At 35.7% G+C, this 72089-nt stretch overlaps 4 protein-coding genes and 1 non-coding gene across 5 annotated transcripts in view; 3 read left to right on the top strand and 2 right to left on the bottom strand.

The window, feature by feature from the left end:
- The first annotated feature begins 8348 nt into the window (after positions 1-8348).
- On the top strand, positions 8349-8421 carry Trnav-aac (transfer RNA valine (anticodon AAC)). Its single transcript has one exon. It is a non-coding gene; the product is annotated as a tRNA-Val (tRNA).
- Positions 8422-10987: 2566 nt separating this feature from the next.
- On the top strand, positions 10988-14761 carry LOC140141505 (uncharacterized). Its single transcript, XM_072163389.1, has 2 exons — positions 10988-12095; positions 12817-14761. The coding sequence occupies exons 1-2, from the start codon at positions 11028-11030 to the stop codon at positions 13264-13266; spliced, it is 1518 nt and encodes a 505-aa protein (XP_072019490.1). The 5' UTR covers positions 10988-11027; the 3' UTR covers positions 13267-14761.
- A 3769-nt stretch (positions 14762-18530) lies between these two features.
- Positions 18531-22957, top strand: LOC140141504 (uncharacterized). The gene is made up of 2 exons (XM_072163388.1): positions 18531-19321; positions 20311-22957. Exons 1-2 carry the CDS (start codon positions 18800-18802, stop codon positions 21247-21249), a joined length of 1461 nt encoding a protein of 486 aa, XP_072019489.1. The 5' UTR covers positions 18531-18799; the 3' UTR covers positions 21250-22957.
- A 1285-nt stretch (positions 22958-24242) lies between these two features.
- LOC140140654 (uncharacterized) lies at positions 24243-53865 on the bottom strand. Its single transcript, XM_072162411.1, has 7 exons — positions 53820-53865; positions 52982-53110; positions 52212-52516; positions 27177-27317; positions 26086-26262; positions 25145-25187; positions 24243-24619 (listed from the first exon to the last, which is right to left on the bottom strand). Exons 1-7 carry the CDS (start codon positions 53863-53865, stop codon positions 24426-24428), a joined length of 1035 nt encoding a protein of 344 aa, XP_072018512.1. The 3' UTR covers positions 24243-24425.
- Positions 53866-70296: 16431 nt separating this feature from the next.
- The window catches only part of LOC140141502 (low-density lipoprotein receptor-like), a 14904-nt gene continuing 13111 nt past the window's right edge, over positions 70297-72089 (bottom strand). The window contains exons 9-10 of the mRNA XM_072163387.1: positions 71651-71786; positions 70297-71481 (exon numbers count right to left, since the gene is read on the bottom strand). Of these exons, the coding sequence (XP_072019488.1) occupies positions 71455-71481; positions 71651-71786 (163 nt within the window). The 3' untranslated portion in view covers positions 70297-71454. The remainder of the gene's footprint in view (positions 71482-71650; positions 71787-72089) is intronic.

Raw genomic sequence — 72089 nt, 5'->3', positions numbered from 1 at the left:
ATAACACGGGAAAATACGCACGTTTGGATGGCGTTTTGTCACTGCAAAAACGTAATATAGATCAAAAGTTTGGTATCAAATTAAAGCTTATCACGTGTAGAATATTATTCTTTTAACAGAATATATTGGTGACCATCTACTTTTTTTTGCTATTTGGCCGCAAAGAAAAAAGGTGCAAATTTAACCATAAAAATCACTCAATTTTTGAAACCGGACGTTGTTCAAATTCGCGCCAAAACTTCACCTCTGAAATAAAATATTGGGATTTTTTCTCAGATTCTTTCATGCAGACACTTGTCGGAAGCAAATGAGCTGAAAACGAGCGAATTTTGACAATATCTATAGAAAATAAAGCCGCAACAAGCTGAAATAAGCGGTGGACTATTTTAACCGAATTTCACTGGTACATAAATCGTGGAGTGATTTGGTGGTGCGCCCTCTTATAAACGTCATTAGTTATCAACATCCAATTTTTTACATTTTGAAGTAAACTAGAGACAGTTTCTAGTCATTTCCCAAGATTTCATCCCTCTGCGACATTCCGTTCGGAAGAAATGATGCTCTAAACATCAGCTCCGAATCACCAAATGACCCAAATTTCAACGTGTTTATCAACATGCAGAAGTTTGCAGAGGTTGGACATAAAATTGAATGTTTTATGCAAAAAGATAGTCTTTAATTTTAATTTTTTTAATTGTGAAAGTACTTTATGTGTGTACAAATATTTTGAATACCTTAAACATAGGCCTATTTACAAAATTGAGTCAAATTACCCCCCCCCCCCCCTCGTTCTCTATCTTCAAACTAGGCCTACTTTTATTTTGGCATTTTAAGCAAAAATACAAGTTTTATACGTTATTCTGATTTGGTATAAATCTATAGCAAAAGCGCTCATATAAGTAGTTTTTGATGCTTTAATTTTCTTAACGTCAGAGACTTGTATTTTTGGATAAATAAAAAAAATTATTGCTAAAACTAATCACAAAAGTTATTTCAAGCATTTGCGAATGAAATAAAATGATTTATTAAGATTTCCGCCCTTATTCTATGTTCTTTTTTGTAAAAATGCGCGTACATAGCAACACACTTTAAAAGCCGCTTATAAGAGAGCGCACCACCAATGATTGCGCCATTGGATAACACGGGAAAATACGCACGTTTGGATGGCGTTTTGTCACTGCAAAAACGTAATATAGATCAAAAGTTTGGTATCAAATTAAAGCTTATCACGTGTAGAATATTATTCTTTTAACAGAATATATTGGTGACCATCTACTTTTTTTGCTATTTGGCCGCAAAGAAAAAAAAGGTGCAAATTTAACCCTAAAAATCACTCAATTTTTGAAACCGGACGTTGTTCAAATTCGCGCCAAAACTTCACCTCTGAAATAAAATATTGGGATTTTTTCTCAGATTCTTTCATGCAGACACTTGTCGGAAGCAAATGAGCTGAAAACGAGCGAATTTTGACAATATCTATAGAAAATAAAGCCGCAACAAGCTGAAATAAGCGGTGGACTATTTTAACCGAATTTCACTGGTACATAAATCGTGGAGTGATCTGGTGGTGCGCCCTCTTATAAACGTCATTAGTTATCAACATCCAATTTTTTACATTTGAAGTAAACTAGAGACAGTTTCTAGTCATTTCCCAAGATTTCATCCCTCTGCGACATTCCGTTCGGAAGAAATGATGCTCTAAACATCAGCTCCGAATCACCAAATGACCCAAATTTCAACGTGTTTATCAACATGCAGAAGTTTGCAGAGGTTGGACATAAAATTGAATGTTTTATGCAAAAAGATAGTCTTTAATTTTAATTTTTTAATTGTGAAAGTACTTTATGTGTGTACAAATATTTTGAATACCTTAAACATAGGCCTATTTACAAAATTGAGTCAAATTACTTCCCTCTCTTTCTCTATCTTCAAACTAGGCCTACTTTTATTTTGGCATTTTAAGCAAAAATACAAGTTTTATACGTTATTCTGATTAAATATAAATCTATAGCAAAAGCGCTCATATAAGTAGTTTTTGATGCTTTAATTTTCTTAACGTCAGAGACTTGTATTTTTTTTTATTTTATAAAAAAATTATTGCTAAAACTAATCACAAAAGTTATTTCAAGCATTTGCGAATGAAATAAAATGATTTATTAAGATTTCCGCCCTTATTCTATGTTCTTTTTTGTAAAAATGCGCGTACATAGCAACACACTTTAAAAGCCGCTTATAAGAGAGCGCACCACCAATGATTGCGCCATTGGATAACACGGGAAAATACGCACGTTTGGATGGCGTTTTGTCACTGCAAAAACGTAATATAGATCAAAAGTTTGGTATCAAATTAAAGCTTATCACGTGTAGAATATTATTCTTTTAACAGAATATATTGGTGACCATCTACTTTTTTTGCTATTTGGCCGCAAAGAAAAAAAGGTGCAAATTTAACCCTAAAAAATCACTCAATTTTTGAAACCGGACGTTGTTCAAATTCGCGCCAAAACTTCACCTCTGAAATAAAATATTGGGATTTTTTCTCAGATTCTTTCATGCAGACACTTGTCGGAAGCAAATGAGCTGAAAACGAGCGAATTTTGACAATATCTATAGAAAATAAAGCCGCAACAAGCTGAAATAAGCGGTGGACTATTTTAACCGAATTTCACTGGTACATAAATCGTGGAGTGATTTGGTGGTGCGCCCTCTTATAAACGTCATTAGTTATCAACATCCAATTTTTTACATTTTGAAGTAAACTAGAGACAGTTTCTAGTCATTTCCCAAGATTTCATCCCTCTGCGACATTCCGTTCGGAAGAAATGATGCTCTAAACATCAGCTCCGAATCACCAAATGACCCAAATTTCAACGTGTTTATCAACATGCAGAAGTTTGCAGAGGTTGGACATAAAATTGAATGTTTTATGCAAAAAGATAGTCTTTAATTTTAATTTTTTTAATTGTGAAAGTACTTTATGTGTGTACAAATATTTTGAATACCTTAAACATAGGCCTATTTACAAAATTGAGTCAAATTACCCCCCCTCGTTCTCTATCTTCAAACTAGGCCTACTTTTATTTTGGCATTTTAAGCAAAAATACAAGTTTTATACGTTATTCTGATTTGGTATAAATCTATAGCAAAAGCGCTCATATAAGTAGTTTTTTGATGCTTTAATTTTCTTAACGTCAGAGACTTGTATTTTTGGATAAATAAAAAAATTATTGCTAAAACTAATCACAAAAGTTATTTCAAGCATTTGCGAATGAAATAAAATGATTTATTAAGATTTCCGCCCTTATTCTATGTTCTTTTTGTAAAAATGCGCGTACATAGCAACACACACTTTAAAAGCCGCTTATAAGAGAGCGCACCACCAATGATTGCGCCATTGGATAACACGGGAAAATACGCACGTTTGGATGGCGTTTTGTCACTGCAAAAACGTAATATAGATCAAAAGTTTGGTATCAAATTAAAGCTTATCACGTGTAGAATATTATTCTTTAACAGAATATATTGGTGACCATCTACTTTTTTTGCTATTTGGCCGCAAAGAAAAAAGGTGCAAATTTAACCCTAAAAAATCACTCAATTTTTGAAACCGGACGTTGTTCAAATTCGCGCCAAAACTTCACCTCTGAAATAAAATATTGGGATTTTTTCTCAGATTCTTTCATGCAGACACTTGTCGGAAGCAAATGAGCTGAAAACGAGCGAATTTTGACAATATCTATAGAAAATAAAGCCGCAACAAGCTGAAATAAGCGGTGGACTATTTTAACCGAATTTCACTGGTACATAAATCGTGGAGTGATTTGGTGGTGCGCCCTCTTATAAACGTCATTAGTTATCAACATCCAATTTTTTACATTTTGAAGTAAACTAGAGACAGTTTCTAGTCATTTCCCAAGATTTCATCCCTCTGCGACATTCCGTTCGGAAGAAATGATGCTCTAAACATCAGCTCCGAATCACCAAATGACCCAAATTTCAACGTGTTTATCAACATGCAGAAGTTTGCAGAGGTTGGACATAAAATTGAATGTTTTATGCAAAAAGATAGTCTTTAATTTTAATTTTTTAATTGTGAAAGTACTTTATGTGTGTACAAATATTTTGAATACCTTAAACATAGGCCTATTTACAAAATTGAGTCAAATTACCCCCCCTCGTTCTCTATCTTCAAACTAGGCCTACTTTTATTTTGGCATTTTAAGCAAAAATACAAGTTTTATACGTTATTCTGATTTGGTATAAATCTATAGCAAAAGCGCTCATATAAGTAGTTTTTGATGCTTTAATTTTCTTAACGTCAGAGACTTGTATTTTGGATAAATAAAAAAATTATTGCTAAAACTAATCACAAAAGTTATTTCAAGCATTTGCGAATGAAATAAAATGATTTATTAAGATTTCCGCCCTTATTCTATGTTCTTTTTTTTAAAATGCGCGTACATAGCAACACACTTTAAAAGCCGCTTATAAGAGAGCGCACCACCAATGATTGCGCCATTGGATAACACGGGAAAATACGCACGTTTGGATGGCGTTTTGTCACTGCAAAAACGTAATATAGATCAAAAGTTTGGTATCAAATTAAAGCTTATCACGTGTAGAATATTATTCTTTTAACAGAATATATTGGTGACCATCTACTTTTTTTGCTATTTGGCCGCAAAGAAAAAAGGTGCAAATTTAACCCTAAAAAATCACTCAATTTTTGAAACCGGACGTTGTTCAAATTCGCGCCAAAACTTCACCTCTGAAATAAAATATTGGGATTTTTTCTCAGATTCTTTCATGCAGACACTTGTCGGAAGCAAATGAGCTGAAAACGAGCGAATTTTGACAATATCTATAGAAAATAAAGCCGCAACAAGCTGAAATAAGCGGTGGACTATTTTAACCGAATTTCACTGGTACATAAATCGTGGAGTGATTTGGTGGTGCGCCCTCTTATAAACGTCATTAGTTATCAACATCCAATTTTTACATTTTGAAGTAAACTAGAGACAGTTTCTAGTCATTTCCCAAGATTTCATCCTCTGCGACATTCCGTTCGGAAGAAATGATGCTCTAAACATCAGCTCCGAATCACCAAATGACCCAAATTTCAACGTGTTTATCAACATGCAGAAGTTTGCAGAGGTTGGACATAAAATTGAATGTTTTATGCAAAAAGATAGTCTTTAATTTTAATTTTTTTAATTGTGAAAGTACTTTATGTGTGTACAAATATTTTGAATACCTTAAACATAGGCCTATTTACAAAATTGAGTCAAATTACCCCCCCCCCCCCTCGTTCTCTATCTTCAAACTAGGCCTACTTTTATTTTGGCATTTTAAGCAAAAATACAAGTTTTATACGTTATTCTGATTTGGTATAAATCTATAGCAAAAGCGCTCATATAAGTAGTTTTTGATGCTTTAATTTTCTTAACGTCAGAGACTTGTATTTTTGTTTAAATAATAAAATATTATTGCTAAAACTAATCACAAAAGTTATTTCAAGCATTTGCGAATGAAATAAAATGATTTATTAAGATTTCCGCCCTTATTCTATGTTCTTTTTTGTAAAAATGCGCGTACATAGCAACACACTTTAAAAGCCGCTTATAAGAGAGCGCACCACCAATGATTGCGCCATTGGATAACACGGGAAAATACGCACGTTTGGATGGCGTTTTGTCACTGCAAAAACGTAATATAGATCAAAAGTTTGGTATCAAATTAAAGCTTATCACGTGTAGAATATTATTCTTTTAACAGAATATATTGGTGACCATCTACTTTTTTTGCTATTTGGCCGCAAAGAAAAAAGGTGCAAATTTAACCCTAAAAATCACTCAATTTTTGAAACCGGACGTTGTTCAAATTCGCGCCAAAACTTCACCTCTGAAATAAAATATTGGGATTTTTTCTCAGATTCTTTCATGCAGACACTTGTCGGAAGCAAATGAGCTGAAAACGAGCGAATTTTGACAATATCTATAGAAAATAAAGCCGCAACAAGCTGAAATAAGCGGTGGACTATTTTAACCGAATTTCACTGGTACATAAATCGTGGAGTGATTTGGTGGTGCGCCCTCTTATAAACGTCATTAGTTATCAACATCCAATTTTTTTTATTTTGAAGTAAACTAGAGACAGTTTCTAGTCATTTCCCAAGATTTCATCCCTCTGCGACATTCCGTTCGGAAGAAATGATGCTCTAAACATCAGCTCCGAATCACCAAATGACCCAAATTTCAACGTGTTTATCAACATGCAGAAGTTTGCAGAGGTTGGACATAAAATTGAATGTTTTATGCAAAAAGATAGTCTTTAATTTTAATTTTTTTAATTGTGAAAGTACTTTATGTGTGTACAAATATTTTGAATACCTTAAACATAGGCCTATTTACAAAATTGAGTCAAATTACCCCCCCCCCCCCTCGTTCTCTATCTTCAAACTAGGCCTACTTTTATTTTGGCATTTTAAGCAAAAATACAAGTTTTATACGTTATTCTGATTTGGTATAAATCTATAGCAAAAGCGCTCATATAAGTAGTTTTTTTTGCTTTAATTTTCTTAACGTCAGAGACTTGTATTTTTGGATAAATAAAAAAAAATTATTGCTAAAACTAATCACAAAAGTTATTTCAAGCATTTGCGAATGAAATAAAATGATTTATTAAGATTTCCGCCCTTATTCTATGTTCTTTTTGTAAAAATGCGCGTACATAGCAACACACTTTAAAAGCCGCTTATAAGAGAGCGCACCACCAATGATTGCGCCATTGGATAACACGGGAAAATACGCACGTTTGGATGGCGTTTTGTCACTGCAAAAACGTAATATAGATCAAAAGTTTGGTATCAAATTAAAGCTTATCACGTGTAGAATATTATTCTTTTAACAGAATATATTGGTGACCATCTACTTTTTTTTGCTATTTGGCCGCAAAGAAAAAAGGTGCAAATTTAACCCTAAAAAATCACTCAATTTTTGAAACCGGACGTTGTTCAAATTCGCGCCAAAACTTCACCTCTGAAATAAAATATTGGGATTTTTTCTCAGATTCTTTCATGCAGACACTTGTCGGAAGCAAATGAGCTGAAAACGAGCGAATTTTGACAATATCTATAGAAAATAAAGCCGCAACAAGCTGAAATAAGCGGTGGACTATTTTAACCGAATTTCACTGGTACATAAATCGTGGAGTGATTTGGTGGTGCGCCCTCATAATGAAGGCTGACGACAATTGAGCACAAATAACCATTACGTCATTGCACTTGAGACAATTTCGGCGCGGGAATTTTGAATATCGCGTGCTGAGAGCCGACTGTTTTTGTTTTTTGTTTTTTTAGTTTTTATGGTCAATATGAGTTTGTTTTAAATAAAAACACGTGATTCGTGCTTGATAATTATTTTTCTAACATAAGGCATAATGTTATCATTGCCGGAGACCTCCTTTAACAGTGATTTGAAATACATTGCCCGATTCGGAAGTGATTCCCATCCTAATAATATAGGAAACATTATATCAGAAGACGTAAGGTAGTTGGCACGCAATATTATTCTAGCACATCGCTTCTGTAAAACACATAATTTACGTATACCCATGTATGTCATTAGGCTGAGTTCACATAGAAGTATACGGTATACGGTATTCGCTATACGAAATACGCTCATTCGATCAGGCTGAGTTCATATAGGAGTATACTATGTGAACTCAGCCTGATCGAATGAGCGTATTTCGTATAGCGAATAGCGAGTATGTCAGTTTACCCATTTTCTTCGTCTTAACAAATGCTTGTAACTTTACTTCTTGAGGTCACATTGCATTCAATGAGGTGTCATAATGTGCAGAATTAGATAGTGTATCTATTAAAAAAATTAATTTGCCCACATATGGTTTAGGTTTTTAAAATTTGGACGGTATACGCTGCACTAAAATCGAACACGCGCGATTCCCACTATACTATACTATACGCAGGTATACGGCCTTTTCGAATAGCTCTTATGTGACCCGGTACTATGAAATTACCTTGCTCGATTTAATCTATACGCGTGCACCTGCAAAACGTGCATCGTATACCCGAATAGTATACTTCTATGCGATCGTAGCCTTATGTGACCCGGTACTATGAAATTGCCTTGCTCGATTGAACTATATACGCGTGCACCTGTAAAACGTGCACCGTATACCCGAATAGTATACTTCTATGTGAACGCAGCCTAGGCCGGCGGGTAAGCATCATTAATTGATCTCGTACATTGGTATGTAATGTGTTGTTTGTACTGTTTACCCCGCATGACTGCTCATATCCATAAGTACCAGACTTGAGTCCTGGGACAGTCTGTGTAGCTCAGTGGTAAGAGCGCTCGCCCAACAAGCGAGAGGTCTAGGGTTCGAGTCCCCGGGCAGGTATGTCCGGAGTTTTTACTCTGGTGTATCTGCCTATGCATGTAATGTTTCCATTTGTAAATTCATGTTTAATTGTGCTAGTGTGCGATGCGTAATTCTTCTTTCCCCTGTAACATGTAGGGCCTATGTCACTTATTACTGCCCTCTAATGTCCCATTCAGTGATCAACGAAAGTCGTTAAAATTGTCATTAGGTATTTCTGAAATGAAAAATTTGGGCAAACAAATTAGGAAACAACATTATTGACAAAGCTGAAGCCCCACTGATGAAAATACATGTAGCTAATTTATATGTCTGATTATTTTGCCTTTCATACATATACTGCACCAATAAAGTATCCTTACACTTGGAAAAATAATCACAATTACAAAACTGAACAATATTGGGGTGAATTTGTTTTTTTAATAGATGCACTATCTATAATCATGGAAGTAATAGCCTACACATGGAAGCTGGTCAAATACTACATCAAAGTGAGTATCATACTTGCCGCGATACTGAACAAAAGCAGTACAGTTGAAAGTGGAACAATTGAGTCATCGCATGGTCAACGTGTACCATGTCTAAAATCAAAGTTCCCGCTTAAAAATCAATAGCAGTACGAGGTCGTGTACTAAGTCCTGACAATGAGCTGTGTTATATTACCGCAGTGCATGACTAGTTTTATGAACACAAACAGATTTTATAAAATCCCTACGTAATGGTCAGAATGCTATCAGTTTAATTTATACAATTTTATTAAAAGTATTTAATTATATGAAAACCTACCGATTAAATGTATATATGCTAGACTTTCAGATAGCAGTTTTAAAACAGAAAATGAAATGAAATACAATTTATTTTACGCAAAATGTAAAGATAATACCCGACTCTGAGATCTGGAACATTCTGGTCAACAGCAATTTCGGGCAGCCCCGGGCACACAAATAGATGCGGGATTCATTTTATATTATAAAGCATGTGCCAAGTGCGCATATCAATTATTACCGCTAATTAGCGGTTTAGACGTAAACGCATGATTTCCAATATTTTGAAGTTTAAGAAAATCTGTAAGTATAGGGTAGAAATCGATATTTTGAATGGATTTCTGTAATTATGGATTACAAATCTAACATCCCTGTCACTTTTTCCGAATAAAACAACATACTTGAAACATAATCAAGAAAAACACGATTTTTGCTCAAAATAATAAACCTGTAAATAAACGAACTGGCAATAAAGGCGGCAAGTCTGATCCACATCAAAGACACGCTGACTACATTGTTATCACAATAGCTTGATACGTACCCTCTATAGAATGTTACGTAAATGATTCAATAGGTGTTGGATCGACCAGCTTCCATGTCTCTTACTTCCATGCTATAATCCTGCACATTATGACACCACATTGAATCCAATGTGACCCCAAGAAGTAAAGAATAGACGAAGGTCCGGTTTTAAAAGTGACAAACTGGCCTATACAAGGCACAAAAATATTCCAACAAGCGAAACAAAGAGACAACACAGTTTCTTCAATAAAGCGTTATTTAAAGCAGTTTTTATTTCAGTTTTTGCTTCTCTGTACTTTTCATAACTTTCATTTTATTTGTCAGTTCTTTTGTTTCAGTTTTTGTTTGTTCCTTTTGTTTTAAATTAAAGCCAAACGCATAAATTAGCCATTCACCACTCTCAAACCAGATGTCTAGTCTGTGGAGTTTTGAATAGGCCATTTTGTCACTTTTAAAACTGGACCTTCGTCTAATCAAATGCTTGTAACTTTGCTTCTTGAAGTCACATTGGATTCAATGTGGTGTCATAATGTGCAGGATTAGATAGTGCATCTATTAAAAAAACAAATTTACCCCAATATTGTTCAGTCTGGAAATTGTGATTATTTTTCCAAGTGTAAGGATACTTTATTGGCGCAGTATAGCTTTCAGCTGTACTATTATTACTTAGCAGGCTATTGTTAGTATATCTATGACAATGACAAAGGTGCCAAAATCTCAATTTCGATGACTTTTACGATCGTCCGGATGAACAAATCACTGAATGGGACTTTAATTCAAGAACATTGATGCGTAACAAGATACCAGAAAATTGATGCATGAAGATAAAACATTACCGTTTCATATATCAGCATTGTTTGTGTGCATGCATGGAGGAAGTTATTACATTAAACTGATGGGTAAGTTGTTCTGATTGGTTTATTCAATGTTATGATACAGGGCATGGGCGATTTCTTTTAGAAATGGAAATTTTAATTTGCATGCTATTGACACGGCAAAAATGATATATAGAAAAAATAGAAATGGGTGGTTTGATTCCAAGATTATGTATTAACGGATACTGCTCTGTGCGCGAAAGAGTGTCAAATAATTATATCTATTATTTTAAGTAGACCTATATGGCCTATCGATACTTGGCAATCCCGTTAGCACAAAGTCTGGCAAATGATACTTCCTTAACGTCAACTTAGCCCTGGCTAAGTTAGTGCCGCATGAGATAGTCCTAATGTAGTGCAGAGTGAGCCAGCTCTACAGAAGCCAACCTTGCCTAGCTGCAGCATCAGTGGGTTTAATAACTTTATTACATTATAACATTATTTGCTCGACGTGCCATATAATAACATGGCAATTTTTTACCCTTATTTGGTTTTTATTATAGGATTTTTTGTATATTCTTGTTTTGCACAGCAATTCATTCTGCAACCAAGCGATGCCGTTTATAAAGCAGGAGAGATGGCGACATTAACATGCGGGGTGAGCGGTTCTTTTTACAGTCATCACTGGGTTAAACAAAAATCAGAAATTACGACATTTATATCATTTAATGTTACAAATTATAATGAGATTGCGACGAGATATTCTGTTTCGAATGAAGACATGTCCAGCGTCTTTATTCTCCGTATATCACATTTGATATTAGAAGATGCAGGAACTTATTTTTGTGCCATTTACTCCGAAGAAGAATGGATATACTCCAACAGTGCCTCTCTGAAAGTCATAACCGAATGGCCTCATCCGACATGCACAACTGACCCTCAGCAACCAGCCATCGGAGATTCGGTTAATTTTTTATGTAAATTACCAAATTCAACATCTTCACCTTTACCATTGACATGGACACACACTGCGATCGATTTTGGCGGAACAAATATCACGAAACCTGGAGAGACCTTCTCTGTTGAGTGGACAATGACAGAAATAGATAATTTTGGACACTTTTCATGCTTTGCTGGACGAACAACTGGTCATGGAGATTCATGTGACGTTACCCCTTTGAAAATCCTTCCTAAACCTATGGTGAAGCCACAAAGTCAAGAGGAACTTGTCAGCAAAAACGCCGAATTTGATTGTGTCCCTGACATTCTTCATCCAAATGTTACTTCATATACCTGGTTTGTACAGGGTCTCGACGGATATCGCGAATATAACAAGACGATGGGAAGGTTTCGAATCCAAAAAGGAGGGAAGAAGTTACATATAAGAAATCTAACGCTGCCTGATGATAGAATGCAAATCTGGTGCAAGGCTCAAAATATTCTCGGTTTTCATGCTGAATCGGAAGAGAAAGCAACTATTTACGTGGAACAAGTCTCTGAAAGTACGACCCGTATATGGATAGAGACTTCGCGCAGCAGTGAACCCACTATATCCACAACCAAAGATGACCCTACCAGCGGCTTGTACAGAATGGTAAGATATTGGGATGGGAGGAGGGAGGAGGAACTCCAAAAACAGACCATAGAAAAAGTGCTAAACATCGTAGGGTCAGCTCAAAAGGTAATTCCGCTGAGGTACTCTGCATGCCGTCTATTCGTCACGGAGTATGACGGTAACTTAATTTTTGATTAATAAAACAGTGTTACGTTATCAAAATGAATGTCTAACTGACTAAGAATGAGAATAAACGATAAATATTGTTTTGTTTTACTGTTCTCTACCGTGTGATAGAGGACATGCAGATCAGTATTAGCTATTATTATTTTATCGTAGTGGATACCGACTGCGCTGCTACTCAAAATATTGGACCTGCCTGTCCGTCGTCTATCACACGGTAGAGGATATTAAAAATAGTAAAAACAACAATTTCTAACGTTTATGCGCCTGTCACACTACACCGAATAGGTCTTCCGTACAAGAAACGGATGGTATTTTAGTTAATCCGTTGTTGTTCGTCAATGATCGTTTTATGTTCTTTTTATGTCCTGCTATCATCCGCCAAATGCGTTTCGTGTTAGGTGATGTTCGGTAAGTCCGTCGGCAAGTTTTATTTTCTAAATGTCAACCTGGTAAAATAATTTCCTAATAATCTCCGCTATTGCGAAACCGACCGGAGAAAACTTTTCACTTTAGTCAGAACTTTTTTTATTTTCGTGTAATATCATTAATTTTGTTTTACTTGTTATGTTTGTAGGAGACACACGGTTTAAATTCAAGAACATACACTACTTTTCCGAAGGGAACTGCATCAATCCATACTCCTGACCATGCTGACCTTGCAAGCAACGGAAAGTCATCCAGGACGTTACCATGGTTAACACCAACGACAGTTGTCATTGGCTGCAGCTTATTCACGATTTCGTTCCTGATTATCTTGGTTCTTCTCTTTCGAAATAAATGTGGAAGAGCAAACAACAGATCTGAATACAACACAGGCAATGATATTGTGCCTTCCGAACAACCTGATTCGTCTACTCATGCTGGCACCGAAGCAACTGTTGCAACTGTTGATGTGGTTGATAGAGATGACGGCCGTCCTAATGAAGATGGCGAGGTTGTCTATGCTCTCCCTTTTCAAAGCAATCCAAAAGTCGCGCAACCCGTGCTATATAAGCGAGCAACACCTGATCCAGTCCATAACTGATACTCAAGCAAATACCTCCTCTAATGTAAACATATATAGCCAAATTAAAAAGTCTCCACTAGTTCCATCATTTTTAAAATTGCACGAATTTCCAAACAACGGCTCCTATGCTCACGATGATTAAACTTTTGATATCAAATTTAGTATCAACCTTCAAAGTAAAGTGTATAGAAAATTATTACATGAATTATTTTGCCATAAGCTCATCAGACTCTGATTAAATGGGGATGGAACTAGTGGAGACTTTTTAATTTAGCTGTGTTTATCTTCAGTGGTAGAAGGGCGTCAGCAAGGTGGTCATGTGAAGGTAAAGGATATGAAGGGAAAAGATCAGCAATTAGCAGCTTCTTATGCAGTGATAAATGATGATATCAAAACACAGTTGCTGGAGAAAGAACTTCTGGAATCCCAGAACGCCACATCCAATGAAATGAATCAAAACGACGGAAGACGTTTGCGCAGAAAGCTCTGGTTTTCCATGAAGAAAGGCGGAGTGAACATTCGAGTCAAACCAACAGGAATTGCTTCAAAGATATCTACGTCTTCTATAAATACAAAAGAGAAATCAAGCAAAACGAGAAACGAAGAAGAGAATAGTCGGATAAATGTTGACGGGCTCATGCCGACAGTCACTTTGCTGAAAAGATGAGTGCGGAACACAATGCCGAAGTCCCCGCTAGCTCTGAAAATGCATTGTACGCAGAGCTTCGTGATCCGCAAACGGAATAGACACGAAGGGTCCAGCAGAAGATTTTAAAAATTCTGTTATTTTGATAATATATATACTTGAATCAGATAGTGCGTTGAGGTGGTCCAATGGCCGGAGGTTCCTGACGCCGTGGGATTGCCGGACACGCGCGGTTGTTAGACTTTCTCGACGGCAACTTTTAGGCATAAGTCGGAATTTTTAAAAGTCGGAACGTTTAAAATTCAAACCATCGTGCAGTTATTGTTAACTACACGTATGCACACAACATAGGGGCACTCACCATGATGCAGTCATGTCTACAGTAGAATTCATCTCGACCTTTGCAGGACATAAACCCCATTAAAAGCTATTAAACCAAGATAACACTCATTGAAACAGTTCAACTGATTAAATCGGATCTTCTCTGGTTGTGCACAAGTGTCTGTTTTACATGTGCGATATCGCAATAAAGCTGGTATTATAGCTACAGTTGGGTAACCGATTATAAAGGAAACGAAAGGAAACAATGGTATGTGTACCTTTGTTCACGAAATGAGACAATTGCCTGCTTTTTGTAAACCAGCATTCTTGAAAATGAGCAACATAATGATTGTTGACTTAACACGGTTTGGAAATAATTTCTTCATATTTTTGGTGTTATCTGTCGTTTACATATCCTTCCTAAAACACAAAAGTGCGACCCTCTCCAAACACCTAAATTAGCTAAAAATTTAGGACATGTTACAAAACTATATTGTTTAGAATTTTAGAAGAGTACTTTTAATATTGGCCGGTTATTTTTCACACAGCGACGTTAACAAGGCAATACCTATAACATTAACTAAAACACCAAAGTACGCATATTTCCAAACATCTAAATTAGCTAAAAATTTAGGACATGTTACAAAACTATATTTTCTAGAACTTTAGAAGAGTACTTTTAATATTGGCCGGTTATTTTTCACACAGCGACGTTAACTAGGCATATCCCCATACTTTTAACGTAGGGCTATTTGTAGAGGTCACGCGTCAATGGGAAAGAGCACTGTGTATTGTGTATAGGAAAACGGACAGTAACTGCAGTATGCATCCCGGTGTGTACTGAATGACCCCATATTTTTGTAATTGTACATTTGACCTGAATGCCCCCTACTTTTAACATGGCCGAGGCACATCCCTGCCATTTCAGATAGGGAGTGCCCCCCCCCCCGGGGTATGCATAGGTAATTGACCCGTACTAGTAGCGCTGTGCTGTGGGTATAGGAAATGAACTACATGTAGTTAGTATCATATATCAAAAAGTATAAAAGCTCTGATTTTAGTACTTGCTCTATGTTTCAATTACTTATTCTTTTCAAATAATCTGAATTTTTGTTCCGGTACAAGCTTTAATAATGTATGAGAAAGGAAATCTACCATCTTATCCAAACTCCCGTGTTAATCCAATGCACATTTTGCTTCACCGGGACGCCCTGACTTGGTCGCGTTTGGAAGAGGAGTGCCGCCAAACCGTAATAGGTACAAATTTAGTACTTTCTGTCAATCAAGTATGGTTTATTTTCTACATTTCAATCTTTAAATTATTATAGCATAGTCCTTATAATAACGGTGGACCGCCGTGATGAGTAAATGATAGCAAACCAGTGAAAAATCCCCAAAACTCAGTCAGTGGAGCTCCACCCGTACATGTCAATAGCGTCATTATCGATTGGATTAGTCGACCGTAGCGGACAATTCGATCGCTCATTGGATTAATATTATCACGTCGTAAGAAATGTGCATTGGACAATCGATTACTATAATGGTTTAGTACTGCATATTTCGGTTTAATCTTCACTAAGCGGGTTTATGGCTGAAAATGTCACGGTGAATTTGCCGTGGACAAAACTGCACTATGCGTATAAACTTGATAAAGGCGACCTGCTTATATTTTCTCAGCATGTCTTAATTGTACATACAATTTTGTAAGATATACATTTTATCACGGTTCCAAGTTTTTACGAAAGAGCAATTATTATTATTAATAAAAAATAATATTCATTTCTCATAAATACATGGAACTCTCACAGTATATTTATTATTTATTTGGCAAAATTGACAACAATACAGAAAATAACAAATAAGCAACCAATCATCATCACCAATAGAGTAGAAAGCCGAATCCCCAAATTACAAAATTTTCAACATTATGATGACCTGAGACTTTTTTTGTTTTTGTTTTAAAGTACTTAAGTGTAAAGACCATACCGTAATTAAAATGACTAAAAATGGGACGAAAAATTGACAAATAAGGACGAAAATGTGGCTTGAACCGAGCCATACATGGTATTACGTGACCAGCACCGTATACAATAATAATTGGTTGCCCTTTCAGTTCTAGATATCCAGACGGGGAAAGTAGAATTAATAAATATTTAAGTCTACATATCAGTCATTAACTGAACAAACAAACAGTGCAAACAAACTTGGTATTGAAGAATGAAACTTTGAAAAGAAATGTTTGTGATAGTCTTTTATGGTGTCATCTATAAATCCTAGCTTTGTAAAAGACGAACTGTTTTACTTGTTTCTTTAATAGCCCAATAGTCATATACCTTTCCGGTGGATTCAAAAAGTATCCAAACACTTAAAACAAAAGCCATTTCTTAAAGACACTAAACTAAATTACAAAATAAAGTAGTCGATAGATGAAAATTTTGTTCTGCGTATTATTGATACCTCATTCGGTATAACGACGCGACTTTATTTCCCTAAACCATGATATTACTTATAGCAATTCGAATAAAAAGAGGGCTTTTCAAAAGTGACAAAAATTTGCATTGACTTTTCCCTCGAAGACGTCGAAGTACAAATATAATTGATCACAGCAGAGTGAGCTTCATCCGTTAGGCTTCATTGAACCCGTAACAAAAGGTAGCAGAAATGGCCCTGTACTTGAGGAGGAAATATGACATGTTTGAAGCTTACAATCGCATCGCACCGAATAAGGTATCAAAGTACGCAGAACAAAATTCTCTGTCGACTAAATTATTTTGCAATTTTACTTTTGTTTTAAGTGTTCGGATAGGCCTACTTTTTGTGCACAGTTTATAAACGAGTACCGGTACTGCTCTCGGATCCCTTATAGTGACTACTGGAGTATTGTACAGGGGGATGTTCTAACGCCATTCCTATTCATTGTTCTCATCGACTATTCGATAAAGATGGCTACCGAGGGGACTGACAGTGGTGTTGAAACACATCTACGTCGTTCCAGGCGATATCATGCCAATGTTTTGAACGACTTGGATTTCGCTGACGATATTGCCTTACTTGTATATAATCCCGCGGGCACAGGCACAGCTGACCAGAACAGCGGCTGCAGCAGAAAGCCTGGGTCTTATCATCAGTGTTCCTAAAATAGAGTAGGCCTACATGGCCATCGACTGCAATCCACAGCCACCACTCCAAGTATACGGAGAACCCATTGGTTCCATGATAGGCTCTTGCATGGTACCGGTATGCATTTTGGAAACTGTGGAGAAGTCCAACAATCACTGTTGCAACAAAAGTCAAGCTTTTTCACACCAGTGTTACAGTATTGCTCTATGGCTGTGAGTCCTGGGTGATAATCTACTGACCAGACATGGAAAATAAGATCAAGGCGTTTGGTACATCATGTTACAGGATAATGCTGAACATCAAGCTCACTGACCATGTTAGTAATGAAAGGGTCTATCATCACCAACACTGTGCCCCTTATCAACTCTGTCAAATCACGACAACTATGATTCCTGGGATATATCCTGAGGATGCAGGAAGATGAACCATGCAGAAGATATGCTCTCTACACTCCATTTATACATAAAGAAGATCTGGAAGGCAAAGAACATCCTAGACTTATCTTATGTGCAAAAACTGTTCGGGGACGTGACTTTGACAACTTTTTACTGCCAGATGCCATTACCACTTTGGCTTCCAATCGTAGTACATAGAGAAACTTTGCAGTCGCCCGCTTCGCAGCCGAATGAAATTAATGTGAATGAATGAATGAACTGCTCTGTGCGCGAAAGAGCGTAAATTAATTACTTGTTATTATTTTAAGTGGGGCGTATCGATACTAGGCATTCTCGTTAGCACAAAGTCTGGCAAATGTTACTTCCTTAATACATGCATCGTCATTATAACGTCAACTTAGCGCTCGCTTATAGTGCCGTGAGATATTAGCCAGTTCTACAAAAGCTAACCAACTATTAGCTGTTGCCTATACGTTAAAACATTTTACTCTTTTGGCTCAACGTGCCATTTAATAAGATGGGAATTCTTCACCCTTATTTAGTTTTTATTGTAGGATATTTTGTATGTTCTTGTTTTGCACAACAATTCATTCTTCAACCAAGCGATGCCGTTTATAAAGTAGGAGAAACGGCGATATTAACATGCGGGGTGGACGATTCATTTAACATTTTTCACTGGGTTAAATCAGAAAATCAGACATATATATCATTTAATGCGACAATTCGTGATGCAGCTGCGACGAGATATTCTGTTTCAAAAGAAGACAGCGTCTTTATTCTCCGTATATCACCTTTGATGTTAGAAGACGCAGGAACTTATGTTTGTGTTATAATTTACAACAGAGAATGGATATACTCCAACAGGGCCTCGCTTAAAGTAAGCGAATGGCCTCATCCGACATGCTCAACTGACCCTCAGCAACCAGCCATCGGAGATTCAGTTAATTTTCGATGTACATTACCAAATTCAACATCTTCACCTTTACCATTGACATGGACACACACTGCGATCGATTTTGGCGGAACAAATATCACGAAACCGGGAGAGACCTTCTCTTTTGAGTGGACAATGGGAGAAATAGACAATTTTGAAAACTTTACATGCTATGCTGGACAAAACATTGATGGCCATGGAGATCCATGTGAAGTTACTCCTTTGAAAATACCTCCTAAACCCGTGGTCAAGCCCGAAAATCGAACCAGGTTTGTCGGCAAAAATGCCACCTTTGATTGTGTCCCTGACATTTTACATCCGAATGTAACTTTATATGCCTGGTTTGTACAGGGCTACGACGGATATCATGAATATACGCAGACGACGGGTAGGTTTCGTATCCGAAAAGGCGGGGAAAAATTACAAATACAAAATCTGACGTTGACTGATGATAGAATGCAAATCTGGTGCAAGGCTCAAAATAGCCTAGGTGTCAATGAGAAGTCCGAAATAAATGCAACTATTTACGTGCAACAGCGTCCTGCAAGTGCGACTCGGACTTCAACTTCAAGCCTGGCTTCGAGCAGCCATGCACCCACTATACCCACAACCAATCACCCACCTATTACCAGGATGACCAGTGGCGTATACAAGATGGTAAGATAGTGGGGTGAGGGAGGAGGACCGCACCTAAGAGTTGGGCGACTAAATCCTAGGTTCAAGGTCAAGTTTATTTGTAAGGTTAAATAAATAGTTGACTAAATTATAATTCTGTTCAACTGGACTTACTATTACTTACTTAATAGTAAGTCCAGTTGAACAGAATTATAATTTAGTCAACTATTTGATCTACCTGGATGATTGATAATATTCATAAATACAAGGTTAAATAAAGGTAAAATACTCGCCAGAGGTCCAGGAGAGCTCTTGATTAAGTGTAATAAATGGGTCACGTGGGGTTATTGTTTTGCTATTTTCAGCAATGTTCCTGTATCATCTTCTTCTTCGGCGGCCGCGGCGCGCCGTCATTATACTGACGATTGGCTACCATCTGGCTGCATCTCCGTATCTCCTTCTTCCAAGCTGTTCTGTTCCGAGCTAGACGCTTGGCTTGCATTAAAGTATAAATTCATACTTATCAATTCTTTGACGTTGTCAAACCATTGTTTCTTCTGTAGTCCTCTTTTCCTTTTCACTTCAACTTTTCCTTCTATTGTCTTAAGTTGACATAAGACCGATTGGGAATGTTCCTGTATAACAGAGTGCTATACCGACAGGGGAAACTTTCCACCCCACCAGCTCAACACGCCATGATAAAGTCAACACAAATTGCGGTTCACATCTTTTTGTGGGTCCAGCTTATTATAAAATTCAACTTGATTATGCTAAATTAGTGTAAATATATGTCCCGTAAAATTATTTTGGTGCGGGACAGAACTTGAAGACTGCAACGATTTTAAAAATCCCTTGGAAATTTGGTCGCGGTATGTATTGCTGCTAGTCGAGTCCCCTTCAGGTTTAGTATCTGCCCTGTTGGGATATCCTATCAAACCTCCTTTGTTTAATATAATCTTATATATTAGTATGTCAGATGTCCGAACAAACTATAACACAACTTTCTTTTTCTTGTCATATTATTTGTTTAGGAGACACACGGTTCAAATACAAGAACATACACCACTTTTCCGACGGCAACAATTGCATCAATCCATATTACTGACATTGCAAGCAACGGGAAATCATCCAAAACGTTAACATCATGGTTAATACCGACGACAGTTATCATTGGCTGCAGCTTATTCACGATTTCGTTCCTGATTATCATAATTCTGCTCTTTCGAAAAAAGTGTGGAAGAGAAAACAAAAGATCTGACTACAATACAGACGATGATATTGAGCCTTCTGAACAACCTGATTCGTCTACTCATGCTGGCACCGAAGCAACTGTTGATATGGTTGATAGAGATGACGGCCGTCCAAATGAAGATGGCGAGGTTGTCTATGCTCTCCCTTTTCAAAGCAATCCAAAAGTCGCGCAATCCGTGCTATATAAGCAAGCAACACCTGATTCGGTCCATTATCAAGCAAATATCTCCTCTAATATGTCTACAGTGGAAGAAGGGCGTCAGCAAGGTGGTCATGTGACGATGAAAGATTTGAAGGAAAAAGATCAGGAATTAGAATCTCCTTATGCGTTGATAAATGATGATATCAAAACACAGTTGCTGGAGAAAGCACTTCCGGAATCCCAGAATGCCACATCCTGTGAAATGGATCAAACAACGAAAGACGTTTGCGAAGAAAGCTCTGGTGACGATATTGTGTACGCGATTTCCATGAAGAAAGGCGGAGGGAACATTCGATTCAAACCCACGGGAATTGCTTCAAATATACCCACGGCTTCTAATACAAACCAGAAATCAAGCAAAACGAGAAAGGAAGAAGAGAATATAAATGTTGACGGGCTCACATATGCTGATATTCACTTTTCTGAAATGGAGAGTGCGGAACACAATGCCGAAGTCCTCGATAGCCATGCTAGCTGTGAAAATGCATTGTATGCAGAGCTTCGTGATCCGGAATAGACACACAGGATCCTTAATCACCAGCAGAAGATTGTTAAAATTCTGTTATTTTGATATTATATACTTGAATCGCGGATAATCTGTTGAGGTAATGGCCGGAGATTTCCTGACGCCGTGGATTGCCGCGCACGCACTAATTTAAACATACGGTTGCTAGAATTTCTCGACGGGAACTTTTAGACATAAGTCGGAACTTTTGAAGTCGGAACGTATACATGATAAAGGGGATCTGATTATTTGTCTCAGCATGTCTTGTACATAAAATTATGTAAGATATACATTTTATCACGGTTCCAACTTTTTACGAAAGAGCAATTATATTAATATTTATAATATGATAATTATTATTTATTATTAATAAGAATAAATAGGCCTATATATTACGTTTATGTAATTCATGAATAACTCGCTGAAAAGCAGCTTCGAGCAGCGCGCTTTGTGCGTGCAGTCAGTTTGGCCTTAGAGGTTTCAATGGAGAAATAAGTAATTTCAAGCTCGATTTTCTCATACATGACACTCTCACAGTGAAAGGACATTATTATTAATTAAGAGTAGAAGACTGAAACCCCGAATTACCAAATTTTCAACATATTATCATGACCTAAGACTTTTTTTTGAAGCGTAAAGACCATAATTTTTCAGTGCGCCCTCATTTTTTTGTGAACAGATTGGAGCCCACAGATTGGAGCCCACTGGTGAGTTGCAAAATCGATTAACAGCGGATGAATTTGGGGGAACTTTTCATCAAAACTGTAAGATAATGGTAGAAAATATGTCATTTCTGCATGTTACTCTGAAATTTGCACATTGTTGACTATACAGTTTGGTATTTCACAGTGACTTTTAAGCACCTTTTTCAGATGCCATGCAAGAAAATAGTCCCCCTCTTTTTTCTGGCACTGCCCATGTGTTTTACCTGTTATTTATCTGAGGCTACATCCCATATCAGCGTTTATAATCAATCGGTTTAAACTTTTCAACTCTACGACTTCCTCTTTATCCCGCTTACCATGTAGATAAAAAAAGTTATTGTTACACGTTCCCTTTAAAAAAACCCGTAATTGTTCGGAATTTATAGTCAGGTGGCCTGGAATGAGCGATTGAACAGTTACCAATGTGGTTAGTAGTCGTACATTGTCACACAAGAAACTACGATGATTTTACGTTTATCGCCGCGAATTAATTGTTAAATCACCTTATTTGAATGAATCTGTCTTCCCGAGAAGCTCTACTCGAGAATAGTCACTACAGGGGCAGTTTGTTTTTCATTTGAACTTAATGTACTACTAGGCCTACTAGAAACATCCACACGTACAGTGCATTGACTCCTTCCTATAATATCCTATGATAGGCCTATATTGAATCCAAAAGTTTATTTTATATTTCTGTTCCTCATTTTTCATGTTGATCGGCGTTATTACTTTTATAAACTTCCTCGTGCAGTCAGAGTCAATCTAAATATAGTATGATGCCGAGTAGGCCTATCTTTCTATGATTTTAGAATATATTGCTCTATTATCCAAGCAAATGACGACCTACATTACATTGAGAGTTCATAATACTGCTTGTTTCGTTTTACTTTATTTATAACAGCATAATTAATACAGACCCCAAAGAATTATGATTAATGTAGACCTACCAGTTATATTCACCCCTGTATAATATCCTAAACAAAGACAAATGTCAAAAATAAAACCAGCAGCTAATACCTGTATATAGCTAATACCTGTAGCCTACCCTTTTAGGTCCGATTTAAGACCTCGTTCTTTGTAATCAGTTGAGAATTAAAGAAACGGTGATCTAAAACCAAAGTAAGGAACGAAATCAAAAGTCGCGTTTATTATGGAGAGCGCGGCACTTGAGAATGCTTTGTTGAGGCCCGGGTGTTGAGGGCGTCCATTACAATGGAGCAAATGGCAACTTTTGAATTTGCATCTTCCTTAGGATTTTGGATCATCGTTTCGTAATTTTTCAACCGATTTCACCGAATGAGGTATTAAATCCGAGCTGGCTGCTTGGTCTAATTATGAGTCTTTTATGACCTATAGCTGTCTTTAGGGTTGGACATAACCATGATAACTGGTACCTTAATACTTTTGCGGTTGGTCTGTATCATAAAGAAAGTATTAAAACAATAATCATGTACTTAACGTTGTTTCATTAGGCTGGTATTTTGTAATTATAAAAACACTATTAAAACAGAATGTCTTTTATGATTTGAAATGACACCAAGATCGACATCATCGTTGTTTTGTTTCGAAGTCTTGTTTTTATTGCTAATAAAGAGAGTATTATAATGAGCGTGAATAAAATTGTGCTTGGATGATAATTTGGCAACATGATGCATCCATCTTGGTCTCTATCAAATGGTGGTGTGGGTGGGGTAGGGTGTGTGCGGGGGTGTGTAAGTGTGGGTGTGGGGATTAAGTTTATAACTTTAAATTCGCAAAATAGCAAGCCTAAAGGAAATCAAGTGGTTCTGAAGTCCCGATGTTTATTTTTTTTTAAATGCAATGAGATCCGGTTCAAGGAAAGTCTGCATTAGAGATACTTGCAAAAACTTTTTTTTCCTTGATTTCCTGAAAGTGACATAGTGTTTTAAATGAACACCATTATTGACTTTAAAATTCATAAAGATGATAAAAAAAATCGTTAAATATCTGTCTAATTACCATGCCATTTATTGTCACAGTTGCTGAAACATTTTATAGGTAAAATTGCCATCTGCTGTTCAGAAATGACTTGATATAAGTGTATTATTTCAATTAATAACCTACATTAGATTTGAACAATGTTTACACTTGAGTATAGAGCATAGCCAGCCTTTTACTGTGAAGGAGCAAAGCCAAATTTGTCAATATTTTCTGCCATTGTGGGGGTGGGGTGAGCAATTTGTCGTCACATTTTCAGTCATTGACACTTTATATTTCACTCCTTGCCCCCCCCTTTGTAATCTTTAAAATGTTACTATGGGGCAACTCCCCCCAGGCTCTCCTGGCTACGCCACTGTTTGAGTAACTATAAAACAGAGAATTAAAAAAATTATCTTGCGGTGTTGGTTTAAAGTTCTTCAATGCCACTCAGTCAAAATGTTTTAATACGGTTTTCACATAAATTTAAATGTGAAGACAGATAAAGCAGAATAACTAAATGACATTTTCTTTCTATAAAAGATTTTAACAATTAACGTCGGTTTTGAATTCCAGGAACTCAATAGGTATCCTATCCTGATCCGTGACGTATTTCAGCATATCTCCATTATTCTGTAGGTATGTCCCATAGAAGGCTGCCGTGTACCCCTGCAGGAACATGTGATACTTGGTCAGATCTGTCTCCGGTACCGTCTTGCAGAAATTAACCAAACGACAAACTGTTTGAAAAATGAAATGATAGAAAACTGTGAGGAACACTTCAGGTGCAAATTCGTAGTAATAGGCCTACTATACAGTAAAAAAAGGTGTTTTGGCAAGCTTTTGACAATTGAGTCTTGGAAATATATAGGAGCAGCGCGGCGCAATGGTTAAGGTCTTTGCCTTTGGTGCGAGAGATCCCGGGTTCAATTCTCCACAAGACAAAAAAAAGTCTAATCTGCTCTCCGCGTGGCTCATCTGGTAAAGGTGGAGACCTCGTTACAGTCGGTTCCGATCATGGTAATACGGCCCGATTGTTGGCTACACTTGCCTGTCTAGTAAAAAATAGCCCGACCATGCAGCTATTTATACGGTGACCCCCTTAGCCACGTCACTTGTGCCTGGCCGAAGTTTCGCCATTGTGTTATCTCCTAGATTTCAGGTATTAATGGCTAGATTTGTTTGACATGAAAAAAAAGGCACTCAAAAATATAAACATAAATTATTCATCATATCCATAGCTAGTGACAATTAGATCTACTTACGATTCCAGCCTAGCGGAGACATAATATCACAATGCCCAAATCCCTGAAAATTAAGAATATATAAATCAAAACTAAGCTACAAAGCAACTATATGTAAAAAGTAGCACACTTAATTTTAAAAATCGTTGCAGGAAAAAAAAAAAGTGACGAACGTTCAGATTATTAAGTTACCCTGACGTGGGCGCCTTTTACGGTTTTTCTCATCAGTGGTATTGCGTTTTTGACATAAATTAGAACAATTCACACATCAACATTCTATCACATCCGGACAAGCTAACACAAATTTAGGGGATTTCTCTTCTAAACATGTGTGAATAACTACCCAACACTCTGGCAGTGTTCTTTATTCCATATACAATTTAGAAATCTGGTGTTAAGGGGGTAGTACACCCCTGCCTAATTCTGTGCCTATTTTTGCATTTTTCTCAAACATTATAGCACAATGGGGACAAGTAAGATATGCATATTATAAGGGCAAGGACTACAATTTCTGCACTGGAAGTTTTATTTCAGCACAGACAACAGTTGTGGAGTTACAGTCAAAAATGAGGGAAAACCAATATTTGATCAATAAATCAATAACTATTTGTTTTGAGTTGCTGAATTTTCAGTACAGTAGTTGTAGTCCTTGCCCCTATAATATACATATCTTACTTGTCACCAATGTGCTATAATTTTTGAGAAAAATGCAAAAATAGGCACAAAATTGGCCAGGGGTGTAGTACACCTTAAAGGGGTCGGTCACCCACCTTTCCACAGTAATTTTTTTGGGACTTGAGAGCACACCAGACACACCAAATTGAATTCTGAATGCGAGGAATTCCCTTCTGATATCAAATAATTGTAATTTTTAAAATTCACGATACAATTGTACAAATGTTATGGCACATATAAAAATTTGCAACAAGCAAAAGAAGAAACAAACAAACAGGTAAACAAACCTTGACATTACTCATAGCTCGTGGGCATTGCCAGTTTTCATAATTCTGTCTGAAATCAAACCCTTGTCCATTACACGCTGGTGTTTCCTCGCCATACTCTGTACCAAACATAAGGCCTGGTAGGTAGAAGTCTATTGGTTCTGGCACTCTGTTAGCTGGCTCTATGAATACTGCTGCCTGAAAGGGAAAACCCCGCGAAATATAAAATCGCCATGAAAGTGCATGTTTTTTTGGTAAGCACATGGCGCATTTGAACCCAATCCTTCACGTTGCCTTATTCGATGACCGTGCGTATAGTTGTTGATCAGTTCGAGGGGTCAGTGACACAAAGACGTAACTCCATTTTGTGTGAAAATAAGATTTTAATATCAAAATTTTCAGAAACATGAGCACTTTCCAATAAGTTCAAAGAAGTAACTCCATTTAGCATCCCATTTAAATCAGTAGCCAGTGAAATAGAGACTTAGGTACATAAGTCAATGTGGATCATTATCTTTAAACTCATTTTTCTCAGAATGGTCAAAACGGAGTTACGTCTTCGAGTTGAAAGACTGAATGATCCAGTCTATCTAACAATGACCCGGGCTAAATTATGATTTAAATCATATCCAACAACTACCTAACCTTAACCTTAACATAAACCTTAATTTAACTCTAAACCTATATCTCTGACTTTCTATAATACAAAATCTAGCCCCAAGTTTAGTGTTACATACTAACTTATAGGAGGAAGGTCCGATCAACAACCTCATCCGTCACATTTTACCATCAAAGTTAAGATTTGAATGAAAAGATGTTTAGGTTGGATTTTTACCCCAAATGTGTCAAAGTGGGTTGACCCACCTGTTATAGTCACGCGTATATATTCTGCGGTACCTTTAAAATCATATTCAATGTACAGTTTTGTCTCGCATATCATAGAAGAATGAAATATCCAGGTGGATAGCGGGGTTTAAGGTCATTGTTTACTATATTGTTTCATGATTTTTGACAAAAATCGTATGATATCCTGATATCAAAGCTGACAAATAGGTGCTCAAGAATGAGCAATGTTTCGTCAACATTGATCACCCGCCCAATCTCCTTCCTACCTGTGCCAACGAGGTATTCCTCATCATTATACTGTAAATTTCCCCGGCACCTGCCGAGTGACCAGATAGGCCAAGGTGGTCAAACCTTGCCTGGACACCAGGAGCACGCGATGAGAGGACAGTTGCCAAATTTTCCTGCAACTGAAAGAAGACGAAGAATATAACAAACAAAATAGACAAACAAATTAATAATAATGATGATGATGGAAAAAGGACATTCGATTATGTACAACATCAGGACATAATTTCCTGTGCAAAATATCGTAATACCATGAATAAAAAGTACAGCAGCATAAGTTGTATTGGTAAGTGACATAATTGGAGCGATTTGTCTTTGTATGAGCACTCAGTTTCAGTAAGTGTGCTTTATTATTCAACACATTAATTTCGAAAGGTTGTATGTGATTGTCTTCATTTATTATTACCCGAGGTTTGGTAAATACACTTTACTATTGAACTATTATATACGTTGAAAGATTGCATGTGATTTGTCTTTGTTAATGGTCTTGCAAGGTTTGGTAAGTGCACTTCACTATACAACAAATTGCATCCAAGGTTTGGTAAGTACGCTTTACTATATAACACATTGAAAGATTGCATGCGATTTGTCTTTGTTAATGGTCATCCAAGTTTTGGTATGTGCACTTTACTATATAACACATTGAAAGATTGCATGCGATTTGTCTTTGTTAATGGTCATCCAAGGTTTGGAAAGTACGCTTTACTATATAACACATTGCAAGATTGCATGCGATTTGTCTTTGTTAATGGTCATCCAAGGTTTGGTAAGTTCGCTTTACTATATAACACATTGAAAGATTGTATGTGATTTGTCTTCGTTAATGGTCACCCAAGGTTTGGAGAGTGCACTTTGCTATATAACACATTGAAAGATTGCATGTGATTTGTCTTTGTTAATGGTCATCCAAGGTTTGGAAAGTGCACTTTACTATATAACACATTGAAAGATTGCATGTGATTTGTCTTTGTTAATGGTCATCCAAGGTTTGGAAAGTGCACTTTACTATATAACACATTGAAAGATTGCATGTAATTTGTCTTTGTTAATGGTCATCCAAGGTTTGGTAAGTGCACTTTACTATATAACACATTGAAAGATTGCATGTGATTTGTCTTTGTTAATGGTCATCCAAGATGTAAGTACACTTTGCTATATAACACATTGAAAGATTGCATGCGATTGTCTTTGTTAATGGTCATCCAAGGTTTGGTAAGTGCACTTTACTATATAACACATTGAAAGATTGCATGTGATTTGTCTTTGTTAATGGTCACCCAAGGTTTGGTAAGTGCACTTTACTATATAACACATTGAAAGATTGCATGTAATCTGGCTTTGTTAATGGTCATCCAAGGTTTGGTAAGTGCACTTTACTATATAACACATTGAAAGATTGCATGCGATTTGTCTTTGTTAATGGTCATCCAAGGTTTGGTAAGTGCACTTTACTATATAACACATTGAAATATTGCATGTAATTTGTCTTTGTTAATGGTCATCCAAGGTTTGAAAGTGCGCTTTACTATATAACACATTGAAATATTGCATGTAATTTGTCTTTGTTAATGGTCATCCAAGGTTTGGTAAGTACACTTTACTATATAACACATTGAAAGATTGCATGTAATTTGTCTTTGTTAATGGTCACCCAAGGTTTGGTAAGTGCACTTTACTATATAACACATTGAAAGATTGCATGTGATTTGTCTTTGTTAATGGTCATCCAAGATGTAAGTACACTTTGCTATATAACACATTGAAAGATTGCATGCGATTTGTCTTTGTTAATGGTCATCCAAGGTTTGGTAAGTGCACTTTGCTATATAACACATTGAAAGATTGCATGTAATTTGTCTTTGTTAATGGTCATCCAAGGTTTGGTAAGTGCACTTTACTATATAACACATTGAAAGATTGCATGTAATTTGTCTTTGTTAATGGTCACCCAAGGTTTGGAAAATGCACTTTACTATTCAACACATTGAAAGATTGCATGTGATTTGTCTTTGTTAATGGTCACCCAAGGCTTGGTAAGTGCACTTTACTATATAACACATTGAAAGATTGCATGTGATTTGTCTTTGTTAATGGTCATCCAAGGCTTGGTATGTGCACTTTACTATATAACGCATTGAAAGATTGCATGTAATTTGTCTTTGTTAATGGTCACCCAAGGTTTGGAAAATGCACTTTACTATTCAACACATTGAAAGATTGCATGTGATTTGTCTTTGTTAATGGTCACCCAAGGCTTGGTAAGTGCACTTTACTATATAACACATTGAAACATTGCATGTAATTTGTCTTTGTTAATGGTCACCCAAGGTTTGGTAAGTGCACTTTGCTATATAACACATTGAAAGATTGCATGTAATTTGTCTTTGTTAATGGTCATCCAAGGTTTGGTAAGTGCACTTTACTATATAACACATTGCAAGATTGCATGCGATTTGTCTTTGTTAATGGTCATCCAAGGTTTGGTAAGTGCACTTTACTATATAACACATTGAAAGATTGCATGTGATTTGTCTTTGTTAATGGTCACCCAAGGTTTGGTAAGTGCACTTTACTATATAACACATTGAAATATTGCATGTAATTTGTCTTTGTTAATGGTCACCCAAGGTTTGGTAAGTGCACTTTACTATATAACACATTGAAAGATTGCATGTGATTTGTCTTTGTTAATGGTCACCCAAGGTTTGGTAAGTGCACTTTACTATATAACACATTGAAAGATTGCATGTAATTTGTCTTTGTTAATGGTCATCCAAGGTTTGGTAAGTGCACTTTACTATATAACACATTGCAAGATTGCATGCGATTTGTCTTTGTTAATGGTCATCCAAGGTTTGGTAAGTGCACTTTACTATATAACACATTGCAAGATTGCATGCGATTTGTCTTTGTTAATGGTCACCCAAGGTTTGGAAAGTGCACTTTACTATATAACACATTGAAAGATTGCATGTAATTTGTCTTTGTTAATGGTCATCCAAGGTTTGGTAAGTGCACTTTACTATATAACACATTGAAATATTGCATGTAATTTGTCTTTGTTAATGGTCACCCAAGGTTTGGTAAGTGCACTTTACTATATAACACATTGAAAGATTGCATGTAATTTGTCTTTGTTAATGGTCACCCAAGGTTTGGAAAGTGCACTTTGCTATATAACACATTGAAATATTGCATGTGATTTGTCTTTGTTAATGGTCATGCAAGGATTGGTAAGCACACTTTACTATATAACACATTGAAAGATTGCATGCGATTTGTCTTTGTTAATGGTCATCCAAGGTTTGGTAAGTGCACTTTGCTATATAACACATTGAAAGATTGCATGTGATTTGTCTTTGTTAATGGTCACCCAAGGTTTGGTAAGTGCACTTTACTATATAACACATTGAAAGATTGCATGTAATTTGTCTTTGTTAATGGTCACCCAAGGTTTGGTAAGTACGCTTTACTATATAACACATTGAAAGATTGCATGTAATTTGTCTTTGTTAATGGTCATCCAAGGCTTGGTAAGTGCACTTTACTATATAACACATTGAAAGATTGCATGTAATTTGTCTTTGTTAATGGTCACCCAAGGTTTGGTAAGTACGCTTTACTATATAACACATTGAAAGATTGCATGTAATTTGTCTTTGTTAATGGTCATCCAAGGCTTGGTAAGTGCACTTTACTATATAACACATTGCAAGATTGCATGTGATTTGTCTTTGTTAATGGTCACCCAAGGTTTGGTAAGTGCACTTTACTATATAACACATTGAAAGATTGCATGTAATTTGTCTTTGTTAATGGTCACCGAAGGTTTGGTAAGTACGCTTTACTATATAACACATTGAAAGATTGCATGTGATTTGTCTTTGTTAATGGTCACCCAAGGTTTGGTAAGTGCACTTTACTATATAACACATTGAAAGATTGCATGTAATTTGTCTTTGTTAATGGTCACCCAAGGTTTGGTAAGTGCACTTTACTATATAACACATTGAAACATTGCATGTAATTTGTCTTTGTTAATGGTCACCCAAGGCTTGGTAAGTGCACTTTACTATATAACACATTGCAAGATTGCATGTAATTTGTCTTTGTTAATGGTCACCCAAGTTTTGGTATGTGCACTTTACTATATAACACATTGAAAGATTGCATGTAATTTGTCTTTGTTAATGGTCACCCAAGGTTTGGTAAGTGCACTTTACTATATAACACATTGAAAGATTGCATGTAATTTGTCTTTGTTAATGGTCACCCAAGTTTTGGTATGTGCACTTTACTATATAACACATTGAAAGATTGCATGTAATTTGTCTTTGTTAATGGTCACCCAAGGTTTGGTAAGTGCACTTTACTATATAACACATTGAAACATTGCATGCGATTTGTCTTTGTTAATGGTCACCCAAGGCTTGGTAAGTGCACTTTACTATATAACGCATTGAAAGATTGCATGTAATTTGTCTTTGTTAATGGTCACCCAAGTTTTGGTAAGTGCACTTTACTATATAACACATTGAAATATTGCATGTAATTTGTCTTTGTTAATGGTCATCCAAGGTTTGGTAAGTACGCTTTACTATATAACACATTGAAAGATTGCATGTAATTTGTCTTTGTTAATGGTCATCCAAGGTTTGGTAAGTGCACTTTACTATATAACACATTGAAAGATTGCATGTAATTTGTCTTTGTTAATGGTCATCCAAGGTTTGGTAAGTGCACTTTACTATATAACACATTGAAATATTGCATGTAATTTGTCTTTGTTAATGGTCACCCAAGGTTTGGTAAGTGCACTTTACTATTCAACACATTGAAATATTGCATACGATTTGTCTTTGTTAATGGTCACCCAAGGTTTGGAAAGTGCACTTTACTATATAACACATTGAAATATTGCATGTAATTTGTCTTTGTTAATGGTCACCCAAGGTTTGGTAAGTGCACTTTACTATATAACACATTGAAATATTGCATGTAATTTGTCTTTGTTAATGGTCACCCAAGGTTTGGTAAGTGCACTTTACTATATAACACATTGAAAGATTGCATGTAATTTGTCTTTGTTAATGGTCACCCAAGGCTTGGTAAGTGCACTTTACTATATAACACATTGCAAGATTGCATGCGATTTGTCTTTGTTAATGGTCACCCAAGGCTTGGTAAGTGCACTTTACTATATAACACATTGAAACATTGCATGTAATTTGTCTTTGTTAATGGTCACCCAAGGCTTGGTAAGTGCACTTTACTATATAACACATTGAAAGATTGCATGTGATTTGTCTTTGTTAATGGTCACCCAAGGTTTGGTAAGTGCACTTTACTATATAACACATTGAAAGATTGCATGTAATTTGTCTTTGTTAATGGTCACCCAAGTTTTGGTATGTGCACTTTACTATATAACACATTGAAAGATTGCATGTAATTTGTCTTTGTTAATGGTCACCCAAGGCTTGGTAAGTGCACTTTACTATATAACACATTGAAACATTGCATGTAATTTGTCTTTGTTAATGGTCACCCAAGGCTTGGTAAGTGCACTTTACTATATAACACATTGAAACATTGCATGTGATTTGTCTTTGTTAATGGTCATGCAAGGTTTGGTAAGTGCACTTTACTATATAACACATTGAAACATTGCATGTAATTTGTCTTTGTTAATGGTCACCCAAGGCTTGGTAAGTGCACTTTACTATATAACACATTGAAAGATTGCATGTGATTTGTCTTTGTTAATGGTCACCCAAGGTTTGGTAAGTGCACTTTACTATATAACACATTGAAAGATTGCATGTGATTTGTCTTTGTTAATGGTCACCCAAGGTTTGGTAAGTGCACTTTACTATATAACGCATTGAAAGATTGCATGTAATTTGTCTTTGTTAATGGTCACCCAAGTTTTGGTATGTGCACTTTACTATATAACACATTGAAAGATTGCATGTAATTTGTCTTTGTTAATGGTCACCCAAGGCTTGGTAAGTGCACTTTACTATATAACACATTGAAAGATTGCATGTGATTTGTCTTTGTTAATGGTCACCCAAGGTTTGGTAAGTGCACTTTACTATATAACACATTGAAAGATTGCATGTAATTTGTCTTTGTTAATGGTCACACAAGGTTTGGTAAGTACGCTTTACTATATAACACATTGAAATATTGCATGCGATTTGTCTTTGTTAATGGTCACACAAGGTTTGGTAAGTACGCTTTACTATATAACACATTGAAATATTGCATGCGATTTGTCTTTGTTAATGGTCATCCAAGGTTTGGTAAGTACGCTTTACTATATAACACATTGAAATATTGCATGCGATTTGTCTTTGTTAATGGTCATCCAAGGTTTGGTAAGTGCACTTTGCTATATAACACATTGAAAGATTGCATCCGATTTGTCTTTGTTAATGGTCATGCAAGGTTTGGTAAGTGCACTTTACTATATAACACATTGAAAGATTGCATGTGATTTGTCTTTGTTAATGGTCATCCAAGGTTTGGAAAATGCACTTTACTATTCAACACATTGAAAGATTGCATGTGATTTGTCTTTGTTAATGGTCATCCAAGGTTTGGTAAGTGCACTTTACTATATAACACATTGAAAGATTGCATGTGATTTGTCTTTGTAATGGTCATCCAAGGTTTGGAAAATGCACTTTACTATTCAACACATTGAAAGATTGCATGTGATTTGTCTTTGTTAATGGTCATCCAAGGTTTGGTAAGTGCACTTTACTATATAACACATTGAAAGATTGCATGTGATTTGTCTTTGTAATGGTCATCCAAGGTTTGGTAAGTGCACTTTACTCTTCAACACATTGAAAGATTGCATGTAATTTGTCTTTGTTAATGGACACACAAGTTTTGGTAAGTGCACTTTACTATATAACACATTGAAAGATTGCATGTGATTTGTCTTTGTTAATGGTCATGCAAGGATTGGTAAGCACACTTTACTATATAACACATTGAAAGATTGCATGCGATTTGTCTTTGTTAATGGTCATCCAAGGTTTGGAAAGTGCACTTTACTATTCAACATATTGAAAGATTGCACGTGATTTGTCTTTGTTAATGGTCATCCAAGGTTTGGTAAGTGCACTTTACTATTCAACATATTGAAATATTGCATGTGATTTGTCTTTGTTAATGGTCATCCAAGGTTTGGTAAGTGCACTTTACTATTCAACATATTGAAAGATTGCACGTGATTTGTCTTTGTTAATGGTCATCCAAGGTTTGGTAAGTGCACTTTACTATTCAACATATTGAAACATTGCATGCTATTTGTCTTTGTAATGGTCATCCAAGGTTTGGAAAGTGCACTTTGCTATATAACACATTGCAAGATTGCATGTGATTTGTCTTTGTTAATGGTCATCCAAGGTTTGGTAAGTGCACTTTACTATATAACACATTGAAAGATTGCATGCGATTTGTCTTTGTTAATGGTCATCCAAGGTTTGGTAAGTGCACTTTACTATTCAACATATTGAAAGATTGCATGTGATTTGTCTTTATATGGTCATCCAAGGTTTGGTAAGTGCACTTTACTATATAACACATTGAAAGATTGCATGCGACTTGTCTTTGTTAACGGTCATGCAAGGTTTGGTAAGTGCACTTTACTATATAACACATTGAAAGATTGCATGTGATTTGTCTTTGTTAATGGTCATCCAAGGTTTGGTAAGTGCACTTTACTATTCAACATATGTGATTTGTCTTTGTTAATGGTCATCCAAGGTTTGGTAAGTACGCTTTACTATATAACACATTCAAAGATTGCATGCGATTTGTCTTTGTTAATGGTCATCCAAGGTTTGGTAAGTGCACTTTACTATTCAACATATTGAAAGATTGCATGTGATTTGTCTTTGTTAATGGTCATCCAAGGTTTGGTAAGTGCACTTTACTATATAACACATTGAAAGATTGCATGTGATTTGTCTTTGTTAATGGTCATCCAAGGTTTGGTAAGTACGCTTTACTATTCAACATATGTGATTTGTCTTTGTTAATGGTCATCCAAGGTTTGGTAAGTACGCTTTACTATATAACACATTCAAAGATTGCATGCGATTTGTCTTTGTTAATGGTCATCCAAGGTTTGGTAAGTGCACTTTACTATTCAACATATTGAAAGATTGCATGTGATTTGTCTTTGTTAATGGTCATCCAAGGTTTGGTAAGTACGCTTTACTATATAACATATTGAAAGATTGCACGTGATTTGTCTTTGTTAATGGTCATCCAAGGTTTGGTAAGTACGCTTTACTATATAGCACATTGAAATATTGCATACGATTTGTCTTTGTTAATGGTCACCCAAGGTTTGGAAAGTGCGCTTTACTATATAACACATTGAAAGATTGCATGTAATTTGTCTTTGTTAATGGTCATCCAAGGTTTGGTAAGTGCACTTTGCTATATAACACATTGAAAGATTGCATGTAATTTGTCTTTGTTAATGGTCACCCAAGGTTTGGTAAGTGCACTTTACTATATAACACATTGCAAGATTGCATGCGATTTGTCTTTGTTAATGGTCATCCAAGTTTTGGTATGTGCACTTTACTATATAACACATTGAAAGATTGCATGTGATTTGTCTTTGTTAATGGTCACCCAAGGTTTGGAAAGTGCACTTTACTATATAACACATTGAAACATTGCATGTGATTTGTCTTTGTTAATGGTCACCCAAGGTTTGGTAAGTACGCTTTACTATATAACACATTGAAATATTGCATGTAATTTGTCTTTGTTAATGGTCACCCAAGGTTTGGTAAGTGCACTTTACTATATAACACATTGAAAGATTGCATGTAATCTGGCTTTGTTAATGGACACACAAGATTTGGAAAGTGCGCTTTACTATGGAACACAATGAAACATTGCATGCGATTTGTTTTTGTTAATGGACACCCAAGATTTGGTAAGTGCACTTTACTATACGCTTTACTATATAACACATTGCAAGATTGCATGTGATTTGTCTTTGTTAATGGTCATCCAAGGTTTGGTAAGTGCACTTTACTATATAGCACATTTAAATATTGCATACGATTTGTCTTTGTTAATGGTCACCCAAGGTTTGGAAAGTGCGCTTTACTATATAGCACATTGAAAGATTGCATGTAATCTGGCTTTGTTAATGGACACACAAGATTTGGAAAGTGCGCTTTACTATGGAACACAATGAAACATTGCATGCGATTTGTTTTTGTTAATGGACACCCAAGATTTGGTAAGTGCACTTTACTATATAACACATTGAAAGCTTGCATGTAATCTGTCTTTGTTAATGGACACCCAAGATTTGGTAAGTGCACTTTACTATATAGCACATTGAAAGCTTGCATATAATCTGTCTTTGTTAATGGACACCCAAGATTTGGAAAGTGCGCTTTACTATTGAACACAATTTGTTTTTGTTAATGGTCATCCAAGGTTTGGTAAGTGCACTTTACTATTCAACACATTGAAACATTGCATGTGATTTGTCTTTGTTAATGGTCACCCAAGGTTTGGTAAGTGCACTTTACTATATAACACATTGAAATATTGCATGTAATTTGTCTTTGTTAATGGTCATCCAAGGTTTGGTAAGTGCACTTTACTATTCAACACATTGAAACATTGCATGTGATTTGTCTTTGTTAATGGTCATCCAAGGTTTGGTAAGTGCACTTTACTATTCAACACATTGAAACATTGCATGTGATTTGTCTTTGTTAATGGTCACCCAAGGTTTGGTAAGTACGCTTTACTATATAACACATTGAAACATTGCATGTGATTTGTCTTTGTTAATGGTCACCCAAGGTTTGGTAAGTGCACTTTACTATATAACACATTGAAATATTGCATGTAATTTGTCTTTGTTAATGGTCATCCAAGGTTTGGTAAGTGCACTTTACTATTCAACACATTGAAACATTGCATGTGATTTGTCTTTGTTAATGGTCACCCAAGGTTTGGTAAGTGCACTTTACTATATAACACATTGAAATATTGCATGTAATTTGTCTTTGTTAATGGTCATCCAAGGTTTGGAAAGTGCGCTTTACTATTCAACACATTGAAACATTGCATGTGATTTGTCTTTGTTAATGGTCACCCAAGGTTTGGTAAGTGCACTTTACTATATAACACATTGAAAGATTGCATGTGATTTGTCTTTGTTAATGGTCATCCAAGGTTTGGTAAGTACGCTTTACTATATAACACATTGCAAGATTGCATGTAATTTGTCTTTGTTAATGATCACCCAAGGTTTGGTAAGTACACTTTACTATATAACACATTGAAAGATTGCATGTAATTTGTCTTTGTTAATGGTCACCCAAGGTTTGGAAAGTGCACTTTACTATATAACACATTGAAAGATTGCATGTGATTTGTCTTTGTTAATGGTCACCCAAGGTTTGGTAAGTGCACTTTACTATATAACACATTGAAAGATTGCATGTGATTTGTCTTTGTTAATGGTCATCCAAGGTTTGGAAAGTGCGCTTTACTATTCAACACATTGAAACATTGCATGTGATTTGTCTTTGTTAATGGTCACCCAAGGTTTGGAAAGTGCACTTTACTATATAACACATTGAAAGATTGCATGTAATTTGTCTTTGTTAATGGTCATCCAAGGTTTGGTAAGTACGCTTTACTATATAACACATTGCAAGATTGCATGTAATTTGTCTTTGTTAATGATCACCCAAGGTTTGGTAAGTACACTTTACTATATAACACATTGAAAGATTGCATGTAATTTGTCTTTGTTAATGGTCACCCAAGGTTTGGAAAGTGCACTTTACTATATAACACATTGAAAGATTGCATGTGATTTGTCTTTGTTAATGGTCACCCAAGGTTTGGTAAGTGCACTTTACTATATAACACATTGAAAGATTGCATGTGATTTGTCTTTGTTAATGGTCATCCAAGGTTTGGAAAGTGCACTTTACTATATAACACATTGCAAGATTGCATGTAATTTGTCTTTGTTAATGGTCACCCAAGGCTTGGTAAGTGCACTTTGTTAATGGTCACCCAAGGCTTGGTAAGTGCACTTTACTATATAACACATTGCAAGATTGCATGTAATTTGTCTTTGTTAATGGTCACCCAAGGTTTGGTAAGTGCACTTTACTATATAACACATTGAAAGATTGCATGTAATTTGTCTTTGTTAATGGTCACCCAAGGCTTGGTAAGTGCACTTTACTATATAACACATTGAAAGATTGCATGTAATTTGTCTTTGTTAATGGTCACCCAAGGTTTGGTAAGTGCACTTTACTATATAACACATTGAAACCTTGCATGTAATTTGTCTTTGTTAATGGTCACCCAAGGTTTGGTAAGTGCACTTTACTATATAACACATTGCAAGATTGCATGCGATTTGTCTTTGTTAATGGTCACCCAAGGCTTGGTAAGTGCACTTGACTATATAACACATTGCAAGATTGCATGTAATTTGTCTTTGTTAATGGTCACCCAAGGTTTGGTAAGTGCACTTTACTATATAACACATTGAAAGATTGCATGTGATTTGTCTTTGTTAATGGTCACCCAAGGCTTGGTAAGTGCACTTTACTATATAAAACATTGCAAGATTGCATGTAATTTGTCTTTGTTAATGGTCACCCAAGGTTTGGTAAGTGCACTTTACTATATAACACATTGAAAGATTGCATGTGATTTGTCTTTGTTAATGGTCACCCAAGGTTTGGTAAGTGCACTTTACTATATAACACATTGAAAGATTGCATGTAATTTGTCTTTGTTAATGGTCACCCAAGGCTTGGTAAGTGCACTTTACTATATAACACATTGAAAGATTGCATGTAATTTGTCTTTGTTAATGGTCACCCAAGGTTTGGTAAGTGCACTTTACTATATAACACATTGAAAGATTGCATGTGATTTGTCTTTGTTAATGGTCACCCAAGGTTTGGTAAGTGCACTTTACTATATAACACATTGCAAGATTGCATGCGATTTGTCTTTGTTAATGGTCACCCAAGGCTTGGTAAGTGCACTTTACTATATAACACATTGAAAGATTGCATGCGATTTGTCTTTGTTAATGGTCACCCAAGGCTTGGTAAGTACACTTTACTATATAACACATTGCAAGATTGCATGTAATTTGTCTTTGTTAATGGTCACCCAAGGTTTGGTAAGTGCACTTTACTATATAACACATTGAAAGATTGCATGTGATTTGTCTTTGTTAATGGTCACCCAAGGTTTGGTAAGTGCACTTTACTATATAACACATTGAAAGATTGCATGTAATTTGTCTTTGTTAATGGTCACCCAAGGCTTGGTAAGTGCACTTTACTATATAACACATTGAAAGATTGCATGTAATTTGTCTTTGTTAATGGTCACCCAAGGTTTGGTAAGTGCACTTTACTATATAACACATTGAAACATTGCATGTAATTTGTCTTTAATGGTCACCCAAGGTTTGGTAAGTACGCTTTACTATATAACACATTGCAAGATTGCATGCGATTTGTCTTTGTTAATGGACACCCAAGGTTTGGAAAGTACGCTTTACTATTCAACACATTGAAATATTGCATGTAATTTGTCTTTGTTAATGGTCATCCAAGGTTTGGAAAGTGCACTTTACTATATAACACATTGAAATATTGCATGTGATTTGTCTTTGTTAATGGTTACCCAAGGTTTGGAAAGTACGCTTTACTATATAACACATTGAAAGATTGCATGTGATTTGTCTTTGTTAATGGTCATCCAAGGTTTGGTAAGTACACTTTACTATATAACACATTGAAACATTGCATGTGATTTGTCTTTGTTAATGGTCACCCAAGGTTTGGAAAGTGCACTTTACTATATAACACATTGAAAGATTGCATGTGATTTGTCTTTGTTAATGGTCACCCAAGGTTTGGTAAGTGCACTTTACTATATAACACATTGAAAGATTGCATGCGATTTGTCTTTGTTAATGGTCACCCAAGGCTTGGTAAGTGCACTTTACTATATAACACATTGAAATATTGCATGTGATTTGTCTTTGTTAATGGTCACCCAAGGTTTGGAAAGTACACTTTACTATATAACACATTGAAAGATTGCATGTAATTTGTCTTTGTTAATGGTCACCCAAGGCTTGGTAAGTGCACTTTACTATATAACACATTGAAAGATTGCATGTGATTTGTCTTTGTTAATGGTCATCCAAGGTTTGGTAAGTGCACTTTACTATATAACACATTGAAAGATTGCATGTGATTTGTCTTTGTTAATGGTCATCCAAGGTTTGGTAAGTACACTTTACTATATAACACATTGAAAGATTGCATGTAATTTGTCTTTGTTAATGGTCACCCAAGGTTTGGTAAGTGCACTTTACTATATAACACATTGAAATATTGCATGTGATTTGTCTTTGTTAATGGTCACCCAAGGCTTGGTAAGTACACTTTACTATATAACACATTGAAAGATTGCATGTAATTTGTCTTTGTTAATGGTCACCCAAGGTTTGGTAAGTGCACTTTACTATATAACACATTGAAAGATTGCATGTAATTTGTCTTTGTTAATGGTCACCCAAGGTTTGGTAAGTGCACTTTACTATATAACACATTGAAATATTGCATGTAATTTGTCTTTGTTAATGGTCATGCAAGTTTTGGTATGTGCACTTTACTATATAACACATTGAAAGATTGCATGTAATCTGGCTTTGTTAATGGACACCCAAGTTTGGTAAGTGCACTTTACTATACGCTTTACTATATAACACATTGAAATATTGTATGTGATTTGTCTTTGTTAATGGTCATCCAAGGTTTGGTAAGTGCACTTTACTATTCAACACATTGAAAGATTGCATGTGATTTATCTTTGTTAATGGTCACCCAAGGTTTGGTAAGTGCACTTTACTATATAACACATTGAAATATTGCATGTAATTTGTCTTTGTTAATGGTCATCCAAGGTTTGGTAAGTGCACTTTACTATTCAACACATTGAAACATTGCATGTGATTTATCTTTGTTAATGGTCACCCAAGGTTTGGTAAGTGCACTTTACTATATAACACATTGAAATATTGCATGTAATTTGTCTTTGTTAATGGTCATCCAAGGTTTGGTAAGTGCACTTTACTATTCAACACATTGAAACATTGCATGTGATTTGTCTTTGTTAATGGTCACCCAAGGTTTGGTAAGTGCACTTTACTATATAACACATTGAAATATTGCATGTAATTTGTCTTTGTTAATGGTCATCCAAGGTTTGGTAAGTGCACTTTACTATTCAACACATTGAAACATTGCATGTGATTTGTCTTTGTTAATGGTCACCCAAGGTTTGGTAAGTGCACTTTACTATATAACACATTGAAATATTGCATGTAATTTGTCTTTGTTAATGGTCATCCAAGGTTTGGAAAGTGCGCTTTACTATTCAACACATTGAAACATTGCATGTGATTTGTCTTTGTTAATGGTCACCCAAGGTTTGGTAAGTGCACTTTACTATATAACACATTGAAAGATTGCATGTAATTTGTCTTTGTTAATGGTCACCCAAGGCTTGGTAAGTGCACTTTACTATATAACACATTGAAAGATTGCATGTGATTTGTCTTTGTTAATGATCACCCAAGGTTTGGAAAGTGCACTTTACTATATAACACATTGAAAGATTGCATGTAATTTGTCTTTGTTAATGGTCACCCAAGGTTTGGTAAGTGCACTTTACTATATAACACATTGAAAGATTGCATGTAATTTGTCTTTGTTAATGGTCACCCAAGGTTTGGTAAGTACGCTTTACTATATAACACATTGAAAGATTGCATGTAATTTGTCTTTGTTAATGGTCATCCAAGGTTTGGTAAGTGCACTTTACTATATAACACATTGAAAGATTGCATGTAATTTGTCTTTGTTAATGGTCACCCAAGGTTTGGTAAGTACGCTTTACTATATAACACATTGAAAGATTGCATGTAATTTGTCTTTGTTAATGGTCACCCAAGGTTTGGTAAGTGCACTTTACTATATAACACATTGCAAGATTGCATGCGATTTGTCTTTGTTAATGGTCACCCAAGGTTTGGAAAGTGCACTTTACTATATAACACATTGAAAGATTGCATGTAATTTGTCTTTGTTAATGGTCACCCAAGGTTTGGTAAGTGCACTTTACTATATAACACATTGAAATATTGCATGTAATTTGTCTTTGTTAATGGTCATCCAAGGTTTGGAAAGTACACTTTACTATATAACACATTGAAAGATTGCATGTGATTTGTCTTTGTTAATGGTCACCCAAGGTTTGGTAAGTGCACTTTACTATATAACACATTGCAAGATTGCATGTAATTTGTCTTTGTTAATGGTCACCCAAGGTTTGGAAAGTGCACTTTACTATATAACACATTGAAAGATTGCATGTAATTTGTCTTTGTTAATGGTCACCCAAGGTTTGGTAAGTGCACTTTACTATATAACACATTGAAATATTGCATGTAATTTGTCTTTGTTAATGGTCATCCAAGGTTTGGAAAGTACACTTTACTATATAACACATTGAAATATTGCATGTGATTTGTCTTTGTTAATGGTCATCCAAGGTTTGGAAAGTACACTTTACTATATAACACATTGAAATATTGCATGTGATTTGTCTTTGTTAATGGTCATCCAAGGTTTGGTAAGTACACTTTACTATATAACACATTGAAAGATTGCATGTGATTTGTCTTTGTTAATGGTCACCCAAGGTTTGGTAAGTGCACTTTACTATATAACACATTGCAAGATTGCATGTAATTTGTCTTTGTTAATGGTCACCCAAGGTTTGGAAAGTGCACTTTACTATATAACACATTGAAAGATTGCATGTAATTTGTCTTTGTTAATGGTCACCCAAGGTTTGGTAAGTGCACTTTACTATATAACACATTGAAATATTGCATGTAATTTGTCTTTGTTAATGGTCATCCAAGGTTTGGAAAGTACACTTTACTATATAACACATTGAAATATTGCATGTGATTTGTCTTTGTTAATGGTCACCCAAGGTTTGGTAAGTGCACTTTACTATATAACACATTGAAAGATTGCATGTGATTTGTCTTTGTTAATGGTCACCCAAGGTTTGGTAAGTGCACTTTACTATATAACACATTGAAAGATTGCATGTAATTTGTCTTTGTTAATGGTCACCCAAGGTTTGGTAAGTGCACTTTACTATATAACACATTGAAAGATTGCATGTAATTTGTCTTTGTTAATGGTCACCCAAGGTTTGGTAAGTGCACTTTACTATATAACACATTGAAAGATTGCATGTGATTTGTCTTTGTTAATGGTCATCCAAGGTTTGGTAAGTGCACTTTACTATTCAACACATTGAAACATTGCATGTGATTTGTCTTTGTTAATGGTCATCCAAGGTTTGGAAAGTGCACTTTGCTATATAACACATTGAAATATTGCATGTAATTTGTCTTTGTTAATGGTCACCCAAGGTTTGGTAAGTGCACTTTACTATATAACACATTGAAAGATTGCATGTAATTTGTCTTTGTTAATGGTCACCCAAGGTTTGGTAAGTGCACTTTACTATATAACACATTGAAACATTGCATGTGATTTGTCTTTGTTAATGGTCACCCAAGGCTTGGTAAGTGCACTTTACTATATAACACATTGAAATATTGCATGTAATTTGTCTTTGTTAATGGTCACCCAAGGTTTGGAAAGTGCACTTTACTATATAACACATTGAAAGATTGCATGTGATTTGTCTTTGTTAATGGTCACCCAAGGTTTGGTAAGTGCACTTTACTATATAACACATTGAAACATTGCATGTAATTTGTCTTTGTTAATGGTCATCCAAGGTTTGGTAAGTACGCTTTACTATATAACACATTGAAAGATTGCATGTAATTTGTCTTTGTTAATGGTCACCCAAGGTTTGGTAAGTGCACTTTACTATATAACACATTGAAACATTGCATGTGATTTGTCTTTGTTAATGGTCACCCAAGGTTTGGTAAGTGCACTTTACTATATAACGCATTGAAAGATTGCATGTAATTTGTCTTTGTTAATGGTCATCCAAGGTTTGGTAAGTGCACTTTACTATATAACACATTGAAAGATTGCATGTGATTTGTCTTTGTTAATGGTCACCCAAGGTTTGGAAAGTGCGCTTTACTATATAACACATTGAAATATTGCATGTAATTTGTCTTTGTTAATGGTCATCCAAGGTTTGGAAAGTGCACTTTACTATATAACGCATTGAAAGATTGCATGTAATTTGTCTTTGTTAATGGTCATCCAAGGTTTGGTAAGTGCACTTTACTATATAACACATTGAAAGATTGCATGTGATTTGTCTTTGTTAATGGTCACCCAAGGTTTGGAAAGTGCGCTTTACTATATAACACATTGAAAGATTGCATGTGATTTGTCTTTGTTAATGGTCATCCAAGGTTTGGTAAGTGCACTTTACTATATAACACATTGAAAGATTGCATGTAATTTGTCTTTGTTAATGGTCATCCAAGGTTTGGTAAGTGCACTTTACTATATAACACATTGAAAGATTGCATGTGATTTGTCTTTGTTAATGGTCATCCAAGGTTTGGTAAGTGCACTTTGCTATATAACACATTGAAATATTGCATGTAATTTGTCTTTGTTAATGGTCATCCAAGGTTTGGAAAGTGCACTTTACTATATAACACATTGAAAGATTGCATGTAATTTGTCTTTGTTAATGGTCACCCAAGGCTTGGTAAGTACACTTTACTATATAACACATTGAAATATTGCATGTAATTTGTCTTTGTTAATGGTCACCCAAGGTTTGGAAAGTGCACTTTACTATATAACACATTGAAAGATTGCATGTAATTTGTCTTTGTTAATGGTCACCCAAGGTTTGGTAAGTGCACTTTACTATATAACACATTGAAATATTGCATGTAATTTGTCTTTGTTAATGGTCACCCAAGGCTTGGTAAGTGCACTTTACTATATAACACATTGAAAGATTGCATGTGATTTGTCTTTGTTAATGGTCATCCAAGGTTTGGTAAGTGCACTTTACTATATAACACATTTAAATATTGCATGTGATTTGTCTTTGTTAATGGTCACCCAAGGTTTGGAAAGTGCGCTTTACTATATAACACATTGAAATATTGCATGTAATTTGTCTTTGTTAATGGTCACCCAAGGTTTGGTAAGTGCACTTTACTATATAACACATTGAAAGATTGCATGTGATTTGTCTTTGTTAATGGTCATCCAAGGTTTGGTAAGTGCACTTTACTATATAACACATTGAAATATTGCATGTAATTTGTCTTTGTTAATGGTCACCCAAGGCTTGGTAAGTGCACTTTACTATATAACACATTGAAAGATTGCATGTGATTTGTCTTTGTTAATGGTCATCCAAGGTTTGGTAAGTGCACTTTACTATATAACACATTTAAATATTGCATGTGATTTGTCTTTGTTAATGGTCACCCAAGGTTTGGAAAGTGCGCTTTACTATATAACACATTGAAATATTGCATGTAATTTGTCTTTGTTAATGGTCACCCAAGGTTTGGTAAGTGCACTTTACTATATAACACATTGAAATATTGCATGTAATTTGTCTTTGTTAATGGTCACCCAAGGTTTGGTAAGTGCACTTTACTATATAACACATTGAAATATTGCATGTAATTTGTCTTTGTTAATGGTCACCCAAGGCTTGGTAAGTGCACTTTACTATATAACACATTGAAAGATTGCATGTGATTTGTCTTTGTTAATGGTCATCCAAGGTTTGGTAAGTGCACTTTACTATATAACACATTGAAAGATTGCATGTGATTTGTCTTTGTTAATGGTCACCCAAGGTTTGGTAAGTGCGCTTTACTATATAACACATTGAAAGATTGCATGCGATTTGTCTTTGTTAATGGTCACCCAAGGTTTGGTAAGTACACTTTACTATATAACACATTGAAAGATTGCATGTGATTTGTCTTTGTTAATGGTCACCCAAGGTTTGGAAAGTGCGCTTTACTATATAACACATTGAAAGATTGCATGTGATTTGTCTTTGTTAATGGTCATCCAAGGTTTGGTAAGTGCACTTTGCTATATAACACATTGAAATATTGCATGTAATTTGTCTTTGTTAATGGTCATCCAAGGTTTGGAAAGTGCACTTTACTATATAACACATTGAAAGATTGCATGTAATTTGTCTTTGTTAATGGTCACCCAAGGTTTGGTAAGTGCACTTTACTATATAACACATTGAAATATTGCATGTAATTTGTCTTTGTTAATGGTCACCCAAGGCTTGGTAAGTGCACTTTACTATATAACACATTGAAATATTGCATGTAATTTGTCTTTGTTAATGGTCATCCAAGGTTTGGTAAGTACGCTTTACTATATAACACATTGAAAGATTGCATGTAATTTGTCTTTGTTAATGGTCATCCAAGGTTTGGTAAGTGCACTTTACTATTCAACACATTGAAACATTGCATGTGATTTGTCTTTGTTAATGGTCACCCAAGGCTTGGTAAGTGCACTTTACTATATAACACATTGAAAGATTGCATGTGATTTGTCTTTGTTAATGGTCATCCAAGGTTTGGTAAGTACACTTTACTATATAACACATTGAAAGATTGCATGTAATTTGTCTTTGTTAATGGTCACCCAAGGCTTGGTAAGTGCACTTTACTATATAACACATTGAAAGATTGCATGTGATTTGTCTTTGTTAATGGTCATCCAAGGTTTGGTAAGTGCACTTTACTATATAACACATTGAAAGATTGCATGTAATTTGTCTTTGTTAATGGTCACCCAAGGTTTGGTAAGTGCACTTTACTATATAACACATTGCAAGATTGCATGTAATTTGTCTTTGTTAATGGTCACCCAAGGCTTGGTAAGTACACTTTACTATATAACACATTGAAAGATTGCATGTAATTTGTCTTTGTTAATGGTCACCCAAGGCTTGGTAAGTGCACTTTACTATATAACACATTGAAAGATTGCATGTGATTTGTCTTTGTTAATGGTCATCCAAGGTTTGGTAAGTACACTTTACTATATAACACATTGAAAGATTGCATGTAATTTGTCTTTGTTAATGGTCACCCAAGGCTTGGTAAGTACACTTTACTATATAACACATTGAAAGATTGCATGTGATTTGTCTTTGTTAATGGTCACCCAAGGTTTGGTAAGTGCACTTTACTATATAACACATTGAAAGATTGCATGTGATTTGTCTTTGTTAATGGTCACCCAAGGTTTGGAAAGTGCGCTTTACTATATAACACATTGAAATATTGCATGTAATTTGTCTTTGTTAATGGTCACCCAAGGCTTGGTAAGTGCACTTTACTATACGCTTTACTATATAACACATTGAAACATTGCATGTAATTTGTCTTTGTTAATGGTCACCCAAGGTTTGGTAAGTGCACTTTACTATACGCTTTACTATATGGCTACGTGTCTTGAGCTCGCCCCATTTTGCGTTGCGCAGCCTTTTTGAGCATATTTACATCTTTCGAGCTTGAAATCAACATAACATTTTACATATGTACCTCACCCTATCAAAAGTATACATTTCCTGAAAGGAAATTGCATGAGGAATCCAAATATGGCATTGAAAAAACTATAGGAAGTAGGGTAAAGTTGTCCAGACTGAAAATATCACCTAAAAATTTACTTTTTTCATTTTTTATCTTTCAAACCACATTTTTTAACCTCTACCCCTACCTTTGATTTCTCATCATATTTGAACTCCCCATGAAATTTCCCTTCAGAAAATGTATACTTTTATAGGGGTAGGGTATACTATATAGATTTACTTACTGCTTTGGTAAATGACCTCAGATGACCTTTGACATGTGACCTTTGATCCCATGTGTGACCTAAAACATAGCTTAGCTAATACCTCTTCACTCATGGACTCTTGGGTCCAAGTTGCATGGACAGGGACCTTATACTTATGAAGTGGGAGCAATTTTAAAAATCAAGTACAATGCCGTGTCTTCCATAGGGTTTGTACAGGCCCGCTTCCGCACCTCCGCTTCCGCCTCCTCCACCCTCAATACTCATAATATAAAATGACACTTCTCCAGTATCCTGCAACTTTATGTCATGAAATTTGCACAGCACAGAGAAGGGATTTTAAGCTTTAAAATGATACCACAACCAAAGGTGTGGCTTGCATGGTTGTAAAGTTATAGTAAATTTATTACAGAGAGATACAGAAAAACGCAACGCCTCCACCCTATTTGGGAGGCGACTTCAAGACACATGGCCATATAACACATTGAAACATTGCATGTGATTTGTCTTTGTTAATGGTCATCCAAGGTTTGGTAAGTGCACTTTACTATATAACACATTGAAAGATTGCATGCGATTTGTCTTTGTTAATGGTCATCCAAGGTTTGGTAAGTGCACTTTACTATATAACACATTGCAAGATTGCATGTAATTTGTCTTTGTTAATGGTCACCCAAGGCTTGGTAAGTACACTTTACTATATAACACATTGAAAGATTGCATGTAATTTGTCTTTGTTAATGGTCACCCAAGGCTTGGTAAGTGCACTTTACTATATAACACATTGAAAGATTGCATGTGATTTGTCTTTGTTAATGGTCATCCAAGGTTTGGTAAGTACACTTTACTATATAACACATTGAAAGATTGCATGTAATTTGTCTTTGTTAATGGTCACCCAAGGCTTGGTAAGTACACTTTACTATATAACACATTGAAAGATTGCATGTGATTTGTCTTTGTTAATGGTCACCCAAGGTTTGGTAAGTGCACTTTACTATATAACGCATTGAAAGATTGCATGTAATTTGTCTTTGTTAATGGTCACCCAAGGCTTGGTAAGTGCACTTTACTATATAACACATTGAAAGATTGCATGTGATTTGTCTTTGTTAATGGTCATCCAAGGTTTGGTAAGTACACTTTACTATATAACACATTGAAAGATTGCATGTAATTTGTCTTTGTTAATGGTCACCCAAGGCTTGGTAAGTGCACTTTACTATATAACACATTGAAAGATTGCATGTGATTTGTCTTTGTTAATGGTCATCCAAGGTTTGGTAAGTGCACTTTACTATATAACACATTGAAAGATTGCATGTAATTTGTCTTTGTTAATGGTCACCCAAGGTTTGGTAAGTGCACTTTACTATATAACACATTGCAAGATTGCATGTAATTTGTCTTTGTTAATGGTCACCCAAGGCTTGGTAAGTGCACTTTACTATATAACACATTGAAAGATTGCATGTAATTTGTCTTTGTTAATGGTCACCCAAGGTTTGGTAAGTGCACTTTACTATATAACACATTGAAAGATTGCATGTAATTTGTCTTTGTTAATGGTCACCCAAGGCTTGGTAAGTGCACTTTACTATATAACACATTGAAAGATTGCATGTGATTTGTCTTTGTTAATGGTCATCCAAGGTTTGGTAAGTACACTTTACTATATAACACATTGAAAGATTGCATGTAATTTGTCTTTGTTAATGGTCACCCAAGGCTTGGTAAGTACACTTTACTATATAACACATTGAAAGATTGCATGTGATTTGTCTTTGTTAATGGTCACCCAAGGTTTGGTAAGTGCACTTTACTATATAACACATTGAAAGATTGCATGCGATTTGTCTTTGTTAATGGTCATCCAAGGCTTGGTATGTGCACTTTACTATATAACACATTGAAAGATTGCATGTGATTTGTCTTTGTTAATGGTCACCCAAGGTTTGGAAAGTGCGCTTTACTATATAACACATTGAAAGATTGCATGTAATTTGTCTTTGTTAATGGTCATCCAAGGCTTGGTATGTGCACTTTACTATATAACACATTGAAAGATTGCATGTGATTTGTCTTTGTTAATGGTCATCCAAGGTTTGGTAAGTACACTTTACTATATAACACATTGAAAGATTGCATGTAATTTGTCTTTGTTAATGGTCACCCAAGGCTTGGTAAGTACACTTTACTATATAACACATTGAAAGATTGCATGTAATTTGTCTTTGTTAATGGTCATCCAAGGTTTGGAAAGTGCACTTTACTATATAACACATTGAAAGATTGCATGTAATTTGTCTTTGTTAATGGTCATCCAAGGCTTGGTATGTGCACTTTACTATATAACACATTGAAAGATTGCATGTGATTTGTCTTTGTTAATGGTCACCCAAGGTTTGGAAAGTGCGCTTTACTATATAACACATTGAAACATTGCATGTGATTTGTCTTTGTTAATGGTCACCCAAGTTTGGTAAGTGCACTTTACTATACGCTTTACTATATAACACATTGAAACATTGCATGTAATTTGTCTTTGTTAATGGTCACCCAAGGTTTGGTAAGTGCACTTTACTATATAACACATTGAAAGATTGCATGTAATTTGTCTTTGTTAATGGTCACCCAAGGTTTGGTAAGTGCACTTTACTATATAACACATTGCAAGATTGCATGTAATTTGTCTTTGTTAATGGTCACCCAAGGTTTGGAAAGTGCACTTTACTATATAACACATTGCAAGATTGCATGCGATTTGTCTTTGTTAATGGTCATCCAAGGTTTGGAAAGTGCACTTTACTATATAACACATTGAAAGATTGCATGTAATTTGTCTTTGTTAATGGTCACCCAAGGTTTGGTAAGTGCACTTTACTATATAACACATTGAAATATTGCATGTAATTTGTCTTTGTTAATGGTCACCCAAGGTTTGGAAAGTGCACTTTACTATATAACACATTGAAATATTGCATGTAATTTGTCTTTGTTAATGGTCACCCAAGGTTTGGTAAGTGCACTTTACTATTCAACACATTGAAACATTGCATGTGATTTGTCTTTGTTAATGGTCACCCAAGGTTTGGTAAGTGCACTTTACTATATAACGCATTGAAAGATTGCATGTGATTTGTCTTTGTTAATGGTCATCCAAGGTTTGGTAAGTACACTTTACTATATAACACATTGAAAGATTGCATGTGATTTGTCTTTGTTAATGGTCACCCAAGGTTTGGTAAGTACACTTTACTATATAACACATTGAAAGATTGCATGTGATTTGTCTTTGTTAATGGTCACCCAAGGTTTGGAAAGTGCACTTTACTATATAACACATTGAAAGATTGCATGTGATTTGTCTTTGTTAATGATCACCCAAGGTTTGGAAAGTGCACTTTACTATATAACACATTGAAAGATTGCATGTAATTTGTCTTTGTTAATGGTCACCCAAGGTTTGGTAAGTGCACTTTACTATATAACACATTGAAACCTTGCATGTAATTTGTCTTTGTTATAATGGGCACCCAAGGTTTGGAAAGTGCGCTTTACTATTCAAATATTGAAAGATTGCATACGATTTGTCTTTGTTAATGATAACCAGGCTTAATTACCAAGTGTAATTTAATACTATTTCACACATCTTAAAAGATCAAGTTATGCGATTTGCCTTTGATCACGGTCACCCAAGTTGCGCCTACTTCACTATACTATTTTATTAACACTTTGAAATATTGCACGTGATTTGTCTTGGTCATCCAGATTTGGGTAAGTGCGTGAATACTATTCATAATTTGAATGATTTTGATTTAACTAACGCCCTTTTACTCAAGAGACATTTTCTTAACCTTGATAATGTAAGTCAACATCAAATATGTATCATCATATTGTGCCTATTAGAGAAGAGTCCGTATATAGTTTGTCTAGAAAGACAATATCCACACCGTCGGCTCGCCTGACGGGGAGGGTTTAGTCCGTGTATGAAGGACTATCCCTGACCGAAGCAGAACATTAATATTACAATAAGTTGATAAATACAATATTTACCCAAATCAAGACTTTCCAGTAGGTATCACTTCGACTTGCTTTCAAGTTGTCTTCACCATCTTCCTCAGGAAATAAACTCATTATTCCTTTCCCTGAGGGCGAATCCATGTCTCGACCAAACGTCGGCAATCTTGACTTTGTGTCTTGTCCAAACGTCGGTACGAACCAAGCTGAACTGGCGACGATGTAGCCGTGAGTGGAGACGTTTGCTAGGAAATTGTCGTAAAGGAACGACGGGACAAATCCGCCTAATCCTGGTACGAAGAACATGACGGCGTAATCACCAGGCTCTGTTGGGTGATAGACTGTGTGCACAAAAGAAATTTTTAGTACAAAAGTACAAAACAAATTTTAAACCGTTCTTTCTCTTGTACTGGAAGAAAAAGCTAGAAAAGAAATGACCAAAAGGACTCTCCTGCGCTGAATTAAACAACCTGATTTGACGCGACCTATTGGTCACTTTACAACGTTGAGTGACACGTTCAAATTTGAAACCCTTTTCAGACAATTTTTTGAACCCTTTTCAGTGACATATGAATGGTTTACTTGGTGCAAGTAAAATAGACATGTCGATCAGCAGAAAAATGAGGTCTTTAGGTATATAGGTCAATAGATGTAAAAAACATGTATGGTGTCTCAGTGGGATGTTTTGGGGCTTTTTGGTGGCTTTCGGTGTGTACAATACCACATGAGTGTGTGGGTGTGGGGGTATAGTGAAATGGTCATGATGGTGTTCATAGAAGCAACTTGAAACAAGAGCCACCACTTACCAACAGCTCTTTTAGGTATTCCATCTGGTATTGATGTAAGAACAAACGACGAGACTTGTAGTTTTCCCGGATCGTAAGGGTTACCCGTGTCCACGTAAAGACAGGATACGGTAGCTGGAAAGACAGCACCTATAGTACACAAGATCGGTAAATGCGTTTCGATAAAGTGTTAACGTAGTGAAACGCTCTTGCACCAATTAACCGGACGCCGATGCATACATAATGCCAACTATATAATATCCAGTATAAGATTGAACACAGCATTATATACATTATTATGTTTTGATGAATCCAAGTATGTAAAAATATTGGATCCAAAACATTAATAATGATGATAAAATTCGATGTTTTACGCCCAATATTTATTGGTCTCGCTATGAGTTAAAAATCGTCCAATATTTTAAAAATCGTCCAATATTTTAAAACTCATAGCTCGACCAATATATGGGCTCAATCGATCCCATTATATCACAATACATGGATCTTAGTGACACACATGGAGCAAAGTTAATTGCCAACTTAGGGCAAGAACATTTTCGTCAAATTCCTCCCAATTCAAAGTTACCTTGCCCCCACCTCAGTCATTTTCGTGACCAGCCGGTGTTTGACGTCATCATTTGACCACGTCACTGAACTTATGACTAGAACTACCAAGGAATACCGCAAAATGATCTATATAAACAGTCTAAATGTGATTTATTTTTATTTAGTACAAAAAATAGTTATTTGGACCATTATCACATTTGTTTTAGCAAACTATATATATTTTATATAACATCAAGATCTGTCATCCATATCCCATGCCAGCTAGTGCTTTCTAAATATAAATGCACCTTACCTGCTACCGTCAAGATTGTAAACACCCATCCATAAGGTATAGCCATTTTGTTTGTCAATAATCACTACAAGTTTGGACTTTTATTTCGGGTTCAAAAGTCAGATTTAATTTTGACAGCTAATCTCTCACACTATGACCAGAACTTTACACCTGCATTATGATCAAGGTAAGTTGACAGGGGCGTCGCTAGACCAATCGGATTGGGGGAGCGGGGGGCGTGTGCGACAGCTTATTTTGCCGACGGAAAATATTTTTCCCTAAATGTGAATTGTAGGTTCCTTTTAGCTAGAGCGTCTAGGGACTAAATCTAGGGACTTAAAGTCGGTTCGAAGTGTTCAGTCCGAAACAATGTAAGTTTATGTAACAGCATTTAACTGCATTCAATAGAGGGCGCTATAATAAATTGTGATAATAACCAGGCGGTATAGGACACGCAACATGTGACGTACGAGGCTGGCAAAATATAAGGCTGACAGCCCCATTCAAAAAAGACGGTTAGCAGTTAGGCCTATGAAAACAACATACTTACAGTGGGGTACTTTGTCGTACCCCAACGGTTTTAGAGCAAAATTATTTTGTTTTGACACCACATAACAAATTTAGAATTGTTTGTGAAGATTTCATGATTATGTGTTAATCCAATGGCGACCTCAAAAATGGCGATATCGCATCCGCCGCCACCTGATAAAGACTGGGATGGGTTAACGGCAGGGTATGGAATGAAAAATACTAGAATAAGAATTGAAAAGAAAGAAAAAAACCCAGAAATGTCTAACCCTAACCTGAACACTTATCCTAACTCTACCCCTGTCCTAACTTTCGAACCTTCACGAACCATTGGGAGTAACAAACCCGGCTAACGAAACGTGTTTTCTAGTAAACCTTATTTTCGGAGGCTAGCGAACATCAGTTATTTTTGGACTAGTCAACCTTTATTTATTATACACACCGAAGCATACATTGGAAATCAGTGAAAATGTTGCAGGTTTCCCAGATAAGGCTGCCAGCAAACAGAAAACACCGTAAGGGTTAAGGTATGATATTATAAAGGGTATATAGGTCGACGTAAGGGTATAAAACGTTTTAATAACATTCAACTAAATTTCTGAAAACTTGCTTCAAAACATACTAACATAAATGTTATTTATATATAAATGTATTTACAAAATATCTTGCAAGTTTGCCCAAATATATTATACAATCTTATTTGACTATATATTATAGGCCTATAAACAAGCTGAACTTCTGACTGGTAGCTACTGGTTTATGCTAGTCGAATCCAATAAAGCAACGAATCATATAGCTCACCCCATTGACCAATTCTGTGCTAAATAGTGTCACCCCCGTTTTTGGCGGTTCGTAGCTCAACATACCTCCCAGATCGTACCCCAAACAAATCGTCTGTAGAATAACATGCCAATTGGACACAATCAATGAAATATTGAATATTTTATGAATAATTAATAATGGCATATAACGGTACCATAGTATGTCGGATTGATTTGTTGCCAAGTTTGAGGGTGACACATGTTTTGGATGGACTGAACGTTTGTTTTGGTGTTTATGGTGTGACCTTTTTTTACATGCCTGGAAGTTTAGGCCCTATAGGCCTATTCATGTGATTGGTCATCGACCTAAACCTGAAAGTGAAAGCCTGGAAGAAAAGTGAACTGTTCACTAGTGTTGTTGGGAGTGGCCGGGCGTTCTTTTCCAGTTAATGATATCTTAAATTCTGTTTCCTCATGCATGTACGTTTGATTTCCTTTCCACATTTCTAAATTAAGGGTCTCCAAAAGTCCAAAGAACCTTTGTGATAGGGTTCTTTGAAGAACAACCATATCACAAAGGTTCTTTATTGAACCTCTAAAGGTTCTCCAATTTTGTCACGTTACTCACGTATTTGGAACCCCGCGGTTCTTCAAAGAACCTTCATCAGTCATGATAAGCTTTTTTTTGACGAACCCTATCAAAAGTTTCTTTGTTGAACCTTCAAGTTTGTCCCCATATATGGCACCCTATATGGCCAAAAATCGCCGCTTGGGGTGGGAGCCCTTTGGCCCCCCCCCCCCCACACCAAAAATACTTGCCCACGTTACCTATATCCATAACCCGGAAAGACCAGGCCCCATGGACCACGCAGTTCCGAAAGACCCCTGAATGTTTACCAAAGACATTATTTTTGATCATTTCAATTTCCAGACCCCCCAAATAATTTGCTCATTGCATTCCTCCCTGGGTTCTTCAGAGAATGTTCAACCAAAATTACTGACGGACAGTTCGGAGCTCCGAAAGACCCCGTTTTACATGATGTTTACTGTTACTGATATGCCATGCCAGCATCGGGCAGCTTCACAGAATTCTAGTTACTAAAAGATCTTTGGGCAGCTTCCAACTCCGTAAGACCCATGCACCATTAGCCTTTTCGAGATATGGCGGATACAATATGGCGCTGCACGAAGTGGGTAAAGTCTTTTGAATTTGCCGGGTTTTACCCAGATTGAAGCCTGCCCTATCTCCTTTTGTGTACGCCATACTTCGAAAAGGCACGACTGGTAGCCAGAGGATGATTTAAGCACTTCCCAGCAAGTCTTGCGGTTAGCACAGCTGTGTGCGTAAACATGACACCACTGCCCGCCCACTGCATACACACGTGCATGGTTAAATTTGAATTTGGACAGATATATTTACAATAAATACACCTTCAAAAAGTTGGTCGATTTCACATTTTATGTTATCTACAGAAGGTGTGAATTGTCATTCATGCATACATCACTTTAGATCTGAAATCGACCAAATAATGACGACACACGGGCAATTCTAAAACAACATCTTTTGCACAGAGTTCAATGGGATTTGAAAAGTAAAGTGGCAGTTGAAACTCTAGTGATAGCACATTTACCATGTTTACAGTGCATGATGGGGCTTCCTTAAATCATCCTCTGCGTATGAGTGCAGGGCATGTGATCATGGATGGAGGTCCATCGATATCATGCGCGTATTTTGGGGGGCTTTGGGGCGCCAGCCCCCGGGGTCAAAGTAGGGGGGCAAAAACGAAGGGCGGCGGAAGAAGAAGGGCGGCAAAAACAGGGCGGCAAAAACGAAGGTGGCGGCAAAACGAATTAGCAAAGAAAAAAGGGCGCCAAAAATTGAAAAAGGATAAAAAAAATTGAAAAAAGGTGGCTTTTAGGGCGCTAGCGCCTAAATTCCTCTTTTTTTTTCTTTTTTTTGCTCTTCACTTTTTCATACGACCGTGAAAAAAATTGGGTCAACCTTTTCGGGCTGTTAAGGAAGGGGCGGCAAAATTGTTTCTTCTTCAGCCCCCGGGGTTGGGGCGGCCACGGTACGCCACTGGATATTTTAATACAATGGGACCATTGTCATTATGCAATCAGGTTCAAGGTTATGTTTTGACGGGCAAAGTGCAATACTATCACGAGGGCCGATAGTGTCCTTACAACAAAATAGATTTGACTTCTTGCCAAAATCATGGTCTAGAAGTTTAGCTATTTTTCTGCACGTGGAGACAAATTTGACAATCAATTATTCAATTTAATCAATGTGTAATAACCATGTTCTAATGGTTTTCAATTAGGATTGGGGGCCCCCCCCCCCCTCCAAAAAATGGAGAGAAGAGAAGAGAAAGGGAGTTCGGGCCGCCAGTTTAAAGGGATGCACCAAATGGCTGTGACTTTCATTTTGCAAAACTTCTGACGAGGGAACAGGGTCCCCCTATTTTAAAGACACTCTGCGTATGAAAAAAAAAATCGATTTTGATATAAGACCAACTGAAGGTTTCAAAATCTGTTTTACTTTTATTGGGATAATGTTGGCGAAAAAATTTCCTTGCATTGATGAACTACGTCTACGTGATGTGAATGTATTAACGTTGAGGTTTTTGAGTCCAAAATTTCAAGATTCTTTTGTCTCACAAAATTGGTCAAGACTCTAAAAGAATTGGCTATACATGTAGTATCTTGAGGTAATGCTATCAACATATTTTTTATTCAAAAAATAAAATGACCTACTTGTATCACACACAATATAGTACAATGATCTTATCGACAGTAATCATGGTAATTGTTAACATTATAATTTTAATTTAAAAAAGACAAAAACAACCAATATCATTGGCTTAAATGTTGTCCTCAATATTATATCTATTATCATTTTATTTAAAAATCTATAACATAATAGAATTGGCGTTCTTCCAGCAGCTTTTACCCCATTATATAAAGTTTGTCATGTGACAAATATGTAAGTAAAAGTCATGCTAATCGATTCGGGGTTGGAAAGCTAGAATTACGACCACTGAAGAAAGCGTTATAGCGCCATCTATAGACTGTTGGAAGAATTTTAGGATACAAACCGTTGAGCATGTTGAGTGGGTACTATTTTCGCCCGGGATTTAGGCGGGTCGGAGGGGAGCCGGGAGCATGACCTAGAAGTTTGCAGTCAAATATTGAGACAAATAAAGCTGACGCAAAAGAGGAATTGTATGGGTGCTGCTGTTTTTGAGCTTTCTGTGTTATTTTTTAATATTTGAGTGACTATATGTGATTTTTTGTGAATATGCCAAGATCGATCTGAATTTTGATGATTTTTACGATCCTCCGGATAAGGGGCGCACCCGATGATTTGAAAAAAAAAATGATTTGAGTAAAAAAAACAATTTTTCCCCACCCAACTCTGTATAAAGGTATAGGCCTACATTAAAATTGAAAAAAAACAAACTTTGTCTATGCCGCCAAAGGCGGCGAAAAAAAAAAACAAACTCCCATGCCCCCCCCGAGAATCTAATGGTGCGTCCCTAAGTATAAACGAAGACACTTTGCCTGGAATATACGTCCAATAAAATTAAAAAGTTAGTCCGACGAGTAGGACCTTTTTTCTTAGTTACTAGACTATAGGGGAGACCGGGGATGGAAGTTACACGGGGAAGTTGTTACACCTCTCAGTGTGCCAAGATGGAATAAGAGAGGGCAGGCTAACTGACATCCATATGTTGCCTACACATCACTTGGGTATACTGCCAATCGCGAGCTTTCTCCATTGTTCTACTAAAATGTTAAGTCAAAAAAACTTTTTTTGTCCTTCCCTAGTAACTTTCTGACAAAACTGTAATATTGTAATAGCTTCAACAACTGGAGGTGCGTTAAGCTAGCCTGTTATGGTAAATATAGTATGTGTAGGTCACTATAAATATATCCCAGAGTCATGACCTGTAATTCTGCCTCAGGGTTGTGTTATAGTGGCTTATGTGTGTAAAACTCCCTATAGGGATAGTTGTTACACTGTAACAACCTACCCCATGTAACAACCTACCCCAATTACATTTTACATGTGTTGAACTAAATTTTGGTTCAATTTTCAGGTTTAAATGTTTCGATATGTTTACTATGTATTTTGCTTTACCTAGAGCTGTAATTGTTCTCCTGTAATGATGCCAAGAACCTGAAAAAGGTAGATGGAGAGGGAAAACACCTCTTAATGTAACTTGGAAGCTGCTGCCCAACGTGTGTTGGAATATGGTGATTCTTTGCGAGTTGCAGCGGCTGACCATAATATAAGAGCATCATAGTTTAATATAAATGAACTTGTTATAGAATAAAAATGATCTAAATGCTTCTAAAGGCCTATAAAAGGTCCATAAAATTTTGTAACATTGTAACAACTTACCCCGCATGGTGTAACAACTTACCCGGTATGCGGCATATGGAAACCTTTTTAGTGAAAAGGGCCCTATCAAAATTGGCTTGAACGCACAGGTCACGCATAGTGAACACAGATCGATACTGTCAACGAAGCACTGAAACCTATGATACTATCGGTCGAATTTTTTATTTTGACATACGACTCGTTTATCGCTATTTTAACCACTTTATATTGTGTTTTATTGCAAACAAATACACACCTTTATTCTGTATTACTTATTTTACAATACTGTGGTTACAGAATAATAAAAAAATTTAAAATTTAATTACAATTTGGCCACAAATATGATAGAATCTACACGAACTTTGCGAAGAAGCTTGTCCACGTTATGCACAATAGCTCACTTAACCTCTTCAGCGGGTTGTTTGTTTACTTTCTGATCGATTGGCTTTGCGCATTCAGTGCGTCGAAATGTTTAGGTCTGTGCAAAAGACTAGGATATGACGGCCTGATGACTAGATTTCAGTCAGACTTCGAATTCACGATGTTTTCTTTCTTGAACACACGCGAGTCTGAATCTGAAGCCACCAAAATGAATGTTACATCAATGGAAAGCGGTCACTTTGAAGAAATTTTACTCAAGAGATCCAAGTGATTAGATGGCGCTGTGTATGTTTCTGGTAAATAGAAGCTGACTAGAAGCTCCTGGTTTTTCAAGAAACGTGAAATTTACACTGAAATTTTCGCGATTTTTGACTAAAAATAAAAGGTTTACCCCTAGCTACGCGAGTCTAAACAAGTTTCGTGCCTGTTTATTTTGAAAAAATCAAACGATCACAGTATTTGCTCCATGTAACTAGCAGATCCAGGTTATATCACTACAAATTATATTTCGGTGGCAAGAGATGTAAAAAAAGACCCGAGTTTAGCCCGTGTTTCTATAGCAGTTCAAGCGTGGAATAGCTCGGAAAATCTTAGTTCCCCAAAGGTTTCGATATGGGTAAGTTGTTACAAAAAAATACCTTCATTAATTAATTAGTAGTTAATTAGTTGTTTGATGTTTTCATGTTTTGTATGCCCCAAGTTTTAGTAAACATAATGGGCTAACCACAGACCCAAGATGGAGTGTTTGAGTTCTTTCATTGGAATTATATGGGGCAAAATGTGAATTTTGTAACGTCCATCCCCGGTCTCCCCTACTCAGCTCAGACATTGATCACTATCCCCGGATCACTATCTCAATAGCGCAAAAAAGACCAATCGCGAAAGTAAGTCCAGTTACCGCGCCGGAATGAGTGCAAAAACCCATAGGGCCGTTTTAAGCGAATTAAACAACGATACCTAGAAAAAGGAGGCCTTTTTATTTTATTGTTTTGGTAGGGTATAGGGTAGGCCCCTCTACTGAACCCAAAACTATAAATAGGAACAAATATTGTACGCCCTGTGCCCATGTCCTTTACATTTTTTGACTGCGATTAACGTTTTACGTCATGCATCAAGTGTTTTTTTATTTAATTGCTATGGCGTGATAGTCATCTGATTATGCATATGTTTGATTAAAGCTAAGCTATATGTAGTAATCATTTTCCTGTTCGTTGTGAATGACAAGGCATAAGTCACATGAATCCAGACGACTCGTATCCATATTTGGACAAGCCCTGTCACCTACATTATACAATAGGTCATTTTCATTCATGGCGTTCAGGTGATTTCAGGAATTATTTTTAGCTTTTTGGTTTCAAGCGTATAAACTGTTTAAACACTTTCCATGAGCTGAGAGGGTATAATTTACATTTGATGTTTCATTTATTTTCAATGCTATGCTGGTTATATATTCTAAGACCTATGGTTTTTGCGCAAAATAATTTTCATAGACATGCGAGTGGGATGGCAGGTGCCATATTTTCCAGTTTTAGCCATGATCATGATGATAGGAAATTAGTCAAAGAACCCAATAATCGTGTATATTTCCTCAGGTGTTTGTACTTCCATGGTCCTTCTAAGGCCAAAATATACCGAAATGAGTTTTGGGCGGTCCTCCTTCCCGAGTAAAAGTAAGTACAGCTTGTGTGTACGCAGTGCGCTAATACTCATGTACATAATTATGAGGCCAGCACTAAGGAAGAAGAAAAGCCATAGACATGGGGGCAGAAATGACACCACTTTTACGCCTTCGGGTCTCGTTTAATATGACCCAAAATGTACCTTATCTCTTGAATGTCATCTTTACTTGTCTAAATATTTAAGCGTAAACACCGCTATGTATGTCATGCTCCTCAATAACCCACAACATCGCCCTTGATTTGGAGCTTCAACTTATTTCCGTCAAAATTAGTTTATGAATCGGGGATAGTCACTTTCACTCAGGTCGGGTTAATTTTTGACCATAGTTGGAGCGATTTCTGCCGATTCATTTGAGTTTGTGTAGTGCATTTATTTCGCCGCCGAAGACGGTAAAATCTTTTCATTTACAAATCTTAACGAGTTGGGTGGGGGAATTGTTTGTTACCCATCACTGGGCGATTTTCCCCGTCTCGCTAATCTGCGGGGATTGTATTGTGGGAACAATATTGACAAAACTCCCAAACTTCCCATGGGAATCAAATGACGCGCCCGAACATTTTTAGATAAAAACAACAACTTTGTTATAGTCACGCTAGTCAGCCGAGTGATAAATCGGCACTGATAAATAAACGGATGTTTTAGTCGAAAGACTCCCGACTCCATCGTACATCATGCCACGCCTAGTCATCTAACCTTTTGGTGGTCCATAAAAGTTTTAAAATGCAAATAATATTGTAATGTAGGCCATGTCAATGGGATCAAAATATTACGCGCAATTCTTAGAACGTTTTTTAAAGAGTTAAAAGGTCTACTAAAACGTCATCCACTTTTCGCCTGTTCCATGCTTATTTGAAATTTATTTCCTGTTCCTGGCCTCAAAAGGTCCACTTATTGGTACACTTAATATAAAAGATTAGCTGCTTCTATTTCCGTGAAAATCCGGGTCGGTTGAATAGTTTTGGATTTGCTGACGTAACTACCAGTATCAGTGTGAAATACATCAGACGCTAAACATTTCCAATTCCGTATAAACTGAAATTAACTCGCATAACGAAATGATCACTTTACTTTAATCAAGGAAGTGCCACTGCCTGCTTTAATATTTCAGACTCATAATAACAAAATAAACACAAACACATTATTTATTCTTGTTTCAATAAATTTGGAAATCCAAATTTTTATTTCATCTCGGACTCAGCTGTATGGGTTAACACAACAGCAAAGCTTACAAAATATACAATGCATTTCAAAATAGCCATGGGGCTTACAGATTTCATTGTCAGTACAAAGCAAGAAATATACTTGGAACCCTACACTTTCACCAACCAACCAAATGTGGGCATTTGAGCAACCCCGTCTGTTGCTTCCAAAACATCCATACCAATTTGTTGGTATTATTATTAATTCATCAATTCCTAGATACAACTTTTGAAGAGCATCTATGGACAGGAACTGAGAAACTAATATTTTAAGTAAAAAAAAAACACCTGATGTTTTGACGAACAGAAATGTCCACTTGGAAGTTATAAAGTGTATTGCTCAAATGTCCTAGACAGAAAAAATAGACCTGCTTCCAGTGTAATTCAGGATCTTTTTTTTTGTTTTTGGGTATCCTTGGTGTAAAACTACACAGAATATATAGCCTAGCACAGAAATCTTCTATTGAAAGATTATAAAGCTTTATTCCATGAGTTACTCAATTCCTCAATGGAGTCTTTATACTAGTCAAAACTCATTTATCTTACACCAAGGGCACACCAAATTGGGTTTTCTATTTGGACATGAAAACTATTTAAGGATCATGCACGAAAAAAATTCGACCACAACTCTAATGCCAATTTGAAAATTTTGCAATTTTTTTTGGTAAGTATAAAATATAATTTCTTTTTTAAACAAAATCATGCTTGCACAATTATAAATTATACTAGCATATTGTAAATCCATCAAAAAGGTGGAATGTTGTTGACTAAACAATAAGTTATTTTTCTAGTTGAATATATTCAATTTTACAAATCAGCAAAATGTTAGTGATACTGTTTTTACAGAACAAATTGAGACTACTTACTACACACTGGGCTCCTTGGGCTATTTCATTATAAATGACACGTTCACAAAAATGGCTTTTATCATATCTAGTTGATATAATTAGGGTGATAATGCAGTGTTATTAACTTAATTCTAAGTATGCAACAAGCTACAAGCTACATAGGCATTTTTACAGAATTCTGTCTATTTTTTGTAAAAAAATTGCCAAAAGGTACATTTTAACCCAATTTTGGAGTCCCATTTCATTTTGCCCATGTATTCTGAATTAATTCTTTGAAAAATTAGGTACATTCTATGGCAATGTGCTTGTTGCAATGAAAATATGATATGTGTGGAACATCATGCAAGTTGAATGGTGAAAATTGGTGCAAAAATGTTAAAATTACGTAGATTCTTGCAAAATTGGCATTTTATGTTAAATAAAAAAATGAGTGTCCTCTCCAATTCATGCCTCCATTTTTGTTAACATTAAAGAGGAAATATAAACCCTTACCCTACCTGTATAATCTGTGTTATATTACCAATTGATGGGACAGGGCACTGATTGAGGAATTCATTTATTTTACATACAGTAGACCACTTGTTCTTGATACCACAGTTCCGCGTTAAAAATTTGTCCTCTCCAGAACTGAAGTTAATTACTAATTGTTGAAATAAGAAGGATTATATCATAGAATGTGAAATTTGTAGAGGAAGAGTGGTCTTCCTTCTACCAAGGTGGCACATGATTTGGTATTTGTTGCATTTTGCAAGCCTGTATCCACGATTCTGTTTGCAATTTAACAAATGTCCTCTCCAGCACAATTATGTCATTTCCATGAATTGGTAAACAAACTAAAAATAAAAATTTCAAAGAGCCAAACCCACAAGAAATTTTTGCATTTTATTGCAAATTATGCTTACAAACCACTTTAGTGTTCAAATTATTGTCCAGTTGTTGAGAACACATATGATATTATTCTGCATTGAACTTGGTTAGCTAAAAATTGCAATATTCCTAATTTAACCAGAATATTAACCCTGTTTGTAGTGGATTTTAAATGCTGGGGATCTTTTATGCAATAATATTGATGCAATAATATTGATGCAGCTATTTCTAAAGTTAAAGTATGCTTTATTATGTGTTAAAAAATGTGTCCTATCCAGAACAAATGACACAGGAGGAGTCTTTTATTTTAGGTTTTCCATGACTAGTACAACAGATTGACGCAGAATACTCACTTATGCATCAGTGTAGCTATTGGGCAGGACAAAATGACTATTTCATGAATTTTTCATGTGAAGATAAAGTTTATCCTTAAAATATGTAGTAATTTTGCACCATTTATCTGGATTAGTATCAATTTACTAATTGTTTTATATTGAAACTGGCATATTTAAGACACTGAAGTGTAAAGGAACATACAACAATTATTACAGACTAAATATGAATAAGTATGAACCCAATGTTGGTTACATATACTCTTTCAAAGTTGTGTATTAAATTGTTTAAAAAAATGTCCCCTCCAGACGGCAGCTATGTTTTAACACAGCAAAAATTCAATTTAATTTTTTTAATGGTTCCTGAGGGTTTGACGCTCTAATATTTTGAGAATTATTGACACACCATCTGAACTTTGAAATGATAATGAATTTGCATGAAATAAATGAGTTTGAATTTTGACCCCTTTTGGGACTCAATGTTGTCATTTATAATGAAATAGCCCCCTTACAGAAAAGTCCCCATTAACTATTTCATTTGAGATACATATAAATAGTAATATTTATAACATTAACCATCATGAAGTCATACACCTTTATAGTTAAGAATGCTCCCAATTCCAAAAATAGTTGGGCCATTGTAGACAAGTTTCCTCGTTTTTCTTTCCGATGTGAAAAGCACAAGGAACTCGGTCAACTTCTGGCTTCGAATGTGTACTAACTTCCAAAAAGGAAAACGAACAATCTCTTGTTCAATTATCATGCCCCCCTACATGCTAATATATGGAAAAGATTGGCACAAACCAACATTAGATTTCCCAAAGATTCAATTCACCCCAGCCCCAAGGGGGAAAAAGTACAGCAAGAACACCAATGAAATACTTTCAAAAAAAAAAAATCACTAAATCTCTTCATAAGTATTAAATTTACAGAGCAAAAAAAAAGTTCAGAAAGTGCACTGTTCAAAAAGGTCATCAAGGTTCGACAAACCTGGTCTGTATTATAATAAATACAAAAGATATTTCGTTTTGCAGCATGGAGAAGTTGATACCTCATAATATCAGCTTTCCGTACATAGGCATGCTATTCGTCACACATATTGCTCGTATATACTTTAAAAGCACACTTAAATTGCAGTATTTTTTTTATTTATTGACAATGAACTTCTTTACATAAATTGAAAATAAAAGTTCAATGAAAAAGAAAATCATATCTTAAGGTTTGTTTTTCTTGGGGTATTCCAATATCTACAAGCCATTCCTTACAGAAGCCATCATGCACCCAAGCACTTAAAAGCAGTTCTTTCAAACATTCATAGTGAAATTGTCAAGATTTTTGAATTTGGTATAGGTAACAAAACATGGAAAAATCAAAGTGACAATATCACTCCTGCAAAACGCTAGTCATTGCTTTTACTCATAGCCAATTATAATAGGTTGGTCGTTCATGGGTTTCAATGATGGAGAATAAGAATACATGTACAGTACGTTATTAACATAGATGATCTACTGGTGAAGTATTTGAGTAAAATGTCCAAGCAATAAATAGTTGATTCATACAGGAAAAAATAAACAACCTATGGCAGGTGATATAATGACATTAATATTAACTGTATGTAAATTTACAATGATAACATGTACACACTTCACATACTTTACATCAAAACCCTTTCAGTTGCATGTTAACAAAATTAGAAGATTGCAAAATGACTGAACCGGTTTTTTATATTAATGTTGCTTGTCCCAATGTACAGCATTATGTTACATCTGTGCTTTCTTGATGTCCTTGGATCAATTTCACAAGGAGCATGGCAAGTCCTCTACCCAATAACTAGCAAACGTATCATCACTCTTATACAGGATTTACCTGCCCCTGTTATGATGCTGCGTTTGGACTTGCCATGCAATGAAACGGTTTGTGAAATCAACCCGTTTAAATTTCTGCACATTTAAAATTATTCTGTTGAGTTCTTTTCCACTTATAATATTCCAGATAAATTCTATGTTGCTTAACACTAGAGGTAGTTTAGCAGAAACTTGTACGGCAAGTGTGATGAAGACAAGTTGCTAGCTTTCGCAGCCAGCTGGTGGTGGAACACTGCTGACAAATGATTGAGGTAATTTCCTTTGAGTAAAACATCGAAAGATGCGAGATTGCTTGAATATTTTTTTATTTAAAAGTACAAGCAATGTGCTTATTCAAATTACTATCGACAATATTTAGGCTGTTTGCATTTTGAGTCAAAGCTGTTACCTCTATTTTTTTTGTTTAGTTTTCACATTCTCATGTTTGCTTTTTTCATTAAACGGAAAAGAAAAGTGCTTTTAAAATAAATTTTCAGGAAAATTATTTTCAAAATTAAACAAAACAAAACAAAAAAACCACAATAATTCTAAAACTTCTGTATTTCTCACAAACAGGCAGGCACATTTATGATAAACATTGTACACAATAATACATGTCACAGTAACAAATGATTCATTGACAATGTACCACTTGTGCATAGAAGTCACAAAATTACACCAAAGCCAAAACAAAAATATAAAATTTTGCTTTTAAGCTGTATCCAGCCAAAGGAAAAAACAATGTAACAAGTGACAAAGTGGTTGGTTACCATGGACAACTCATGTTAGGAAGTAGGAACCAATAGAAACGGCTACAAAGAAGCCATTTTGGTGCAGAATTTAACTGCTTAAGGGTTGAGTTGATTCACAAAGAAGAATCTGTTGATTCTAACAAATTCGCAGAACTTTTCAGTAGTCATGCATTTAAAAAACATGCAAGAATTAATTTTGATTCAAGAAAATCCTTTAACAGAATCCCATTTTGTGGAATTCTCGTCCTGCCCTACAAATGGCCTTGTAAAAAGATTCTATGAAGTCTCACAGATTTTGTTCCTTCATAGGATCAATTTCATGCCTTGGTGTCCACTATACACAACTTCTTTGCCCTTTTAAACTTATAATTTAGTACATTATACAAAATAGTACGAGCTGTCTCAAGTTTGAACTGGCTTTTAAATTTGCACTATTTACAATATTATTTACATATATACAATCAACAAAAAAATCTCAGCGTTCTACGATTTTTGTTATACCTCAGGACGGCTGATATTTTTTCCTCCAAACCCCTATATACATACAGGCATACATGTATTTGGCTGTGCCAAGCTCTTCTTGGCACTCCACAGACGATCTGAAAAGCAAGGAACAGCCAAATGTGTGCCACCCCTCCCACTCCAAAATTGATATCTTACAACATATTTTTTTATATTCAACTTTAACTCCAAAGGATAATAGTATCTACTTCTCCCAGAACTTGGTACAGTTGTAAATTTTTGATTTCTCTATGTTGTAAGCCATCAATTTTAGACAATTATTAATAACACCCCTAATGTACAGATTCACTCCCAAAAGAAATTGGGTGTGTTATTTGGCGAATCGGTGCTCAAATTTTTGGGTTGCTCTTCGCAATTTTTGGGTTTTGTAACTTTTTTGATTGCCAGAAGAACTGACATTTTTAAATATTTTTGTTTCCATCTCTGGACTTTATACAAATATGTTATTTTATACAAGTTGTAATATATAGCTGCTCACCACCAATACCATTTGGAATCGGATATATTGCATCGCTGTAATTATGTACCAAAATTGTAAGCTTACTTTTCCAACGATAATAAATATTTGTAGTTGAATGTAGAGGGATACAACTAGCTTTGAATGACTTCAGAGTTTTTTAGTTTTGTTGTTGAAAACATTATGCTATTTCCTAAGTTACCCTTTGTAAATATAGCACCTTTAAGGTAACTTCAAAGCATTGCATTTTTAAAATGTAGATGAAAAAACAACTTTATACACAAAGTGAGCGATGTAATGGTTTGGCCTGTACAATTTTTTTTGAACACGTAATATTCACATATCAACTGCTGTACTATAAATATCATATTTACAAAAATAAGCGTTTTCATTTTCAAAAAAAAAGTTACATCGCAGGAAAAATAACCATGTTGGGAAAGCAAGCTAATGGTAATGGTGAATAAGCATCAAAACAAAAGCACATTATGTACAATTTGGAAACATAAAGTTAACTTCTTTGAAATTAATTAATAAATACAGTGAGGATGCAAAAAAAATAAAAGTCCCAAACTGGGGAAAAAATTCCACTATATATGATACACTATACAGATTAGGCACATGTGCACCTAAAGATGGGCTTACACATTAAGTTACGTACAGTGTTCTTCGGTTTAAAGTTTGATTGCTATGTTTTATACATTTTTCTACTTTTTATTTCAATAAATTTCCCAAGTTTTCCTACGCTACACTACACTAACATCAGGCACGTCAGAGACAAGCTCATTCCAAAGTGGTCACTCTATGATATGTTAACGCGGCTGTGTACTCTAGCCATTGTTTCTTTCTCAAAATTGAGTTTTTATGATATGTTTGTACCTTGTTATGTTTTTTATAAATACAAGGAATGAAAATCCAGATTTGTAAACTCCAACTGCAATATTTTAAGGATTTTATTTCACTATTCCACTCGTGTTTGAAATTGAAAAGGAAAGAAAATCTTTGCTGTCCCAGCAAGGTACACGCGCACAACAACTCATCGCGTTATGTGTCGCGCAATTTGTTAACGCACAAATCGCGACGCTTATCTACATGCGTGGCGCATCTTATGGAAACACCACGGAAGCACTGATTTCACAAAAACCTAGTGGTCAAATGGCTCCGTTTTAGCTGATAAAATGTGGGTTTTTTCAAGTTCTTTCCCCGATTTAAATATCAAGTTATGAATGGATTTCGCTCAAACTTCTCAAGGGGCTGTGGATTTACCCGATGTTCACGTAATATAAGTTACAAAAAGCGAAAACTGTCGCATTCTCCTGCGAGATTCGATGAAAGTGCAAAATGTGACCACTTTAAACTTCAACGGCCATTATTTCAATGTTCATTTTCTCGGTAAAATGACGATTTAGGTACTACGATAACTCAATAAATACAGCATCTATAGGTAAGCAAATATGATCATCGTAAAAAGCATGATCGACTCAAGAAACAGTTTTCTCACTTTTTATATTTTGGTCTATTTCCGATTTTAGGCATCATTTTGTGCAAATAGGCGTTTTGAATTTTAAAAAGTTCATTTTGATGCCTTATATGGTCAATATCTCAAAAATAAGGCCAATATCAAAAAAATAAAAAACCGTTTTTGGAATGGAGCCTCAAGATTGAGCTAAAAACAAAATAAAATATTTTGGAAAGATTGTTTTTGTTATGATGTACCTAACAAATATTGCCAAAAACTCACTTTTTGTGATTTTCTTCAAAATTGTTGTTTTTACCCCAAATCTGTATTTATATTAAGATTTATTGATGTCTTGCCTTCATAAAAATGTATACTTTTATATGTTTTATGCGAATAATTACAAAGTTATTGCACTTTTACTACATGCATGTCTGAGAGTACACAGCCACCTTAACAACATAAGCAACACACAAAGTAGTGGACATATCACCTGTGAGGCTTTTAACTACTACATGTACATAAATCATTCTTTTTGTTTTTCTTAGGCATGCTTCTTACATATTGTTCCTTAATATGGTCTGTGGAACAAACTCATGGTTCTACAAAATGGGTAAAACCATTGTAAGATGAGCAGACTTTTTTTTAAATTTTTATAATTTTTTTGTAACATTTTTTAAAAACTTTTTTCAATTTTCAAGAAAATTAAACAGAACTTGTGCTCTTTGAGAGCAACCAACAGAACAGAAATAAATGAATGTCCCAATCTTTTTTTCTGCTTTTTTTGTTATTTAAATTCACCATTGTGGCGAGGTTTGCATTGCTTTTGCATCAAGTAGAACATTCACATCAAGCAACATGCTACACTGCATGATGCTTGTAACATAGAAATACACTTTTTCCTTGCTAAACTAACAATAAAATTCAAATGGATACTTAGATAGTGTCACACACGCAAGTATCAACAATGTATCATGACTTATTGCATGAGGAGTTCAAACCAAAACCTTGCTCTATGTATAAAACACAAATTTTTGGTTTACTAGGCGACTGTGAATGGTTCAAAAGCGTAAGCACACAACACATCCCTTAAAAATGAGTACGAATGGGAAAACTACTGACACTAACAAACGGGAAAACTACGTACACACTTCCAGTGGCGCTCCGCACCTGCAGTATAGGTTGGCCTAAAGCTCATCTTGGCCCTTACCTCTACTGCAAACGTAGTGGAAACAAGTCAGGAGCTTGTCCTTGGCAATTACCTCATGCCAGACATTTTTTGACTGAACCTCTCTTGGGAACAAATCTTCCACTGGGTCAACTCGGCAAGCTCAATATCCAAGTATCACGCAAGCTGGGTGAAAACGGCGAGATGAGGCTGGCATGCTACCAACAGAAACCATTCACAGTCGCTTACAATCCCCACAAGAAAACAATTATAATATTACCCCATAAAGTTGACATCTTGGTTATTTCCGGTCCTAGTTACAAAATGTATATTGCAAGTCGGCAGGTGGATTCAAGTCGCAGAACCTATATTGTCTATAAAATTTCAGCTAGATTTTGCATATTTTCATGTGGTTTCCACGGCTTGCATCAAGGCTCAACTTGGAAAAGTCTATACATCTAAGCACAGGGACCATCATTATGCAACTTCACCATCAGTAATTATCTGCAGAAGGAAAAGAATAAACAAAGCAGACCAAAACGAACAATTAGTTTCTGTTATGCAACCATTGCACACATATAACTGGACCATTTTCTACTTTCTTTTCAAAAGTTAAATTTATATGAACTCTAACATTTGAGCTGATTTTTTTTCACATGTATTGACAACTTACTGGTTTATAAGCTTTTCCTGGATTATGTTCATAGTTCATGGTAGTTGCTGTTTGTATATAACACTGGTCTTCTGTGGTCTTTCTGTAGACAGGGTTGTCAAAGTTCATTGTTCTCTTGTTATTGTTCATGTGTTTTCTGTGAGGGTGGAAAAAGCAAAGTACAATTAGTTAGCAATTTCAATATAAATGGGAAAATATTTCCATACATTTTACAACGATGAGCATGCTCCTCAAATTGTTATCTTAAGTGTGCTTCATTATTGTGCATGTTAAACATCAAGTTCCTAGCAGCATACTTGCCAACCCTAAAACCTCACAAATAGGGACAAAAAAGTCTGAAAATAGGGACATTCCTGAATTTCCTATACATTACTAGTCATATTTTTGCAAATAGGGACATGGTAAAATCGCTCTTGTATGCTTTTTGTTACAGTAAAAA

Source organism: Amphiura filiformis, chromosome 19 (genome assembly GCF_039555335.1).
Source record: "Amphiura filiformis chromosome 19, Afil_fr2py, whole genome shotgun sequence".
Classification (NCBI taxonomy): domain Eukaryota; kingdom Metazoa; phylum Echinodermata; class Ophiuroidea; order Amphilepidida; family Amphiuridae; genus Amphiura; species Amphiura filiformis.
The sequence above is the reverse complement of the archived record's forward strand: the minus strand, read 5'-3'. Positions and strand labels throughout refer to the sequence as shown.

Excerpts from the sequence above, each read along its gene's own strand:
- LOC140141505 (XM_072163389.1), top strand. The coding sequence starts at position 11,028 with ATGGCAATTTTTTACCCTTATTTGGTTTTTATTATAGGATTTTTTGTA. Across the intron at positions 12,096-12,816 it reads CCAGCGGCTTGTACAGAATG|GAGACACACGGTTTAAATTC; the intron begins GTAAGATATTGG and ends TTATGTTTGTAG.
- LOC140141504 (XM_072163388.1), top strand. The coding sequence starts at position 18,800 with ATGGGAGAAATAGACAATTTTGAAAACTTTACATGCTATGCTGGACAA. Across the intron at positions 19,322-20,310 it reads CCAGTGGCGTATACAAGATG|GAGACACACGGTTCAAATAC; the intron begins GTAAGATAGTGG and ends TTATTTGTTTAG.
- LOC140140654 (XM_072162411.1), bottom strand. The coding sequence starts at position 53,865 with ATGGCTATACCTTATGGATGGGTGTTTACAATCTTGACGGTAGCAG. Across the intron at positions 27,318-52,211 it reads ACTGGAAAGTCTTGATTTGG|TTGCAGGAAAATTTGGCAAC; the intron begins GTAAATATTGTA and ends GTCTTCTTTCAG. Across the intron at positions 26,263-27,176 it reads GGAATACCTCGTTGGCACAG|GCAGCAGTATTCATAGAGCC; the intron begins GTAGGAAGGAGA and ends TTTCCCTTTCAG.